Source organism: Pimephales promelas, chromosome 6 (genome assembly GCF_988280905.1).
Source record: "Pimephales promelas chromosome 6, fPimPro1.hap1.1, whole genome shotgun sequence".
NCBI classification, from domain to species: Eukaryota; Metazoa; Chordata; class Actinopteri; order Cypriniformes; family Leuciscidae; genus Pimephales; species Pimephales promelas.
In genome coordinates this window covers 33,360,028-33,432,116 of record NC_142774.1, presented here as the reverse complement: position 1 = coordinate 33,432,116, position 72,089 = coordinate 33,360,028, and the positions used below count along the sequence as shown (strand labels likewise).

The 72,089-nt window shown below is 37.8% G+C and overlaps 1 pseudogene; it reads right to left on the bottom strand.

Moving 5' to 3' along the window:
• Window positions 1-11,407: 11,407 nt before the first annotated feature.
• LOC148978757 (uncharacterized) lies at window positions 11,408-65,755 on the bottom strand (annotated as a pseudogene).
• Between the last annotated feature and the right edge of the window lie 6,334 nt (window positions 65,756-72,089).

The window sequence follows — 72,089 nt, the reverse complement described above, 5'->3', positions numbered from 1 at the left end:
GCATAGCCCAATCTGCAGGGCATCTTCATTCATAACTGCATTGACAAACAATTTCATATGGAAAAATAAACAATTACAGTCAAACAAAGCAGAGCTATGATCTGAAAACATCAACATTAACTCTAAACACAGCTAAAGCGACACTCGGAACAGTCCGAGCATGTACAGCTGCGTGATGGCAACAAGGCCAAACGGAGAAGACGGCAAGTCACAGCATAATATCTTCAGGGTCAAAGGTTGCAGACAGCGAGGTTTAAAAAAAATGAATAAGGAGACAGAAATGTAAACGTCAGCCGTCTTGTGTCTCCGCTGGCTATGCATGTTTGTGTATAAGCATTTGATATTTGCAATGTAGGCAAGTTTGAGATGTAGAATGCTCATACGGTGAAAATAAAAATGTTATAGTGAAGGCACACTGCCCAGGGCTTTTGCCAACCATCACAGTGGTCACTTAATGCAAATACTAAGCTATGGTACATTAACTCTAATGCCATTACACCATTGTAAATTAACAGGCTCCAACATCCCCTTTCCACGTCTGATAAAATTCAATCAAATGCAAATGGTCTTGCTTATAAAATAAGATGTTTCACCTATCATCCGAAAAGTTTAGCGCTTTAGTGCTAAGGAAACTTGGCTAAGGAAGAGTGAAAAAGAGCACAAGTAGGTTTGATAATCCTAAATATTTATTTGCACCCAACACTGTGGAACCAGGGTCATGTCTCACTCCAAAATATGTATTCATACCGCAAAAAATAAAGAAACAAACTCACACATACATATAAAACAAAGTTAATGTCAAGTGAATGACTTAAAGCTTCACTTTGTTCTGTCATTTTGTCTCTCTCTCTATAATTTTTTCTCCTACAGGCGTCCTCCTGTCTTTCAACACTTTGATCTGTGTGCCAGTAACACAGGCGAAACTTCAAATAGCTTCAGCTCTGTCAGGTGGGCCCTCTCTCTTTCTGTATGTCTACCCCCCACCCCCACCCCTCCCTCCCTCCTCCTCTTCAGCTGACACTTTCCAGTTGTGTGTGATTTTTTTTCCAGCTGAACATGTCCAAAGCCCTATATCAGACGAGTAAAGTGAAGGTTATGCAATACAAAGCTTCAAGGAGGTTAAACTCTTCCAAAATGTTCAGTTTGCCGGCTGTGCACTACATGCAAAGCTTCTGACCCTTTGGCTTTCTTTAAATGGAATACTTTTTTTTTTTCTTTATTGAGACCTGTCTGCCTTCAGATTCACAAAATTGTCTATATCATACTGTCACGTTCAAGGACGTTGCGAGGACCCCATATATGAAGTGGCCCAGAAAACCTAGCGATGCAACTAGTCATATTTCCCAGTACCAAAGAGAAACAAGCATGCAACCATCTACAGAATTTTGTGTTTGAACTTATGTGTGTTTGAACAGTTTTTCACATTTAAATGGTATCACTGTTGAAGAGTAATTAGCTGATTAAGTGGATTCACTTATTGTAGAGTTAACGACTGTTATCATGAGCAGTGTAATGTTTGACGTGGATGTAAAAAAAAAAGTCAGTAGATGGGGAAGATTTTAAAATGAGTGGTGCATTCACTGATCCGTAAGATCGTATACAATGCTGTGGTAATATAAACCATAATGCTGTGTAATTGTTCTGGTGCAACTTCACACGATCAACAAGATGCATGGAAATAAAGACGTTTTTTTTTTTTTTTTTTTTTAACAATACCAGCAAAACTTGTGACGTTAAGAGGTGAGAACAGTCAAAAGTGGAGCTGAAAAAGTAAAGCTGTTTTATTTTAGCCCTGATGAAGGCCTGTGCGCTTAAACGTTGTTACGTGCTAGTGCTGTTGCAAGAAGGATAAGGCTGTGGATCCATGTGCAGCACACGCTTTATTTACAAACTCGACAACATTCTGGACTCAGGAGCATGAACAACCAACACCGCCGTTAACAGATCACATAAGACAAGAACTCACCAAGACAGGGTAGAAACACAGGGCTTAAATAATGAGGGACAAACAAGCTAAACCAGATAACGAGGGGGGCGTGAGAAATAATGAACACCTGGGATAATTAATAGACAGGGGACAACTGATAACAAAATAACAAGACACACAACCAACATTATCACATAGCCCCTCCCCTATGGGTGGCTCCTGACGCCCCTAAAAACAAAAAAAAGTTCAGGTGGGCGGTGAAGCGGAGGCAGTCCGGGGGAGGGACGGAGGGCCAGGCCCGTGCAGGGGAACCGGGCAAGGATAAAGCCCAGGCGGGCCTGGATCGCAGAGCGTGGTCGGAGCAGGGCGAGGCGAAGGCCAGGGCGGAGCAGGACGAGCTGAAGTCCAGGGCGGAGCAGGACGAGGCGAAGGCCAGGACGGAGCAGGACGAGCTGAAGTCCAAGGCGGAGCAGGACGAGGTGAAGTCCAAGGCGGAGCAGGACGAGGTGAAGTCCAAGGCGGAGCAGGACGAAGCGACGGCCAGGGCGGAGCAGGACCAGGCGACGGCCAGGGCGGAGCAAGACGAGCTGAAGTCCAAGGCGGAGCAGGACGAGCTGAAGTCCAAGGCGGAGCAGGACCAGGCGACGGCCAGGGCGGAGCAGGATCAGGCGACGGCCAGGGCGGAGCAGGATCAGGCGACGGCCAGGGCGGAGCAGGACCAGGCGACAGCCAGGGCGGAGCAAGACGAGCTGAAGTCCAAGGCCACATTGCCTCCATGACCCTCACAGGATACCTACTGCCCCCTCCCAAAAAATACTTGGGAAAATCCACAGATAAAGCCTCCCGGAGCTTGAAGGCCGCAGGCAAGGCGAGGCGCAGAGACGGGACAGGCAGGGCGAGGCGCAGAGGTGGGGCCGGCAAGGCGAGGCGCAGAGGCGGGGCCGGCAGGGCGAGGCGCAGAGGCGGGGCCGGCAGGGCGAGGCGCAGAGGCGGGGCCGGCAGGGCGAGGCGCAGAGGCGGGGCCGGCAGGGCGAGGCGCAGAGGCGGGGCCGGCAGGGCGAGGCGCAGAGGCGGGGCCGGCAGGGCGAGGCGCAGAGGCGGGGCCGGCAGGGCGAGGAGTCCTGGTACACTCACCAGAGCCTGGCGAGCCGAACGAGTCCTCCTTCTCCTTCTGCGGCGGCGCGTCACAGGGCTAGACACACTCACTGGACTCAATGGTTCGCTCACTGGACTCAATGGTTCGCTCACTGGACTCAATGGTTCGCTCACTGGACTCAATGGTTCGCTCACTGGACTCAATGGTTCGCTCACTGGACTCAATGGTTCGCTCACTGGACTCAATGGTTCGCTCACTGGACGCAATGGTTCGCTCACTGGACGCAATGGTTCACTCACTGGGCTGACGTGAATCGTGTGCTCGGCTGGGCTGACGTGAAGCGCAGACCCTTGAAGCTTGCTCTCCTCCACGCACACAGTAAACGCAGAGCCGCTCTTCAACAGCGCCAGGTCGATGTAACATTCTAAAGACCCGTGCGGATCTGGATCGGGCATCAAAGACCGGAGTGGTTCTTCTAATCCCCCACGGAAGAATATCTTCAAACATTGGGTGTTCATGTGCGCGAGATGAGCCAGTTCAATAAACTCCGCTACATACTGTTCAATAGTCCGACTCTCCTGATGAAGACGGAGAATCTGGATATCTGGACTCCGGGAAAGCATGGCTGCTGGATCACGATATGGTGAGTTCTTCTGTTACGTGCTAGTGCTGTTGCAAGAAGGATAAGGCTGTGGATCCATGTGCAGCACACGCTTTATTTACAAACTCGACAACATTCTGGACTCAGGAGCATGAACAACCAACACCGCCGTTAACAGATCACATAAGACAAGAACTCACCAAGACAGGGTAGAAACACAGGGCTTAAATAATGAGGGACAAACAAGCTAAACCAGATAACGAGGGGGGCGTGAGAAATAATGAACACCTGGGATAATTAATAGACAGGGGACAACTGATAACAAAATAACAAGACACACAACCAACATTATCACAAACGTGCTGGCAAAATAAAACAGCAATACTTTTTCAGCTCCATCTATTTGTTTGTTCTGACCCCTTGACATTATTGCTGGTATTGTCCAAAAATATAAACCGGAAGACAGAGAACACAATGAGTGCTGCACAAGGTCTATAAACTAAACATTAAAATCACCATGAAATGACAATTATTTTCTTTTCTTTTTTTGCAGTGTTTATTAAAATCGATTTATCCGTCCACAAAAATGTATTCGCCCTTGTAATTATTAATCAAAAAAGTTTATCTCCCATCCCCTCCAAACAGCATGGCAAAAACACAGGATCTCTTTTAGCCACCAATGTTGCAAATAGTAAATATGAATATAATAGTAGCTTAATTATTTATATAACCGCATAAAATAGAAACCAACGTCAGAAAGTAATTAAATAATAGCCTATTATTTTGTCAAATTATTGTAAAATGATGTGGACACAAATTAATCGATTCATCATTTTATTCAAATAGTGCATTTAAAGGAGTCGTCTGAACGATCCGGATCATAAAGATTATTTGGACTTTCCAGAGGAAGTGAATGTATAGACTTTTACAGTCTATCTATGGCCAATGCGGAGATGTGGTATATTGTCACGTTACGTAACACTGCTTCTTTTCTCGAAAAATAGCATATTTACTGGAAAGATACTGTCCTCTGAAATTGAAATCAATGTTGTCGCTACTTTCACTAACTCCACCACAAAACTGTCATGAACGCCAAACTATTGTTCTTAGTCCTATAGCGCCTAATTTATTGTTCAGCCTCTGTTCTCTTCATGGCCAACATGACATCATGACTTTTGCGTAAACATATACGCCACTTTCAAGTCAAGTGGCGTGTTATCTATACGCATTTTGAGCTATCCGCGGCGTTTATGCGTGTATGTCTATGTCGTTAAATGTCCGAGTGATTCCGCGTGTATGTACACGTCGTTAAATGCCCGAGCGAAACAAAACAAAATGTAGATCTACATCTGGGGAGCGATATTTTTTCCTAGGATGGAAAGGGAAGACTCATAAATCGTATTAACCCCAGTGACGGGTAGGTTTAGGTACGTGGTTGGGGTAGGTCATATATTTATATATACAGTAATGTAACGTTAAGTCAACGGCGTTCATGAACACGCTGAAAAGCGATTAAGCGATTATGCGATAGCACGCCAAAAATGGAAATAAGAATTGCCGTGTCACACATACGGCATTTCATGAGATCAGTCTGTCAATGGCGTATGTGTTCGCGGATGAGACTAAATATCCACCACAACTGACTGTAAACTTTACTGCATTTACTGCCTCCCTTTAGCTTGCAAAACCTAACTTCCTACGATCCAATCAATTCATGAAGACGAAATTAAAGTCCTGCCTTACATTTTTTTTTCTTCCAGAAGCCTTTTCAATCTGATATATCCATCACAATAGGGAAGAAAAGACTATCGCAACCTCCATTTCATGCTGACTTTGAGCTACACAAAAAGTAAAAGAAGAAGCAAACTCTTTTTCAAACTTAGTGAGTTGTCTACCTAGATTTTAAAGGGGACCTATATGCAAAATTTCATTTTTGCATGGTGTTTGGACATAAATATGTGTTGGCAGTGTGTGTAGGCTACACAATCACCCTACAGTGTTAAAAATCCACCCAGAATTGTTTTCAGAATGCGGCTTTAGTGACCTCACTAAAGCCACAGGCCCCGCCTACAAGTGTTGACAGACACTGCCGCGAGTTCACAGCGAGTTGAGAGTTTTACACATCCACCATTGCTGCACTGACGAGAATGTCTCCCAAGCATTGTTGGTGTTGTGTAGCTGGATGTATTAATCCACATAGATCTATCTTTTCCTAAAAAGTTGCTCCTGAAAGATGTAGCAGTGCAAAATGTTTGTGATCCAGTTACACAAGTAAGAAGTAGAAGTGTTACGCGTTTGTTTTCCAAATTGCCTTTGAATTTGCTTTGAATTTCAAGCTCTTATTAACATGATGTTAGACTTATAAAGTTTGTGATAGCAAGTGAATCTTTTATTTGCAAAGGACAGCACATCAGAACAGAGCAGTCAAACAAGAGATATTGCGTGTCAGACAGACACAAAACCACTGACCAAGTCTGTTCAGTTATCAATGAAGACGTTTCATGTTCGCAATATGTTTATGTATTACATGATACTGTTTATACAGAGGACCTCTCTCATCGGAAAAGTGGGGCAGGAGCAGCAACTCATTAGCATTTAAAGGAAAACGCGTTTTTGCACAATCCCAAATTTGGCCATTTTAAAATGCTATAAAAAATTATCTGTGGGGTATTTTGAGCTATAGGCTTCACATACACACTCTAGGGACATCAAATATTTGTTTTACATCTTGTGACAAGGGGCATAATAGGTCCCCTTTAATGCATCATAAGCACAGTCTCTAAAAGTTATTATGCTGCCTTCAAAGATGTATTTTTTTCCGTTGTGGAGAAGACAATCCCACAATGCACTGAGACACAATTAGTGCAAAAGCATTCAAGTTGGCAGATATGTCAAAAGAAAAGTGGAATATAAATATACTTGTAAATAAAAAGTACCTGATGTGTGTGTGCACTGCTTATTTGTTATGCGTATCACGTCATCACAATGTGCTTCAGGAGCTACAAGCACATAATTCAAATAAAGGAATCAATTTATTAATTCAAAAATAAAAAAGCAAATAATTAATAAATAAACACAAGCAACTGTCAAATGCTAAAATACATTTGTCACAATCCAGTCAGCTCACACTACATTTCCCATAATCCCTCCTGGCTTCACACCTGCACACACTCATCTAATCATCACATCTGTTTTTTTTTTTTTATTATTATTTTATTTTATTATCTACAGTATGTGTATTTAGTATTTAGTCTTTGGTTGTCAGTTGTTGTTCGTGTATGCTGTGTTATGCCTGTCTGTTTTTTGTCTTATTAAATCACATTTATATTTTTATCTAGTCTATCATTTTCAGTCTCGTGACAACATTAAAATGTTATAAACAATTTAAACATGTCCATTTGTTAATTTTAAGTAATTTATTATTTTACTGTTACATTAGCTATTCTTAAACATAAAATATTTGTCAATTATGTATATTTACTTGTCACAAAAAAATATATGTATTAATATTATTATGTTTAAAAGACTGAATGATAGATTGATTCTATCATTTTATAGTCATTCAAATGCTTTTGGTCAACATTTCACTGTGCTGTTGGTTTTTAGTCTGCCACAGTATCAAACCGTATCAGGTGGTGTATTCTCTACTCCCGAAGGTAGTCGCCGCATCATGTTGTTGCTTATTTGCATAATGTTGAGCACTGCTCTTGCCAGAAATCTCCAACTTTCATTAAAACAAATCATGTGCGATCACTTTGTCACTGCAAATGGCCATTTAGAAGCAGGGCTATATATCTGAGGAACATGGGATTTTGCGGTGCAAACGCTACAGGGTCCTGCCAGCAACTGAAAAACTAACAAATAAAAACAGTGGTATCAACAAAAAATAATTGTCAGAGTCATTAAGCACTCATTACGCAGTATAATAATCTGAACCGTTTGTCAGTGTGGGAGAAGACATCCCACATGCAGATGGCAGTATGTCATGTTATGGCATAAAGGTTATTCAATAACAAGTTAAAATGCAATGATTGGCAGAAAATGGCAAAGCACTCGATTCACTTACAAACATGTAACCTACTCGCATATCGATTTACACAATTTAATTGCTGGGTTACATCTGTGACTAAAATATAAATTCAAGTTTGAAGGGTTTAAAAGGTGTTGCTGACGTATTTTAAGAATAACTAAAAGTAAAGTGCAGAACGGATTTCACATTAAGCTTTTAACATGCTCAGTTTAAGTTACATAGACTATAGTGTTACTTGTTGCTGTAATGGAGCGCACGATCATGAGCAATAGAACAACAACAATCTTTAATCATAATTCAAAAATTGAGCTCGCAAGAGATAACCAGGCTAACTAACAACAAAACATAAACGATGAGGAACACAGAGCTGCTGAGGAACTACGGACTTAAATACTCAAACAGAGAAATCAGTTTAAAACAGTTCAGGTGTAGAGCTAAGTAACAACCATGGAGACTAACTGTAAAAAAAAAAAAAAAAAATTGATGGTTTAACTTAAAAAAGTAAGTAACCTGGTTGCCTTAAAATTTTAAGTTCATTGAACTAGAAAAAGTAAGTTAATACAATAAAGGAGAATGATTTAATCATCAGAAACTCAAAATTATATGTTATCTGAACTAAATGAATTATTTAAGTTGATTTGACAAAAGAAAAAAATGTTGTGATTATTACACTGTAAAAAATATTGTTGGTTTAACTTAAAATAGTAAGTAACCTGGGTTGTCTTAAAATTTTAAGTTGATTTAACTGGAAAAAGTGAGTTAATACAATGAAGGAGATTAATTTAATCATCAGAAACTCAAAATAATAAGTTATATCAACTAAATAAATTATTATAAAGCTGATTTGACAAAAGAAAATATGTTGTGATAACAAATCTTGAAAATATTTTTTTTTTTACAGTGAGACGAACAGGCAGACGTTGAAAACTAAATCTCAATGAGAGTAAAACAGATCATAAATGTTCCTGTTAGTTATGCTTATTTCCTAAAGGCATTTTTTCACCCTTCCTTCGCTAACTTCCCTCCATCTCGTTTAGTTGGAATTTGTACCCTCAAAAGTACTGTGGGAACCCTTGCAATGTGTTTAAATGTAATGCCCTTGATCACTTGGAATCTGCTATGAAGCTGATTTAATATTTAATATTTTTCCTTATAAGTTTGTTTACACACAATTCTATAGGCCTGTATGTGTGCGTGGGCTGTTAAAATAAATATAAATATTTAAAATATAAATATACAATTATGAAATAATAATATATTAATAATATTGTGCTCAACGTATGTCTTTGATTGGCAATTGTGTTGATTCGCTCAACATACTGTATATGTCTGTGATTGGCTGCAGTGATCAACGATGACATCTTTGACGCTCTTCATCGACACATGGGAGCGCTTGAAAGCGGCATCTATCAGCAAATGTATTAGCGATCCACTGACAGTTGCCTGCTTTCAAACGCTCCTGTGTGTATCTGTGTAAGCACTCGTTGAAGAGTGTCAAAGATGTCATTGTTGATCACTGTAGCACAATCATGTTGCATTGCAAAGTGTGCATATTGAGTAGACTCGCCCCCACTATCAAAATCGAGGGTTTGAGTATGGAGTGAGAATTGTTACATTGTTCACAAATAAATAGATTATGATCCACAAATAAATGTAAAGAGTTTCACAAATAAATAAAATGAGATTTGCAAATAAAAAAAAAATATATTTACAAATGTTTTTTATGCCACAAACACAACTCTGCCTGGCATTCTGTGCATTGCATATCTCCTCACGCATTTGTGGATTGTGAAAAACTTCTAGCGTCAAGGTGCAGATATTAATTCACAAATAAGTGGACTCCACCCATTTTTTTTCTCAAGCCAATCAGATAACGGCCACATTGAGCTGACCAATCGAAGCACCTTCTCGCTACAACCAATCACGCTTGGCTTTACACTCAGGGCGGTATTGCCCTGAATTAACTTTGCTCGTTCATCTCATTCTATGGTTCATCTGTGCATTGGCTCAAATAGGAAGTATAAGGCTAAGGCCCATAATATTGCTTCTTAAAATTTGCGCCTCCAAGTTGTGTTTTACTGTAACTTCAGAAGCACCAGATACGTGAGCAAAAGTGCCAATCTCATTGGTCGGATAGTTTTTGACGGGGCGCGTCAAACCAAACAAAACGAACCCGAGGCGTTTTTAAAAAATGACGCTTTTACGTGTGGCGTTTTTCGCGTCGCTGTGCACACTCACATTGGCACCCTTTGTTTAGTCTCGAGGCGTTAAACGTCGGCGAATATCGCATGCGAAATTCGTCCCGGTGTGAAGTTTTTAGACTGTATCAAGCCAAGACATATTTTTATGAGCCTTTGAAAATGTCAGAGACACAGAATGTACAGTACATCTGTTATAGGAACAACGCGTTATGGAAGCGTCACGTTATTCATGATAAAACAGAAAAGCATCAATAAGTTTCTGACTAATGAATAACTGGATTCAACCTTGTGATAAATACGCAAGTTTGAGTAATGTAGGTGAAATTACTGCGTATCATGCATTTAAAAGTGAAACGCCCAGCAGACAAGCTATTTGCATCTATTTATCCTTTAAAACACTTATAACAAAATTAATATTTCTTATGAATCAGACTTAATAATATTTGATTGTAAAAGTTACTTACAACATCCAAAATAAATGCAAAAATGTATTTTTTTTCATGATCCCCTTAAAACCCCAGTAGCCTACATGCTGTTACATCTTGGTAATTTGGGCTTATAATTTGTATTCTAAATAATATGTATGTCCTATAGCTAGCTATTAGATTCAGTTCCTGCCCCAAGTGTAAATTTATAACATGATTGGTTGTAGCGAGAACGTGCGACGATTGGTCAGCTCAATGTGGCCGTTATTTGATTGGCTTGAGGAAACAGTGTGTCGAGTCCACTTATTAGAGGATTAATGCCTGCACCTCAACACTATAAGTGTTTCAAAATCCACAAATGCATGAGGATTAAAAGTTAAATCCAGAAAGAAGTAAGAATCTCAAGTTAAATCCATCTCTTGTTTGAAAAAGGATGTTGGTCACGGTGTCAAAGCTATTACATTTAGTCCATTTAATTAATATCTAAGGCATCGAAGCACTTCTCATCTACATACAAAGATTGCAAATATCTGGCAGCATACCTACCAGCCATAAGTATGCAGTACAAGTAACAGCTAATCAACTGCACACATTATATGAATCTGTGAGGAATGAATTTAACAAGATAGCCCCTCACTTTCTCCCTCTGCTCTGACAGAACTCAATTCCATTTCATATGCTTTCATTTATATGTCATTTTGTTGCACATGTTTCAGAAACCCTCATCTGCTTTTCAGAGCGTGAATGAAATACAGCGACCACTCGAAACTTTAAAACAAGAGCCGCAAGGCGATTCCAGCAATTTGGGCAATGAAGAGTCTTTATGGGGATGCAGAACGAGAGAGGATAAAAATGATGAAACTAGAGAAAGAGAATGGAAAGAAAAGGGGGTTTACAGTGGGTAGGCGAAAGTATAAAGACGGAACGAGAGCTCAGCGATAGAGAAAAAGACTAAATATAAATAGAGTGAGAACGACAAAATGGGAGAATAATAATTGAAAGGAGAGGAGAGGTGGTGAGGTTAAATGAGAGCATGATAGACAGATAAAATTAAGTGGGGGGGATGGAGAGAGACAGTGACTGAGCGAGATGGAGTGAATGGGTAAATCAGTATGCATGGGCATTCTTCACATGAAGCACAGCGACTGACAGGGGACCAGCACAAAGTCAGATTGCTAAAGAACCCTGCTGACGCGTCTCACACACAGACACAAACACGCATGCAAAAACACACATTCACGCATACCTTTCCCCAGGCATCTCCTAGGGCGATGTGGAACAAACTCTTTGCTTCCAAGTCAGGAAACAAACACACACTTCCACAGAGCAGGTACAGCGGTGTTGTGTCACCCTGAAACATGTGGAGAAAGAGAAAACTTATTCACAGCCTCACTGCGACAGTCTCTTATACATCAGAAAATAATGGGGCTCTGAGGACGAAGAGGACTTTGGAAAACCAAAGAGAGACAGTGTTCAGTGAAGACACCCTACAAGGACACATGCTGTGAACTATTGCATGCCCATTTGTCATGGTGTGTGGGCCAAGTAAACTAGATTGCCCAAGTCGGGTAAAATTCTCAATAGGCTTTCCATTCGTGAGTTGAATTGACTACAGAAAACTGGAATTTAACACTTTATAAACTATAATCATAATCATACATCAGGTCAGCGGTCACCCTTCCACCGAAGTGCATACGGCCATTGCCGGAAGCAAGTGATTACAGTTTATAAAGTTATAAATAGGGATGGGCAACGATTAATCGCTAGCAAAATAAAAGTTTGTGTTTACATAATATAAGTGTGTGTAGTGTGTATAATTAATTTGTATATAGAAATATCCACACATGCATGTATATATTTAAGAAAAATGTGTTATTAATATGTCAAATATTTATATTTATATATAATATTAATTATGTATAAATATATATAAAGTATATACATGCAAATATTTCTTAAATATATACATGCATGTGTGCGTATTTATATATACAAATTAATTATACACACTACATACACATATAGTATGTAAACACAAACTTTTATTTTGCTAACGATTAATCGCGATTAATCGTTGCCCATCCCTAGAAATATGGATATTTTTCCTACAAAAACCTTTGATGATGGATGGATGGATGCGCTTTTTGCGCTATTTAATACAACTGTGTTTGGCTTAAGAAGAAAGTAATTTAAACATAGAATGGCTTGAGGAGCACAGTAAAAACTGAAGTGTTAATTTAACTCCTATAGAGTTGAAATTGACTCTGTCTCAGATAACATTTGGTCCCACTCAAAATCAGTGTAAAATTAACTCTTTGGTCAGTGTCAGGTTTTTAGAGTTAATTCTACTCAATATTGTGTAAAAAATAACAATGAAATGTGTAAAAGTATTTAACACTGTAGTTTAATTGCACTGTTAAGAGTAATATGATCACACTGTAGAGTTAATTTAACTACAATTTTACTTTAAAAAAATGACACTTTAAGTGTAATATTTACTTTTCATTTCTCAGTGATTTAAAAAAATATATAAATCATAAGATGCAGTGTTACTGAATTATATGAATTATTATCAACTACAATCAAATGAAAACAAGCACAATCACATTAGATCACAGCACTCACCATTTATTGTAACAAACAAAGAAAGCAAAGAAAAAAACAAAGAAAATTTCAATGTCAGTGAAATTACATTGCAAACCCATTGCCTTGTCTCTGACAGAAACATATCGTCATCATAATGTTTACCAGAGAAAGCAATATGGCACAATGAGGATAGTTGTGTCATTCCCTCCATATGACATTTGTATGTCAAAAGGCCTAGGGTAATGCAGGTTGTCGACATGAAAAAAAAAAATAATAATCCTGCTTTGATCTGATCTCCTCATAAGCATGGAAATGTTCTTGAAAAGTTACTAACTTCAAATGTTTGGATACTAATCAACTATGTATATTTATTGCCTGATATGTAGACATAATATGACATTTTTTTAAAGAAATTAATAATTTTATTCAACGAGGATGCATTAAATTGATCAAAAGTGACAACGACTTTACATGAATAAAGTTTATATTAGTTTCCACAAAAGTATCACAACTGTTTTCAACATTGACGATAGTAAGAATTTGTTAGTATTACAATGATTTCTGAATGACACTGAAGACTGGAGGAATGGCTGATTAAAGCTCATACATTACATTTTAAAATATACTAATAAACAGTTCAAATATGAATAATATTTCATGATATTACTGTTTTTTTTTTTTTTTTTGCTGTAAATGAATGCAGCTTTGGTGAGCATAAGAGACTTCTTCCAGAAATCTTACAAACTGAATGAGACTGATATACATTATATGTGAATAAAAGCAATTGAATGTATTGAAAACTATACTGAAGCATCTACATGCATATACATCCATCCTCTCTGCTACATTATTTCAAGAACTGAATTGGAATGTAAAAAAGTATTATTTGCATTTCAGTAGTGAATGGCGCACAACCCTGCTAGTTACAGTGGAGGGAGAACTGTCATGTATCAGTCACTGGAATTGAATAGGAACGTACTGTATCTTTTCAACATCCTGTGACAGAGTGAGTCTGACATGTAGACGGCATCTCAACCAGCGCTCACGCAGCCTCGTAGGACTATAACCATCCCTTGTCACAAGGAAAGAGATATTAACTTCTAATGCGGAAGAGTTATTCAAGCTCAGTGCCTGCTACTGTCACCCTATGACTGAAGCCATGTACATTTGCCATCGTAATGAGAGGACAAATTGGAAATATGGCTCACTGCTCCCCATTGAACAATAAAACCACACACGCAGCTCATCTCATTAAACAAGGGAGTTATTGCTCGGGATACCACAACTAGATTAATTAACACAAGGTGTGGAGGTATAAAGGGCAAGAGAGAGAACGCTGAGTAAATGTGGCGACTGCATTTTACTTGAAATAAAATGTTTAATTTAATTTCCTCATAGCAAGGACAGTTACAGCAAAAGGAAATTGAGAATTCACTCGGCCTCAGCTTTAAAGTTCACGTCAATCTGGAACGGACCGGCAGACCAAAGCTACATGAACAATACGTCATCAGTCCCGAAAAATCAGCTGTAATGTCCTCATTAAATGCATGAGCCAATTTTTTGGAAGTGGACTGAACTCATGAATAACTCCTTGTTCATAATTAGGTCGCTGAATACTGATGAAAATGTTAACATGTAACTAAATAAAGCTGATTTATACATTAAATCCCTTACAAAAACAATCAAGTGCATGTTGAGGCAGTTAAGGTCGTTGACAAATTATCAAACAATCAAATTGTGACACCTTCTCCTCCCCCATTGAGGCGGTTAATTGGCCATTAGGAGGGAAGCGTGGGTACCTGTAAAAGAATCTGTTAGCGGACAATGAAATTAAAGAGCTGGAGGTGCGGTTTATGAATTACAGTACCTTTATCGAAACCCCTGTTTTTAATGTTGACCTTAGAGGAACCATTAAGTATTTAGACAGCAAGAAAAACAAGCTGATTGACATTTGTAATTGAGGCAGTGTGAAATTAGATAGTGTGAATGTGTGTACAGTCATGAGACAAAAATGGGTAAAAAAGGTGTTAATGAAGCACCTCAGAGCTTAAAAAAATCCCTCTCATCATAAATAACTCTATCTGTTTAAAATGAGAGGCAAAGAGACGATCGACTCCTTAAAATTTAAAAAGCACATCTATTGATGTAACCAGCAAGTAACCTTGGAACATAACGAGGTCGAACACATTCGGATGTTTACACTCTCTCTAAATATGTGCACCCCCCTACTAATTGCATAAACCGATATAGCCAATGAGTACGATATCCAGATATGCAGTATTCACGAAACAGGCCAACTGACTCTGAAATGTGGGAATGGAAGAATGTTTTTTGACACAAGGAAAGAATTCCCTCATGGTTCAATTGTAGGCCTACTTATTTAAAGGGGTGGTTGATTATGATTTTATTTGTCAAACTTTAGTTACTGTATAATGTTGCTGTTCAAGCATAAACAACATCTGCAAAGTTACAACACTCAAAGTTCAAAGAAAAGGGAGATATTTGCTTTTAAAGAGATTGTTTTTGAGGACTACAACAAACGGCTGGTAGGAACTACACAAGCTTCCTCCCAGGTTAGAGACATCACTAACCCCACAATTTACATAAACCCTGCCCCCGGGAACTCGCAGTCCATGTTGAGAAGAGGAAGAGTTGTTGTAGTCAGTGTTGCCAACTTAGCGCTATTTTTAGCGACTTTCCAGACCCCTTTAGCGACATTTTTTCAAAAAAAAAAAAGCGGCTAGCGACAATTTTAGCGACTTTTTGGACACACCTCAGTAACCTCCAAATATTGCCAGTACTGTCCTGCGAGCACGAGCTCTTGCTTTCTCCCTGTCGTCTCCCCGTGTGTTTTTCCACGGACTTATCACTTCTCTGCTTTTCTTTTGTTTTATATTTAAAGGTGTATAGCGCAAGTATTTGAGTTTTCGCAGAACTACGCCCCCTCTGGAGACAAGCAAAACTGCAACCATGCTCATGGACTACGCACTGTTTTATATGTTTACTGTATCCACTTATGATTGTATTATTATGGAAACACGTTCATGAACAATTTAGGTTATTACTTTGTATAGGATCCGTTTAAGCCCTAGAGCACAACGGAGATCTCTCAATTTGTTGAAAGCCTTCCCGATGTTGACTCTCATCTTATTCCGACTCCTAGCACAAGACAAAAGTTATATTGTCTTTGTCTGACTTGGAGTTTTCGTTGGGGTTTGGAATTAACTAAAAATAAGAGAATAATGTTAAAATCAGCTCCAAAATGGCTTTGAAACGACCAGAAGTCATTAATTTCCTGAAAAAAAAAAAGTAACTCTTGCAAAAAGCTACGGACGGTTCCTATCCAACAAACTTAGCCGTTTGTTGTAGTCCTTAGAAATTGATTTCTTTAAAATAAAATATCTCCATTTGCTTTGAATGTTGGGCATAACTTGGCAGATGTTTTTTTTTTTTTTTATTACAAAAAAAAAAAAAAAAAAAAAAATTATCTATGTGTCCATGCTTCAGATTTGTGTCAATGGACAGCCATTAGTTGTCTTAAATATTAAAATGTGGTGCTAACAATTCAATAATCTGATGACATCTACTATCTATATGTCATTGAACATGGCATAGCAAATAATGCATTAACTACTTAAGAGCATAGTTTGTTGATTATCTAATTCTTAACTGAAAAAGCCAATGATCACCTGTGTCATTAAACTTCATTGTCAGCTCATCACATTGCTTGTCAAGGTATCTTTTTGCCCTTAAATAACCATTAAAATGCACTCATGCTTAAAGAGCGGTCAATTGTAAACTCAACACTCCATTAGCAGCTTTGGATTACTTTTTAAACACTACGTGCCGTTGATTTGTATCTTAACACACCATATGAAGAAGATCGCCATTGTAAATGTGCTTATAATTACACATTTCTCAACACGTACTTTAAACAATCATTTATGTCCAGCACTTCAAGCCATAATGACTGTCATCATGTTTAAGCGAGACCTTTTGAGCATTATCTGCTCAGTGAATACCCTCATTTGTCCAAATGTAGTGCTGCAGGAAAACAAACAGAACAGTGAATGGTAAACAAAACAGTGTTCCTTGCAATTACCCATGAGCATGCAGAAAGCAAATTATTATCCACATAAGAGTTTGTTCACATCATACTGTAGCCAATATCATTCTGTTGTGGTTTCTTAAAAGTGAAGTGTGTAATTTCTGTGCCAATAGCAAGACCAAATACATATAAAAAACCTATACCAATTACATTAATAACTAGATTAAAAGGATAGATCACCCTTAATTGTAATGAAACAATATAATTACACATTGTCTACACTGGACGTGAACGGCACGATGCAACAAAAGACATAATTATCAATGATGCCGTGACACAACAAATTCCCAACAGTAAACTGATGCCTCGATCTATTAATGATGTACTCTAAGCACTTTGTGATACTTCTCATAGGACGGATAAATGGATTTGCAACAGTTACTTTGTCACATCCAGTGTAGACAGCTTCCATGACAGCATATCATGGTTTCAATTTTAGTTCGTTGCCAAAATATAACGCTAGAGACCTTAATGTTAGGTTATACATTTTACATCTCATATGTGTTGGGTAAAGGGAGAAGAGAGAGTTCGGCAAAAGGCGGATTCGAACTCGGGTTGAGCACATCAAAAGCAGCTTTTAAGCGCTTCACGCCCTACAACCTACACCACTGTAGCTATTTTGTGACTGGTGTCTTTTTGCTAAAAAATATCCACAAGTTTCCGAGGGGCGCTCCTGTAAAAAATAAAGTGGGCGAAACTTCCGCTGAGGCGGCGGAAGTAGCATTCCAATGGTATTTGGTGTGTTAGTTAGCGAAGAGGCTAGCTTTTTTTCAGAGAATTATTTTACTATTTAAAGACGCAAATCTTTATGAGAGATGACGTTACGGAGCTCAGGGACAACATGTGCTGTTCGCGGTTGTATGTATAACCAGACTAAACTAATTCAGTGGCTTAAATGTGATTGTTTTGAACATAAGTTGAAAACGAAATCAGAGTGACCCTGCCAACGACTGTAGTTTCCATCACCTCCTAAAAGACGACAAATCATCCTGTGTACATTTGTTTAAATTCTTAATATTCTATAAACTCTATCAGCATGTGATTGGCTGTTCGCTACTGATGTTCAACCTAAACTCAGGATCAAAGCCTGTGTTGACAGAATACCAAATCTGCCAGTTAATGTATTCAAGTTGCACATTCATTTATAATTTTGAATAAACTCCAAAGCACAATGACTAAGTGTGTATTTTTTATTTTAATTGTTTGTCAGCTCACACAACTGTCTGTCACCATGCCTTGATGAGTATTGATTATTAATAATGTTATTATAATACTGCCAATCAACTACTGCGGACGGTAAAGGTACTGTTATTTCACCCTTTTTAATTTCATTGAGGTTGTGTTCCCACATCGTTAGCTAGTTTGGATCGCTATAACTTCGAATGACTGTCAACTGTTGAACGAACGAGTGTCAAGCATGTCAAATCGCGCTTTGTTTACTTTGAACCGGAAGACGCGCCCACTTTTGATGCCTCATGGGGCGTAGGAAACTTTTGGATACAATATACAATAATATGCGAATATACGCTCCGTTATCGAAAATGTAAAAAAAAATTCCCCTCACAAGTACGCATGGCAAACTTGCAATGAATACATTTTATCAGACCGGCTCTCGCGGCCTCGAAACACTACCGGCCCACCGGGGAAACTTCCGACTCTCCCGACTGCCACTCCACCCCTGAATGTAAACAACTTAAAGAGCTCTGACTTGTACCACCTGACTGCTACAGATTAATTTCGTTATTGATTGCACTATGCATTTCTATGGCAACACTGTGCAATGAACAGCTCAGAGTAAAGGGGTGGTGACACTGGGGTGTCCTTGGCCAATAAAAGCTACAATGGAGTCTAGACCTTCTGCCATCAGTCTGAAGGTCTGACTATGCAAGAATAACCAGGCACCACTAATAACCCAAACACTTCTTCTATCTGCACTGGTTAAAAAACAATAAGTCCCATTCCAAAATTCAATGCTGCTGTGTGGAGCTTATCAGGATAAACTAATCCTTAAATCCATGTAATGATACACAGTTTGTCAATATTAGATGTCATGGTATAGCATGCAGTGAATGTACATTTCAAGGTAATAAAAAAGCAATGTTTTTTAGTGCCACAGCTTACACTTTTTCAGGGGGAGACCCACAAATGGCTCACTTACATGTGGGCGTTATTTTAATATTGTAAATATTAACATTTAAAGTCAAGGAAGATATCTTGAACATCTGAGTGATATTCAGAAAGCCGTAAGAAGTTTCACCTTCTCAATCGTAACCTAGTGAGATGAAATTTAACATTTTTTGAATGTGAAATCCCTCTTTTCTATACCGTCTGATGGTTGTTTGATATACGCGCCATCTGAGGCTGATGAAAAGTGACTTCCAGAAAAGCCAGATCATCTGATATCTCCTCTTCTCCTACACAAGGTTGAGATGTCTGCAGAGTGTGATGAATCCTCAGAACTTCACAGAAGCTCTGACTTCACAACTTTCAAAGAAGAAATGAGCAAACTCCTCCGCATATCTGCATTTCAACCACACACTGTGTCGCTTCTCCATATCGCTCTATCTCCCTCTCCCACTCTGTTTCTCTCGTTCTTTCTCTCAGTCACAAAGAGGATTGTCACTTTATGTCTGGTTTCCTTTGTCACTTCTCTCTGGAATGATGTTTAAACGCTGACTCTCTGCAAGATTTCCCTCCACTTGTTTATATTCTATTGATGCCCAAATGAAATGTAATGGTCAAAATATGACACACAGTCACTGTTTTGTTATTTGGTGCTTTTTCTCATTTGCGATGGAAAAATTACAGATTAATGTGATCGATCTGAAAGGAAAGTGAAGGATAGGAGAAGAAAAAAGGACGATAAACAGGGTGCATCGTGAGTTTATCCGGCTCCTACTGGGATTCATCTGCCCTCTAAGCATCTAGTCAATCGCTCAATTACTCTACCATTTGGGGTCCACACGCATATACACAGATATCTACGGTAGGATTATTTTTTGCAGACCCAAACTGGATGCCTAATTTTATTTTACATCACTGTGAAGTTTTTCTGTAAGGACTTATCAATGTCAGGGGTTCCACACACTCCCCAGGAGGGAAAATCTCTGTGGTGAAAGACTGCCAAAGCAGTAACTCACTGCTTGGAAGCTGCAGCAAGCCGCCAGGCCCGGATTCTTTCATATTTATCTCATGTCAACCTGAATGGTGTGTGTGTGTGTGTGTGTGTGTGTGTGTGTGTGTGTGTGGATATCTTTTCCCATTACCAAGGTGAGTTCTGCTAAATGAAAGACTGCAGGTGTCACACCAAAGTGAGGTTTCTTGGATGTGTACAGGAGGATACACAGGGATGCAGTTTTTACCTGTCTCATTTCCAACTCAGCTGCTGTGCTTCTATTGAAGAAATTATTTACCAGGCAAGGCAAATGATATCAACATCTTGCATACAAACACCTACGAGTGGAGCTTGCATACAAATTCATATGGATGTTGATACATAAAACTCAGTTTCAAAGTAGTGTCATTGACAAGTCAGGGCACGAATATGGAAAAGCGCACTTATAGTTAACAAGTACGTATTCCAACCTAATCAACAGTATAAACAAGCTCTCTGTGTGACAGTATGATATTATTTTTAACAAGAGGTGAAAGTTAGTCAATGTCAAAAATACATAGTTCTCTTACGAGAGGTTCCTGTCGAGAGAGGTCCTTGGTGGCTCCAATGGGGGCACTTCGCGTCCACTACGTCACCTCCCGCCGATACAGGTTTGTCCTGGGGCTATAAATACAGCTCGATGGGCTGGTATAATCTGATTTTTCATCTCTTCAGTGAAGCTCACGCATTGCTGGATCCTGAGTGAAGAAGCCGCGCCATCTGAGAAAGCTTTTTGTGGGACGATCCTTTGCATCTGAAGCCGCTGGCCTTCATCTCGTCGCCTTTAGTCGCCATATCTGCTACGCTTTCTGCCGTTTACATCCTTTTACTCTGCTGAGTGTGTGTTTGCCGCTGTGACTCACACTCTCTCTATCTAAAAGAGCAGCGACTTTTTAAATATGCCTCGTTCCTGTGGCTCGTGCCGAGCCACGCTTAGCAACGGGGACCATAATTTCATCTGCGTTTCCTGCCGCTCCGTAAAAAGCGCTGTACTCAGCGGGTCCCTAAGCCTTCTTCAACCCGCGAAAGCTCGCCGATTCGCCTGCCAGTTTGACCAGCTTCACTCAAAACGCTAGCCAAAGGACAACGAAGAACAAGAAATTTCCAGAAACGCTCATGAAAATTTCTTTCAGGCTTACATTGTGCTTCCTTGTAAAGCTGTCCTCCACATATTCTTCCAGCGTCCGGCTGTTTTGGAAGAAGCAGTCCTTCATAATTCGTTTTGGTCGGTTCTTTTGTCACGTATATTGTCGTCAATAATAAATGATGCAAAACTTCCAAATTAAGCTTCTTTGTTACTACAGAGAATATATGCAAGGAGAAATCCACACATTAACACTTAAGGCTATGTTTACACGGAAACGATTCTGAAGAGAAAACGCAAAAGTGGCGTTGCGTCATCACTTTTTATTCTGCGTTTAGACGAGCGTTTTGTGTGGGAAATCCACGTGCAAATGGTGATGCAAAGTGTGTGAAATCCAATGTAGTATGCACTTCAGGCGGCTAGGAGTGCATACTACAACAACACCAAGTCCACGCGCCTGCGTACAACCTTCACTGCCAAGCAGACTTTTGCGTTTTTACCATTTACACGGGAACGCGGCGGTGGAGCGCTTTTAAGATTTCCACTCTGGAGGGTGGTTTCACTTTTTTGCATTTTTAAGCCTCAAAAACGCTGTCGCCGTGTAAACGAAAGGCACATCCGATAAAATATTTTTACGTTTTCACCAGCGAGCGTTCTCATGTAAACGGGGCCTGAATCACAGATGAGAATTGACAATGACCTGAATGGAAAGGGGAGTCTTAATACACAGGGAAACATAATGATTAACAGCTGAATGTAATCAGTAACCAAGGAGACTAACTAAGAAACAATCGAGGCTATAAGTTTAACTGAAACACAAAGGAATTAAAATACAACTAAACAAAAAATAATCCTGACTCTATCATGAAATGGTTTTGTTTTTTGAACTCAGTTGATTTATTAAAAAGATTTTTAGTTTCAGTCCTCATTCACTTTCATTATACTGAAATGTTTTGTTCATAAATCTATGTTATACTACATTACATGTACAGCCCTTTGGTTTCAACCTGTGTTCATTTTAAATGTGCTTTAATTAGCTCTGTTAATCATAATCATAATTAATAATCTCTGTTGTATTTTATAATTCACAGGCTGTGTTTTTTTTTGTTTCTTCTTTTTTTTTTTAATATACCATATTCCTGTCACCATATTATCACAAATATCTGCCCCAAGAAAGAACAGTGCTATCATTAATTATTGTACCCACGGTAAACGGAAAAAAAAGTGTCATCTTTTGCTTTTTGTATGATCGCGCTTAGGAGGTAATTATAGAGCACAAGTTATTTGCATAAGAAATGGATTTGTTAAGGCTGATTTAGCTGAAGAGGCAGGGTTGGATACAGGCTGGTGAACCCTCCAATCATATCAAATTAAATGTGGCCTTTATTCACTTTTGAATGGAATAATTATTCAAAACTACTAACTATTAAAGTTTTTTGATTTAGAACTCATACTTGCACAAATAATTGCTGTCTAAAGGCCCATCACACCAAGAATGATCACTATAAAGTAACTATGATAACTATATTACTGTCCAAACCACAATAACTTTCTGTTTATTATAAGCATGGGCTGCATTGTCAACAAATGATCCAGGAGCAAAAAATCATGGTGACTGTGTTATTAAAGTTATAGTTGTGGTGTGTACTGTGGTATCATAAAACAACATTTTTATTGTTATGGTTATCATCCTAGGTTTGAACGGCCCTTAAAGGTACACTGCGTACGAACATATCCCATCTAGCCATGAAATTGTATTTTGCATTCAAACAAATAGTGCTCTCTTGTGCTTCGCTTTTTCAAATGTGTGCTGCAACTACGGCAGCCATTATGTACCAAGAAGCTACAAGGATTCTTGGCAGATCATTGGAGGAGGTCTTTACATGATGACATATTTATGAATAAAGACATTGATTTTAGCTAATAAAATGCTTTAAAAACTACATAGTGTACCTTTAAATCCGAATATCTGAAATATATTGTGTTCTGATGTTTGTATTACTAAACATGTGAGTAAGGTATATTATTGAACAGATTTTTTTCACAACACAACTAACATGACTGTCTTCCTTAAAAAATACACCTAATAACAGTATAGGAAATCACATCAGACATTTTGGGATTTTTTAACCTAGGCCAGTTCAATAAACACACAACTCACAACTGCTGTTGAAAAAAAAAAACAAGCTGGAAACCACCCACAACACGCAAGCATCATATTTTCATGTTGATTATCCTATTTAACTAAGAAATTAAAATAGGATATTAATGCCGTTTTATAAAAAAAGAGAACAAAAAAAACATACTAGAGACTTGAATATCCCTGAGAGACAAAAAAATTAAACCGTCCTAATATAATTGAATGGGATTATATTAGCTAAATTGGAACATCCTTCCAACTATTATATTAAAAAAAACATGGTTGTAGTGAAAAAAGGTCTTTCTACCATATGATGACAGGTCTTCACCAACCTACCCATCCCATCCCTGCTCTCTCTGAGATTTGTGATGTTACAGTTGGTCCGTCTGAACAGATAAAAATTAATGACTGTGCCTTCACAGAAACAGCTGAGTGCCTGTGTAAATGCTGTGAAGTGTGCGAGTGTGTGTGTGCACGGGAGAGAAGGCTGTGGAGAATCAGGCTAAACCTGGGCCTAGAGACTTCCTAAGATTCAATTAACATTTTTATTAAGGGCTGTTCACACTTGGGGGCTAGCATATCACCAGAACTGTGAGTGTGTATTTGGGTACAGCCATTAAGAGAGTATGTGTATTCTTTAAAGAGTAAGCTGTATTAATTAGAATTCTTGACTCTTATGGGAGACTGCTAAGCATCGTATGTTTATCAGGACTGTGATGGGAGGAATCCGAGTGTTTACTTAGCCTACTAACGTGTTTGTGTGCTGAACGCCTCACTGAGACCGGCTTAAGAGTGATGCTGTTAATGAAAATGTCACGTTTGAAGTGACATTATCGCCGTGAGTTCGCTAATGAATTAACTGATGAAACACAAAATCTCCCTGTATCTCTAGTTTGTGTTGCGCTGACATAGATACAACACACTATATTTAAATAAATAATAAATCAGACAGATGGATCTTAAAATGACCTTTTTTCAATGCAATCTAAATCTATTTTTTCCTTTCTTTTTTAGTTTTCGGAACATAAGAGTAATAAAAACTTTTAAAAAAGTGGTTGATTATACAAAATATGCAGAAGTCAAATGATGACCCTGTCATTCTCACAACTATATTGACATAAGTACAATTTAAAAAAAAATATCTATATTGTTTGTCTAGCATGTTTAAGCTGAAAGCAACTTGCCCTGGCATATCTTAAAATTGGGTCAGTGTCAATGTTTTGTCTCAAGATGTACACCAGTCTAAGGCATGTTAAAGGGATAGTTCACGTAAATTGAACTGAATCTAATTTTTTAATATGTTTTAGCAGGGCATCCAAGATGTAGGGGTCTTTGTCTCCACAGTATTTCCAATTTTGATACACTCTCAGAAAAAAAAAAGGTACAAAAGCTGTCACTGGGGCTGTACCTTTTCTAAAAATAAACTTTTGTACATTTCAGGTGCTAATATGTACATTTTAGGTGCTAATATGTCCATTTCATGAGCTAATATGTACATTTTATGTCTTAATATGTACATTTTAGTTGCTAATAAGTACATTTCAGGTGATAATATGTACATTTTAAGTGTTAACATGTCCGTTTAGGTGCTAATATGTACATTATTAATGTTTATGTCCATTAGCACCTAAAATGTTAATATGTAGTACATTTCAGGTGCTAATAAGTACATTTTAGGTGTTAATAAATATGTAGATTTTAGATGCTAATATGTACATTTTAAGTGTTAATATGTCCATTTCAGGAGCTAATATGTACATTTTAGGTCTTAATATGTACATTTGAGTTGCTAATAAGTACATTTTAGGTGATAATATGTACATTTTAAGTGTTAATATGTCCATTTAGGTGCTAATATGTACATTTTAAGTGTTAATATGTCCATTAGCACCTAAAATGTTAATATGTAGTACATTTTAGGTGCTAATACCACTAAGGTACCAATATGCAGCCTTTGGGTACAAAAGTGTACTTTTTGAAAAGGTAAAGCCCCAGTGACAGCTTTTGTACCTTTTTTTCTGAGAGTGTATTTTTAGGTCAAACCGTTCTTGTCTGTCAGTCATATAATGGAGGTATATGGGGTCCTCGTCAAAGAGCATGCACAGAGTCCAAATTAAACATGATTTAACGCCTCGTAAATGTAAGTACATAGGCTACAACACCATTTTCTGATGCACGCACATGGGTAAAACAAATGTCGTCCGTTTGTTACGTTTATTAATTTTGATACATTACATTAGTACATTAATTCTAATTTATCTCTTACGCACAAACAAAATGCATTCTCCATGTGAAGAGCTTTATGGGGCAGCTGGCAGCTTTGATTAGTAGTGGCCGCGGACAGGTAGATAGATGGTCTGCTGTGTGGCGGGTGGAAGGACCTCAGGCTGAAAAACAGGGAGAAAGACAGATGATGGAGGAGAGGAACTGCATCTCTCCATCAGCGTCTTCATCAAGAGTCACTCACTGAGAGCATGAGAGTGACCTCCGACCCTCGGCCATCATGTTGAGGACTTGGAGGAGGTGGCTGATTGGTGGGTGGACAGGAAGAGCTCTCACTCATTCGTACCAGCTGTCAATCAAAACAATGGCAATGACAAATGACTGCAGAGACAAAGAGAGAGAGTGTGTTGCTCCTTTTTTTCCCCATGATCTCCAGCGGCGCATAAAAAGCACCTTGTTGTACATCACTGCAAGTTGTCTTGATCTATTTTAAAAGTGAATGAAGGCAGTACAAGCTTGAAAGTGCCATCATACTGGTAATATGAGTCATGCTGATAGTGTATTGACAGAAAAAGAGAGACTATTACCAATGGCTTTTTGAAGCAAGTCTCTTTACTCGGTGGCCATTTTGGTAAAATCCCTGGACATGGGTTTCTAGTCACACAATAATTTCATCTATTCAAAAGAGGAAAGACAAATTCCAGTTCATTTTACAGTAATGTTATCATCAGCATTGCTTTCTTAGCTCAGATTAGGTTTAAAATGTTTTTTTTATTTCTTTCTGTTTGGTCCTGTAAACGCATATATATTTTTATAGGCCATGTTGGAATAGTTGAATAAATTTACATTACATTTACATTTAGTCCTTTAGTGGATGCTTTTATCCAAAGCAGCTTGCAAATGAGGAGCATCATACGCAATTTATCATAGAATCGCAAACAATACTCGCAATACGGCAATGCTGAGGTTCTTGAGGAAGCTAGAGCAGAAGTAAAACAGCAGAAAAGTAAAGGTTGAAAGAGGTGGAAGTGGTCTATGTTTGAAGGAATTATTATTCAGTTGATTTTTGCTGATGTTATCATGTATTGTGGTTTTAAAATATTCTCTGTGACTTTATTCCCCCAATTGTGGTTTGGGTTAAGAGCTTGCAAATGACATGGGCCCTTTTTTGGTTTATTTTGGATTTTGGTTTTAAAATATACTCTAAGAATGTCAGCATGGATGTACAGTAAAGCATGTCAGGTTAATGAAAAGTATGGGATGGGTGAAAAAAGCATCTGATTGTTTGTTACCCTGTGGTTACCCGAAAGTTCGTTTCGCATACCTGCCCTGAAGTGATAAAATAAAATAAAATTCTGTATCATAATGTATAGGCAAGACAAGTAGTTTGTTTAGGCATGGTTTATAGGGATTTACAAACCTGCACACATATATTCAAACACACATAATTTAAATTCTTAATGTGCATGTGAATGCCATCAGCGTTTATCAGAGAACGTTTAGAGAGAACGGTGTCGTCTTAGCGGCCATTAATTTAATAACAAATGATTATTTCAACGGAAGTGAATCAATCAAAACTAACTTTAGCTGGAAATAACATTATTCAAGTACCGCTATAAAACCAAACCAATCTCTGTTACCTTGAATTATAGGTTTATCTCTGTAAAGATGCTTTGGAAGAATCTACATTCATTGTTAAAAGCACTATATAAACGAGGATGACTTGACTTGACTTAGTTGATTGCGAATTGTAGAAAATGAATGTAATATTTTTTTTTCATAAAGTTGCTGTAAAGTTTCTCTTTAAATACAGCCTCATCATTCAGAATCACCGGCATTGTCTTTTGTTTCCTTTGAAATTGAATTAAGTGAATTGAATTGACATGTCGCATCAGTCAGAAAAGCTGCCTTAAGCGCAGATGTGTCATCGTTCAATGGTGCCAGTATATTGCATCGTAAAATATGTAAAGCGGGTCCACAGAGCTTTTGAACAGAACAAGTTATGATTTTCTTCTCCTTTATGGCCTTATAAGGAACAGACTTAAAAAATTACATCTTGACTGTGATCAGACCATGAATGTATAGCAGAAAGTATACTGTGTTTTTTACGTGCATGCTTGCATATGTGTACATTTGATTACACAGCCTTGCAAAGTATACTTTTTTTGATTCATACGTACACAGTCGTTCGACACAAATGAGGTTCTTTGTCTAACCTCCTCGTGCAATCTCTATGTAGGCCTCCATTGGTGATGTAGCTCGAGTATGTCAGTTCTGTTTATACGTTTTTTCTTCAACCTTGTGAATCAACTCCCCCAGGGAATTTTTGCCACCTTTTAGATAAAAAACAAAACAAAACAAACAAACAAACAAAAAAAAAAACGACCAAAAATCTGCCAGAGTGTGTAAAGTACGTTGGCCAAGACAGCTCAATGTGCTGCAACTGAAGCAAACACATGCAAATAGAAAAAAAAAAACATGAACACATGTGTAACTGATGATGTTTTCTTAATTTGCAGGTGTTTTTTTTTTTTTTTTTTTTTGCACACATTTTTTTTCCATTTGCGTGCGTTTTTTTTCTATTTGAATGCATTTTTTTTTTCTATATGCCTGTGTTTTCTCTTTAGTTGCAGCGTGTTGAGCTCTCTCGGCCACGACAGTAAAGTACTTTTTTTATGCGAAATTTGTGTCACGCACACTTTACTCTGACCCTTGCTTGCGCGTATGTAAAAGTACTTTGGCCTTTAGTGTGGGCACTTGTCAGACGTTTCATACAGTACAACCTCTCTGCTCCTTCAGCATTTACACTCACTTTCTGTCATTCGTCATCCGCTCCTCTAATCTCTTTCACACCCTCAATCTCCCTTACTCCAAGTCTGTTTTCACACCTGTCACACTTTTATCTGTTTTCTCTCTCTTTGTATTTATTTCACTTCGAAGGAGGGAATGAGGGAAAAGAAAGTGCTTCAAAGATACAGCGGAAAGTGTCACTTTATTTGTCTTGCTCAGCTGACTTTCTGGATAAAGGTTAGGCCGTTTAATTTTCCTCCAGAAAATCACTATGGATTGTGCCACTTTGTTCAAGACATGGCCAAATTAACATTTTTTTCTTTCTTTTTTCTTACTGAACTTTATAATAATAAAAAAATCAGTGTTTGATTACACAAAATAGTCAACCAATGGCCCTTTCACTTTCATTGACATATATAAGATGCAACTTACTTGTAGGTGTGGTCAGTTCAATTCAAATTCACTCTTCTTATGTTTTATGTTTCTTAATTTGTTTTATTTGCTTTATATGCTAGTTATAATATGTAATTTATGTTTGATTGATTGATTTTTTTTTTGTGTGTGTGCAAAAACCTTGTTCATGTGGCAACAATCCCATAAACCAATCACAGTCCTACCCCTTCAAATGCCAATTATAGATCATAAGTAAAGTACACTGCATTTTATACTCTGTAGACTCTAATCCCACAATCGATTTGGGTCCACTGTCACTCATTACTCTATGTTACTGTGAACTGTTAATGTTGAACTATTTAACAGTCAATCCACTTTGCTGCACAATCAATCAGCGATTCATTTACATTTCCAGGTTGTTGAAGATACTTTAGGCCTTGAAAGGCATTTAAAGAAGAAGAAGGAAAAAAGCAAAACAAATCTGTTTATCCATGAAGTAAATAGAGATGTTACTCTCCTTGTTTACTGCCTTTATGTGTCTTTTAAACAGAGTAAGTGAGCTGAGCTTTGCTGGAGATCATTAGGAGCTGTTAGTGTATGTATGTTTTTGAATACAAGTGTTTGATACTAGGGGAGTGTTGGTGTTGCAAGTCCCAAAGTTTCAGTGTAAGAGAAAAGCTGTGATCTGATCCAGACTCATTAAACTTCATGCTTGGCTATATATCAAGGCACAAATTGCACAGCAAGTGGTGCATCTGCCACGACATGGGACTCAGTTGAAACCACAAATAAAGACACAAGACCAGAGTTGTTTTAGATGTTCAGGGAGGAAGATGCTATGTGCTGATGGCCTATGATGAAGTCAAAATCACTTTGCCATTTCTGTGCAGTCCAGTAATCTATAAAGTAAACATTCTAATGACAGTGAAACAGTGAACAGTGAAAGGAAGTGTGTGAAATGCAATTTCTGACTGGATTCCCAGTTTATGCATGAGTATGTTATTTATGATTTAAACAGGCTAAACATAGCCTATTTTATTAAAAAAAAACCTGTTAAACATGAAAGTATTATACAATTATTTGAGACATTTCTCTTTATATAACCTTTTTAGCATAAAGGGTTCTTAAAGCTACACTGTGTAACTCTTTTAGTTTATTCTTAGCTAAAAACACTTAGTTCTTTCAAAAATATATGTGCTTATTAATGTATATTTACTTCGTTCAAGTAATAAAGTATTCTTGTGAGTGTGTAATATGCCATTGAAAATACAAACGAAGACAGAAGTTTTTACAGTATCTCACAATTCTGACTTTTTTTCTCACAATTGCGAGTTTACATCTCACAATTCTGACTTTACAACACATAATTGCAAGTTTATATGTCGAAATTCTGACATCTTTTATCAGAATTGTGAGATTTAAACTCGCAATTGCGACTTATCAGGCCAATTCTAAGGGGAAAAATATTACAATTTTCCCCCTCAGAATAATTTCAATCTTACAATTCTAACTTTATATCTCATAATTCTGACTTTTTAACACGCAATTGCGACTTTATATCTAGCAATTCTGACTTTATATCTTGAAATTCTGACTTAATAACACGCAATTCTGACTTTATATCTCGCAATTGCGAATTTATATAATGCAATTCTGACTATATATCTTGCAATTCTGACTTTATATCTCGCAATTGTGACTTTATATCATGCAATTCTAACTTTATATCTCGCAATTCTGACTTTCCATCTAGCAATTCTGAGAAATAATGTCAGAATTGTGAGAAGTAAACTCGCAATTGTGAGAAAAAAGTGAGAATTGTGAGATAAAAAGTCGCAATTACCTTTTATATTTTTCATTCTATGGCGGAAACAAGCTTCCATACCTCTCGGTGTGTTCAAGCTCAGTTTTTTTATCCCCTCTTCTCCATATTGCGCCCAGAACACCCTCCACACACCAGCTTGAAGTGATGAAGCTAATTAGTATGTATGGGGATGATTAGGAGGCCATGATAAACAGAGGCCAAGGGGCAAATTTTGGCGAGGATGCCGGGGTTACACCCCTATACTCTTTTTCAAAGGATATCCAACATGTGTGGAATTTTTAATGACCACAGAGAGTTAGGACCTCGGTTTAACATCTCATCCGGAGGATGATGCTTTTTAGTCCCTGTCACTACACCGGGGCGTTAGAACCCACAGAGACCACAGGGTGAGCGCCCCCTTCTGGCCTCACTAACACCTCTTCCAGCAGCAACCTGGCTTTCCCAGGAGGTCTCCCATCCAGGTACAGTACTAACCAGGCTCAGCCCTGCTTAGCTTCATTGGGCAACCAGTCTTAGGCTACAGGGTGATATGGCTGCTGACATAAATTAAAAGTTGAAATGATGACTCTTTATCTTTTAAATCTGATTAACCAACACATTTTTCTTCTAATGTGGCACTTATGGCCTTCCTTATTTTTTCAATTGTATCGAATGACTCACTCATAAAGACAATCACTTATAGCTTGCAGAAACAAATATCCATACTGATACATACACTAATATCCTGTCTGGAATGCACAAACAGAGTAATACAATTAGTGATAAGTCCTGGTTAACTAAATTTCATCTCTCTTGAACTCACTGACTTTCAAATAGCTTGTATTGTATTGTGTTGTTACAAATTACAATGATGATAGTAAAAAGGAAAATGCCACAGCCCCCTTCTCTGTGTTTTCTCTAGTCACAAAACACTGATTTAAAATTGCCTTTCAACTGCATAGACAGCGATGTTTTAACTACCACTTTAACAATGTCAGAATGCATATTTTAATATTAGACCTAAAGACTGACAAATCTCCAATTTGGTGTCTAAAGTTAGTTCTACTAGAAAGACATGGGAGGCAAAATAACGCAACAAGCATGCATTTATTAACAGCCCAGCAAGCAGAGCGCAATCTGAGGGTACAGAATATCCAATTCCTACCTGAAGACGAAGACAGGGGCACAGCTGACCCCCTGCGAGGTATGGGAAGGGACCATCCTGGTGGTGGTGGGGAGGATGGAGGTGAATGTAGGCATCAGCATCTGCAAACACAGACATGTGTACTGTAAATTTATACTACTAGTATAAGAACACGATTGGATAGATGAGAAGGTAAATAAGGCCATTAGTCAACATATCCTCCGTAAACACATGTGTCATGATTCAGATGTGTCTAAACATGATAATGTCAGAATCTTTTGAGTTGTTTACTCCATAATTAATCCGTCTTTTTGATCTGTTTGGTTGTGAACATGACTGATCTCATAGACAGGGTAATCAGCCTGTCCCAGCAACAACGGGACACAGTGAATCACATGACTTTTTGCCTGTATTTCGCCATGCATTCACGTCACAATTTCATTGAGGACACAGTGAGCTCAAGTGAAACAAATAGGCCTCTCTTTTGCCACTCACTCCCAATGGTCTTGTTTTGGTGAACTGCTCCATTTGCCTGCCATGTTCTAGTGTACAAAATCTTACCTCAGGCTTGTCGAATGTCACTTAGTGTGTTTTGTTCACTGAGTGGCCTCCTGCCAGGTCCCCCCGAGGAGTCTGTGTGTGTTTGTGAGTATAAGTGTGTGTGTACCCCCCCCCCCCTACCCCCCCCCCCTTTCTCTCTCTCTCTCTCTCTCTCTCTCTCTCTCTGAGGAGACACGGTTTTGTCTCTCTTTAAACAAATCCCATCACTGTGTAACTTTGTACCGCGTGACTGTTTTCATCAGCCAGCAACAGGTTTGCAGTATCTAACCACCTGCAGATTAAGAATGTGTGCATCATCTTGCGTTCCGCCTTTACTGAGAGGCCTCTTAAAGTAAGTGTACGCGTGCACATACACATGCAAACTGCACACACTCATTGACAAGCTTTGTAAGAAGAGAAAGAAAAGCAAGAGAAAGGAGAGCCTTCTGTGCATCTAAATGAAAACAAAACATATGAAAACTAAATCTTACTTGTGTCATGTTCACTGCATAAAAAACTTAAATCTTTAGTGTTTTTGTTTATTTTATAACAAAAATACCAAAGCATGATTTAATTTTGTCCTTATATTAACAGATTAAATTGATCAAGGTTACAGTTAAGACATTTATAATGAAACAGATATAATGATACATTTATATTTGAAAATAAATGCTGTTCTTTCTATTCCACAAAGAAATTTGAAAAATAAATAAATAAATAATAAAATGTATTGCAGATTTTTTTTTTTAAATATTAAGCATCACAACTGTTTTCAACATTGATAATAATAGGAAAGAAACATAATTCTTATATAAATATATATATATATATATATATATATATATATATATATATATATATATTTCTTTATAATTCTTGAGCAGCAAATGTTGAATGTTTTCTGAAGGATCATTAAGACTGGAGTAATTATGCTGAAAATCCAGCTTTCTCATCATAGGAATACAGTAGATTACATTTTAATATATATATATATATATATATATATATATATATATATATTAGCTTTGGTTGGCATAAGAGACTTCTATTAAAAACATTTAAAAAAATCTTACCAACTCTTGCACAGACACATCAACATTTCAGGTTATAATTTATTGTTTTGAAAGCACAAAGTATGAATAAAAATAATGATTTAAAAACAAATTAATTGTAATCATTTCCATATCTCTTAAAACACTGTCATTTGTTATAAAACTACCTCTTTCACTTCCCCTGTTTAAAAAAATAATAATAAGTCACCATCAAAAAACTGTCACCAATTGTACAGAAGAAAGCAAAGCATAAAATAAACCCATCAGAAAACTAATTAGAACGCTTTTGATTCCTAAAACTCAGAGACAAATTATTTTAACATATCACTAATCACTTCAGATTCGTTCTGTTATCTTTGCTCTTTGATTTCTCATGGAATACTTTTTTTATACAACAGCATGACATTACTCTCGGATTCATTTTCCACAGATGTGTGAAGTCAATGAACAAAGAGTGATTTTACATGTGAAAACGGCTTTTTTTTACGGCAGTGCATTAAGTTAACACTGATGAGAATAGCCTTTCAATCCACTCTCCAAATGCTTGTCTTTTTGATCCATCTCTCCTCTTAACAGATCTCTGCATGCACTATTCACTTCATGAATCAGCTGGACTTATGAAATCCATATAAAAGCCACTGTTATAGGAGGTTGCAAGAGAGAGTCCAACACGGGGCATGTGTGTGCAAGAAAGACAGAGAGAATCAGAGAGAGAATGTATAAATGTGAGATTAAATCTGTTGCTCTGCTTGTGTGTGTATGTGTGTGTGTGTGTGTGTGTGTGTGTGTGTGTGTGTGTGTGTGTGTGTGTGTGTGTGTGTGTGTGTGTGTGTGTGTGTGTGTGTGCATGAGTGCGTCCGTGCGAAAGAGATAATGGGTTTTCTGGAAAAATCCCAAGATCTTTCTGTAAATCAAACCACTCACTGCTGCTGGGAGTAATGGTTTCAAACTGGCCCCAAAATCCATATCAAGATTGCATGAATACTGTAGAACACCTTCTCTGAAACACACACACACACACACACACACACACACACTGACAAAAGGATTTTTTTATTCACCATCAGAATTAATTTTCTGATGGCCAATGAATCTATCAACCAATAAAATGTGATAATGCACTCTTAGGTCACTTGTTACTAGGAACTATAGCATACAAAAATATCAAACTGTAGTCTTGTCCAACAAATACTGATGTTGATAAATTGCAAATAAAATACCTACAGTATTCTACTTTCATATAATAAATCTGCCTTCATTACATACATTAAAAAGATGGTCAAATAAAAAGAGAAAATTTGATTTTTGAAAGTCTCTTATGCTCATAAGCGATATTATTTCTGTTCTCTATTTTAATATATTTTAAATAGTAACTCAATTCCTGTGGTGGCAAAGCTGAATTTTTAGTCTCCAGTTTTCAGTGTCACACAATAGAACATAAATCATTATATGTATTATATATATATTATTATTATTATAATAAATAACATTAAACTTTTTTGAAAGGACAAAAAATAAATTGTCTCTTGTTTTTTAATGATCAAAGAATGGCTCCTCTCTGGAAATATATATAAGGAAATATATGTAAAGAGGGTTTTATTATCTGACAAACTCAGATGTGCTGTGACAAGCAATTTATCTGAGAGGGAAGAAAATAAATGACAGGAATTTAAATTTGAGCGAGGGAGAAAGAGTGAAGTGGAAGACAAAGTCATCAACTCATTACTGTCTGTCTCTCTTTGAAAATCTGATAATTGCTTCATAATGGCTCTCATAATGCAATATCAAAGCCCTTTCTAAACAAAACAAGCACATACATGCATGCCTGCGAACAAATACACTAATTGGCGTTTACTTGTCAAGGCGGTATAATAGAAGTTAACACAATATCTACAGCAGGAAACTACGGCATTATAAAGCAATAAGCCATGAGAGGCCATGCGTTACAATGATTTTACCACACTAAGACCTGTTTCTTACAATCTTCTCTATAGCAAAATCTCTCTAATGACTTCTTGTTTTTGATATAGGCCTACCTGATAAGTCGTATTTTTTTTTTTTTTTCATTGTTGAATAACCGATAAACGGCTGGCATTGGAATTCTGTACAATTCTGTACAATGTACAAATCATTTGATATTTAAATCAAAAGGTTTAAATATTGTATGTTCATGTGGTGTTTTTAATATGCTTTGCAAGCTGCGAGTAGGATGAGGCCGAGGGACGTGAGAGAGCGGCGAGAGGCCGGTGGCGTGAGTGATAATGAACGAGACCTGTGAGATGCACCGGTCTCGTATCTCTCATGGAGGAGTGAAAGCATAAAGGAGGAGGGACGACAGTGAAGATGGAGAGAGGAACAGGTTTTTATGTTATGTTTAGTTTCTGTGGCCAGCAGTTGTCCGTGAGTCAGCATTACAACAGGGGAGGGGCTGCATAGTGAAAGGGGACCATGAACCATGTGGACCATGTGTTGTGCTTGTGAAATGTTTTTTTTTTTTTTGGGTTCAAAGACGCATTCAGTTCAGTAAAGAGATGCTATCCATAGTTGTACAGTTTGTTTTACAAAAGCACAAGATTGAGCTACTGTACTGCGAGAGACCAGAAAATTAAAAGGTACCAGAGTCTAAATAAAGGAGGATTTAACAAAGAAAAATGTTGAAATAGCTAAATGGAACCGTATAGTCCAACCCGATCTCACGACCAAGTCGTTCTAATTCAACGAATGATTAAAAAGTGGCTAATTCGTAACAATTCATACGACCTCACTCGTACGAATTAATACGATTTTGCTAAATCGTACATATTTTACGAATTGGCCAATTCGTATGAATTCGTACGAATGACCTACCCCTTACCCCGCCCCTAAACTTAACCATCACGTGGGTTTAGACAAATCGTACGAATTAGTACGAGTGAGGTCGTACGAATTAGTACGAATAAGTCACTTTTTAATCATGCGTCGAATTCGTACGAATTGGTCGTGAGATAGTGTTGTATAGTCAGGAAGCAAGACAAAATACATGGATAAGTGTAACGGAGGACAGCTAGTGGTTGCTGTGCAAGTAAACCTCACTCCTCTGATCTCCATAGACGCTCTGGCGACAGACGCTAGAGGCTGCAGTCTTTAGCCTCCTTGTTAGAGCGCCTGACTCTCACGCCGGAGACCCGGGTCTGAGGCCCGCTCGGAGCGGGTCGAGTGGGACCCGGGTGGAGGGGTTACATAAGGAATGGGAGATCCAACCAAATGGAGAAGATCAAAACAGGTCAACCATAATAAGAAAATAGCAAGAGTTGGACAGCTACAAGTGATGGTCCACTTCAGCAGGATATAGGAATTTGTATTGCTATGGAGGAATTTGAGAACGAAACTGGGGAATAGATGATATGTCTGACCAGGATGAACTTAAGAGGTATGGTTTTGATAATGAAATGATCCAGATATGCATTACTATAACAATTTTGAGATAAATTTTAATTATTATACGAAACAAGAATATACACAACACACACACAAAAACAAATCCTAGACCATTAATAAATTCATAAGAAGATGTATGGCAAAAAAGTATTGAAGAATTTAAAAAGGAACAGGTTTCATCGAAAAATGCATGATATTAATTAACGATCAATATGGAGCGGTTGATCGACTTCAATGGCAATTATGGTGTTGTTTAAAGCCCTTTGAAGGTGCAATGAAACTCTCATTTGGACCTTGAACCATTTGGTTCCCATTGAAGTCCATTATATGGAGAAAATCCTAGAAAGTTTTCATTAAAAACACTAATTTCTTTTCAACTGAAGAAAGAAAGACGTGAACATCTTGGATGACATGGGGGTAAGTAAATCATCAGCAAAAGTGAGTGAACTACTTTAATAACACAAGTAATAAATAAATATTTGTAATCAAGTGCAGAGGTTTGACTGTATGTATGTATATATGTATATGAGTGTGTGTATAATATACATATGTTTATACGTGTATTGTTTATGTTCAAATTTGAATGAGTACATGTTGTTTTGTAAATAGGGTAGGCGCAATGAGCCACAACTTCAGCCTATCCCCGTTCGGTTCTTTGTGTTTGCTGTTCATACATTTTGTTTTATGTATATATATATATATATATATATATATATATATATATATATATATATATATATATATTAGGGATGCACCGAAATGAAAATTCTTGGCCGAAACCGAAAACCGAAAAAGAGGAAACCAAGGCCGAAAACCGAAAACCGAAACACCGAAAGAATTTTACTAAAATCAAGGCATTGCAATGGCATAAATTAATATAACATTTTCAAAGAATAAATCAATTACAAATTATGCAAATATATATTTAGCACAATGCACAGTATAAAATAAAATTCAAACTAAAATGTTTAACTTGACCCCACTTATGTGTACACTAAATAATAATCTACTGGACTGCAGAAAGTTTTTAAAATGAAATGCCAAGCGCAAACTTCTCATCACATTAGCACCCAGTTTGCACGTCTAAATTAGTTACGTTTTAAAAACTTTAGCATACAATAGCATAAAAAGCCTTTTTAAATGAACAATGGTCCATGTTTAATACAAATGTACATGAAACTTAATGAAACATTTTTAGTGAATGTATATATTTAAGAGAGCATTAATTTAGTTCTATACATGTTCCCATATACATATTTTTTTTGTAATGTCACAAGTAATAATCTCAGGGTTTACTGGGTTTCACATGATTATTTTTGTATTGGTGGTGGAATACTAAAAAATAAACATTGTCATGTATTTATCTGTCTTCTTCTCACCGATTCCTGATGGTTAGAGGACAGTTACTTGAGTCGTCCCCTGTCGTTTCAAGGAATAGTAACAGTTACAACGGAGAGCGTGTCAAGTATAAACGGCATGACCGTTTGGAGCGGTGCACGCGCTGTTTGTGGAGACTCGCGCTGCCTTGTTTACTTTCGCCTGCCTCCGCAGCGCGAGTCTAATTTATAATTTTTAATTGTTTCCTGCTCTAAACAATGCGTGCCGCCATGACGACGACTCCGGTTCCGAGCGGGTCAAGAGCGGTGCGCGCGCTGTCTGTCGAGACTCGCGCTGCCTTGTTTATACTTTCGCCTGCCTCCGCAGCGCGTGTCGTCTCCACAGACAGCGCGCGCACCGCTCTTGATCCGCTCGCAACCGGAGTCGTCGTCATGGCGGCACGCATTGTTTATAGGTGGATAAACAAGGCTTCCGTCTCATCGCGGGTTCAGATACATTGAAATACGTCCACACCGCAGACATGTTGCTTCAGACAAGCACGTGCAGGTCGCGGTTTCTGTTTGCGTCATCACAACATTTCGGCCGTATTGTTTCGGTGATAAAAGTCTTTCGGCCGAAAACCGAAAATGCACTTTTGGGCCATTTTCGGCCGAAAATTTTCGGCGGCCGAATATTCGGTGCATCCCTAATATAAAGCACAATCAATACACATGGGGAACAGGACTGTAGATAAAATGCAACAGAACTTTTTGAACTGAAAGAGTGCTAGTTGCGTGGACTGTAATGGAGGAACAGAAATCTCTCAGAATTCATTCTTCATTTGTGTTTCGAGAATGAACAGAAATTTTACGGGTTTGGAACAACATGAGGCAGAGTAAATGACAGAATTTTCATTTTTGGGTGAACTAACCCATTAAGTTCTCAACTCAACTTTGTTGGATCGCCAACAGATGCTGTCGCCAACAAATCCCGCCAAATGTCCTTGAAAATTAATGACTTCCGGTGGCAAATCGTCAGAGTGAACTCCCCTTAATGGAAGCGTTCTGCTTTTTTCAATACACATACAGAATAAACCCAAATGCACTGGTGTGAGTCCAGCTGAGAGATATTGACTCATTTATCTTGTCGTTTTGAGCAGATGGAATCATTATACACGTAAACTCTCTGTGTGCCTTCCCACCTATACAGCACCTGTCAATCAATCAAGCCGCTCCGACACAGGCTCCATGACAGAGACTGTCTCATTGCTGTCCATGACAGTCAGCGGTGTGATCTACACATGAGTAGAGGCCTCTGTCAGAGCTCAAGGCAGTAACCCAAGGCTGTTCTTTACTGTGTGGGACAGAAGCGTCAAACCGGCAAACTTCCACCCGTTTAAACACGATCTGACTGAACTCAGCCCCACGTCCCTCACGAAAGAAAGCTCTAAAACGATATTCTTTCAGTAGTGATAACGATTAATGCTAAATGTCACTGAAAATGTCATCCGCTTCTAATATCGTAATTCAGGATATGGACACTACCACAGGAGGATTTTATAAGAAAAAGTGCTGAAAGCTTACTTGACATTCAGTTGTGCTCTGCTTCCAATGCTCACATGTGGAATGTCCAACGCATTCTCATCCTTTAACGTCATATAGAACGCTATACGGCGCTATAATACGCACATGGCACCCGTTATCGTTAATATAACACGTGCTGTGAGGGCTAAGTTTAGGTGTGGGGTAGGGTGTGCGTGTCATATTCACGCTAAAGGATTTATAACGTCTTGGGTTCGCGTGTTATATTAACGATAAAGGGTGCCATGTGCGTAGTATAGCGCCGTTTTTGCATATAGCGTTCTATATGACGTTAAAGGATGAGAACGGGCTGGAATGTCTGCCAAACTACCTGCCATAGATTGTTTGGAGTTGAAACAAGTCGAACTGTAAAACTCTGAAGTGGATTGGAGGCTGAATGTTTTCAGATGGCATTATTGTGTTCAGATATCGGTGAGTAACAACTCTCATTGTCTGGATGAAAACACCTGCGAAATCTTTGTGCACACCTGTATTTTGTTTAAGAGCTGTTCACTTGCACTTAAATAAACAGAGACACTCTGGCACACATGTAGTCCGCCCTTGAAAGCAAGTGAAACGGTATATGTAAATAGCTCAGTTTCGGCACCTGTATCTGTTGTGTAAAGGTCCGCTCTGTCACACAGACATGCAAACACATGCTTAATAAGAGTTGTTGTTGGTTACATCTGGAAAAGTCTGAATGTCAACACCTGAGTGTGTGGAGTGCCAGTCCACACAGAAACACTCAATGAAATTTGATGGGTGGCCTCCACACCTAGTCTCTCCGAACTATTCCTCCTACACACAGCACAATCTCTGAATTTGAAACTGAAATTTATCCTCCAGTTTCTCTCTCTGAAATTAAAGTCAACATGAGATTTGAGTTTTTCGGGTGACGGGTAACTGGAGGAGGGGCTGAAAAGGAGGGTGATGTGAGCAAGTTTTATACGTTGTTTTTTTTAAATTGAATTATTATTTTATTTATAATTATGCAAATCATATAATCAATAATGAGCATAATTTGCATATGAATGGGGGACATTTGTGCTGAAAAGGATGACAATGAACTAATTCGAATACTCTTGGAGCAATGCTATTTCAGCACATTTAGCGTATGGTAAAACTGGATAAGGTTGTTGGATAAGCTGCAGGTTTTTGCGCTGTAATGCAATTGTTCAGTGAATTTTTCCCCCTCTCTCTCTCTCTCTCTCTCTCTCTCTCTCTCTCTCTCTCTCTCTCTCTGTTTGTCTATGGCTGTCTTTCCCCAGACATTAAGAAGTGAAACAAAAGCATTTCAAAAAGTCAAAGAGGTATTGCAAAGAGAAATAGAGAGGTGTAGGTTAAGAATGAGAACGAAAAAAGAAAGAAAGTAACCATAGGAAGAGAGAGAGAAAGAAAGAGGTGGCTAAAGAGGGAATGTGATGTCAGATGGTGCAGTCGGGCCACTCAGACATGACAGTCATGACAAGATGAAGCCCCTCTCTCCTGTAACATCAGCCCATCATCTAAACCTCTCCCCCTCCCCCTCTCCCAGTATCTCTTCCTTCCCTCTTTCTCTCAGACATCTTTTGTGAAGCAACACTGCCCCCTACAGTTCAATTTCACACTGCCGCTTGTGTTGCCAAACTTCTGCTGGTTTCTGGAGCGCATGGAAACATAAAACACAAACACAACATGCAGCCAGTGAAGAACTTTAACCCATTAAAACCAGATCACACATCTGTGTGCGTTTAGCTTTAAGACAGGATGGCGAACCTGTGTTTTGTCACCATTAAAGCCAGGCAAACGCGCCTGCATCATTTTGATGTTTTTATCATGTTTTTATCTGCTATGGAGCCTGAGAAATTAAGATTTTAGTAGGCTTTGACAAATTTTGACTAATATTTCTGGAAACCCTTAGTTTTGGGAAGGGGTTTACAGAAAAGTACTTAAGCATAAAAAGGTCTCTTTTTAGCAGGCGTTTTAGGCCTGAATGGGTTAAGACATGTTAAAATCACCAGAGCTGTACACTGCAAATGCTCAAGTCATTGACTGCAGTAGTGAGCTGCCTAACTAGACAGCATATTAAGGTGTATTACTGCCAGCTTCTCTAGGCCAAATTCTAGAAACTGTTTTTTTTTCTTAGTGCAGTTAACAGCAATTCTTTGAGGTGCCATGCTGAACAAAAGTGAAGTTAATGGGGAAAGATATTCAAATAAAATGAGGTAGCTGGTAAAAAGAAATTTCAAAATGTACTGCAACAATCTCTCAATGAAAAACAATCATCCAAGATGAAGGACTGGTCAAAAAAAAAAAATAATAATGTAGACCAATGCTACTTTTGCATCATTGAAAGGGTAACGCCCCCTTTTGGGGGAAAACAAACGGATACCCCCTCGCCCTAGATCTGCAAAGTTTCTTGATAATAAAAATGGCACAAACTTAAAGAAGCTACTGGATATGGGGTTACAGAGGTGTCCCTTTGAATTGGTCAAAAACTGGGTTTATGGTCCAAATATGGACAATTCAGACATCAACCACTATCTCTAGGAATTGCCAAGTAAGTAGGCTATATTTTTTGTTTTGTTTTGTTTTGTTTTTGTCATTTACACACTCACACTATGACAAACTAGATGATGAGGCCATGTCACTTGGATCGATTTAACCTATTGACAGTTTTGTTGTCAACTGGCTATACTAGTTGAAAGATGAAGCTGCTAGCAGCTAACGTTAAGTGATTAGCTCTTACTACCTTGCACGCTACCTTGCTGTTAACTGATTTTACTGTTGAAATATTGGCAGGCTAGTACTAAAGTGGACTTGGCTTGTTTCTGCTTGTGTCTAGAAAGTGCTTTAGGCCTATATGACTTTGCGATGACCACTGCTCTGGGCTACAGTAGCCTACATGTAACACGAACGCCAGTAGATCAAGCCTTCTAGGCTAGATAGGAAAAGCATAATGTCACAACATCCAATTTGACAGCCCCATTCATACATAGGCCCTATACATATTTTGGCATACACTGTAAACCGTTTTACATCTTTCAAAGTCCTAGCACTTTCTAGACACAACACACAAGCAAAAACCAGCCAAGTTCAATTTAGTCCTAGCCTGCCACTATTTCAACAGTATAGTCAGCCCATTCTCACCCCCAAGGCGTCACTTAACTGACGCCTTGGGAAGCATTTGGACATGCTTCAATATCTGACGCTTTAGGCGCCCTTTAGCGTCAGTAAGATGACGCCCTAGGATCGCGTGTACCCTACTCCCACCCCACACCTAAACCTAACCGCGTCCTCTAACTGACGCTTTCCTTTAGCATCAGTTAGATGACGCCGTAGGATCGCGTCATGTAAGTGACGCTAAAGGGCGCCTAAAACGTCAAATATTGAAGCATGGTCAAAGGTGACGCCTTGGGGTGAGAATGTGTTGGTATAGTATAGCTAGTCGACAACATTACTATGTCCAAAGGTTAAATAAAGTTAAAGAGTAACTAAACCCTGAACCAACTTTTTTTTTGTTAATGATCCGTAAGAATTGATCTTAATTAATCCCAGTCATTGATTTGAGTAACATTTTTGACATTTGTGTATAAAGTGTTTTATTTCTACAATATGTGGTGTAAAAAGTGCTTCCCTCTTCAGGTTGAATGGTGGCTACTGCAGTTCAATTTTGTTAGCGGTTCTTTGTGACGTACGCACGTTTCAGCTCACCACGCTCTTGGCATGAGCTACGCCCTTGGTAGTATAAAAAACAGCTTGTTTCGTCAACACCACTGTAGCAAGTCAGGAGTTGGAATTGCGAGTATTGAAAACGATCAGGATAGAGTGTTTTAGCATCTATTTTGCCCCTCTATCTCCGCTGGGGTCTGCCCACTTTTTCAGCATTTTTCAAATATTGCCAGTGGGTGGAGTCAGGCTCTGACCAGGGGTTTAGTTGCCCTTTAAATATAATCCAAGTGACATGGCCTCATCGTCTAGTTTGTCATACTGTGAGTGTTAATGACAAAAACTTACTTGGTGATTCTACGAGATAGTGGTAATGTTAGATGTCTGAAACAATCCACATTTAGCCACTGCATGGGGTCATCAATCCAGTTTTCGACCATTTCAATTCAAAGGGACACATCTGTAACCCTGTATCCGGTAGCTTATTTAAATACCGCTCACGGTCCTCGGCCAGCAAAGAGAGTGTGTATGTTTGTGCCATTTTTGCTATCAACACACTTTGCAGATCTAGAGCGAGTTCTGTTCTCAGGGGAATCCATTTGTTTTCTCCAAAAAAAGGGGGCGTTACCCTCTGATGACGCAAAAGTAGGTTTGGTCTATAAATATATTTACAGTTTTGTTTTTTTTTACGATTGCTAAATGACAGTGAGCACAACTGGAGCTACCTACCCTATCTCACGACCAATTCGTACGAATTCGTACGAGTGATTAAAAAGTGGCTAATTCGTACTAATTCGTACGACCTCACTCGTGCGAATTCATACGATTTGTCTAAACCCACGTGACGGTTATGTTTAGGGGCGGGGTCAGGGGTAGGTCATTCGTACGAATTCATACGAATTGGCCAATTCGTAAAATATGTACGATTTAGCAAAAATCTTACTAATTTGTACGACTGAGGTCGTATGAATTGTTACGAATTAGCCACCTCGTAAAATTCGTACGAATTCCCGTGAGATCGGGTTGGAGCTACATGTGCAAAACTCTAACTACAGTCTGCACAGTTTGTTTTTTCATTGCTTAAACACAGTTTTCAAAACTCTACACATGACTTTAACCACAACCTACAAAACACTGTGGATTTACAGCACTTCATTCGAATGCTAACACACTGCTGTCAAAACTGTGAACCACACATTCAAAGTCTTGTGGCTTTCAGACACTGCTGATTGCAATTTCCATTGTTTGTTACATTACAAACAGTGTGTACATTACAGTCATTACAGTCATTACAGTATGTACTTACTACTTTTAGTTTCTATATTTTTTTTCTCATTACTGTAATTCCATGAATTACAACAGACTATTGAACCAAACTGCAAATTTTCATTTACCTTAAAGAATTAAACTGTTCAAGTAAGCAATACGATACGAGAGGCTGTGCTGTATCGTGAACACGACGTGAAGCGGAGTGCCATCCCCTTCAGCCGTTACTTATTCACGATACGATTCAAGTACCTTATTGCTTTTATATAACAGTATAAAAACATTGAAGTAAAAAAAAAAATGTATTAGAGCAACTTCATGAAGTAAAATCACTAAAAGCCTTCCTTCCGCTAGAAAAAAATAGTCCCTGACCATGAACAGCAACGTTCCAATGTGTAATATGCATGAAAGCTCAAATAAAAACAACATAGGAACTGCAGTGTTGCGCAGTGAGAAATAGAACCGTTGGGGGAAGTGGTCATAGCCATGTTTTATAAATTTTATAAATTCAAATAAATCATGTGAAAGAATGTCATTCTGTTCTTTAAAGAAAATATTACTTTGTATAAAGAAACTGACTTTAGTTTAGTTTTCCACATGTAGCTCCCGTTGTGCTCGTTTAGCAATCAAAAAAAAAAATGTAATTAAAGTCACCATGACATCAAAATTGACTATTCTTTTTGTATAAAATATTGCAGTATTTATAATAAAAAAAATGTATCTGTTCACATCATAATCTTGATGTGCCCTCATAATATAACTTCCCCTCCCTCTAACATCGCTTCTCTTCTCTGATGACACGTTTACTGGCATGAGGGCGGGACAACCTGTCACTCACATGAGATCACCATGACGACTCCTCAGTCTAATCAATTCCTGATGGACAAAATCAAGTCCCGTCGCTCAGTGAACAATTCATCCATCCATGTTGCAATCCCGTAATTATATATTATCTCGTATTGCTGTATTTATAAGGTTGTATTGTTAACTTAGCATCATCTGAATGAATTGTGAGTTGTTATTTGTGAGATGCATTAACCACAGTTCAGTTTCAATTATGATGCATCTCAGGTTTTGGAACAGAGCTTTATAATAGAAGCATTTTAGTCTTGCTGTGTTGCTCGCTCACATTGTAAATGGGGTGTGAGGCTGGGAGAGATGTGTCAGGGTTCGGAGCTTGAGGAACAGCCTATCCTCTCTTTCTGGGATCATTTTATTCTTCCGTAGCTGATCCGAAAACAACATGACATCTGCAGTACTGCGTGCTCCGTTTCGAGCACCGTGAAGCAGGCTGATTCGGGTTTTCATCGTTCTGGTGTTGTGTATTACACTCAAATGGGTTTTCGGCAATGTCTCTTGGTCTGTAGTCAAATTTGCGAAAAGATATGGAGGAACCATCTGTTACTTTCCCCACCTCATTTTGCTGGAACACTCAGAGGGATAACAAAGGTTTTTCTGGGTTCAGCTAGATAAACAGGAAGAGTTGAAACTTTTTCTTAAAGCAAATTTCTCTCATTTAAATGTCATCAGCCATCAGTCCCACTGCATGCCTATTCAGATAGGTATCTCTCTCTCTCTCTCTCTCTTCGTTCTTACAATTTCTTTTTCGAGTTAACTCTCTTTTTCCATTAACCGAAGGGGGAGGGTTTAAAAGTGTAACATAAAGAAGATTTGGGGTCTGTCAGCTTTGTTACTCTCTCCCTCTGGTCCTTCAGAAATCTCTGAGGAGCCATCCTTTTTTTCCTAGGTGACAGACAAGACCAGATGGAAACTGATACTACCCCTGTTGATTCTATTCTATTCTATTCTATTGAACTTTACTGTATCGTATTGTATTTTATGATATTCTATTCTATTCCCAGTAAATGTGCAATACTTCCTTTTTATCGGCTGTTGGGTAATAAGGTGAAATTGTTAAATTATGTATACCTTTTCCAAATCCTATAGAGAGCTGCCTTGCTGTGTACTTCTTCTAAGTAGCTTCCAAAACGCATTGGAACCCCATGAATCAATGATTTTGAATCATCTACAATGATCTCTACAAATACTGCTTTGAAGCACACAGACAGTACTCAACAAACGATTCCTATAGAAGTTGACATTAGCATGTTGCTAGCTAACAATAAGTCACTCCAATAAGCATAAAAATGCATAGCATGCTTCACGAAACTTCTAATGTAAAATATCCAGTGAGTGGCACTTAAAAGTTGGTTGTTGAAAGTATCATGGCAGTTTGGAAATGAAATGCCTGCGTGGCACTAAAAAGTCACTCTATCGTGTTTGAAAATAATGTGCCAGCTATTCTAAACCCTACCCTAAACCAAACTGATAGTGTTAACAAAAGCAAACATGAGATAAGAATGCATTTGCTGAAGAATACCCCTTTCAAGTCTTTGAGCTGTTTTATCGCGACGCGTTTTATGGGACTTGTACCGAGGTTCTCCGCATCAGTGAATAATGAAACAGGTGGGCTTCTGAGCAAATTTACTAGGTCAGAAAATCCATATGATGTTATGTGATGCAAACATCAAAATGTATTAGTTTACAAATCATGCACTACGGTAAAAGCATTTTAAGGTAGTAACATAATATTGTACATGGAACTGTGCATAAATAAGCTTTATTGATTGATTATCTGCCCCTGAAAGCATAATTTGTGTGAAAATGAATAAAAGCTGTTTGAATTTTATTGCCACTAATGTTCATTTCAGCAGGAAACTGCAGTGACTTCTACGTTTTTGGAGATTTGCAAAAATGTAGGAATGGGCACTTTTTTCCAATGAGTTCTTGCAAGGTTTGGGTAAAATAGTCCTTTTATTTGATAGATTTTTTTATCAGTAATTATTTCCCTACCTCATATTCTGGGATTGCACTGTCTCGAATGACATATGTAAAGTAAAGTACGTAAAGTAGTAGTTCACTTTAAAAAGAAAACTTTTGCTGATAATTTACTCACCCCCATGTCATCCAAGATATCCATGTCATTCTTTCTTCAGTCGAAAAGAAATTAAGGTTTTTGATGAAAACATTCCAGGATTTTTCTCCATATAATGGACTTCAATGGGAACCAAACGGTTAAAGGTCCAAAAGACAATTTCAGTGCAAACTGCAAACTGTTAAAAGGGCTTTAAACGATTCCAGACAATGAATAAGGGTCTTATCAAGCGAAACAATCGCTCATTAAAAAAAAAAAAAAAAAAATAGCTTAAAAATTTAAGTTTTATAAGCTCAAATGGTCATCTTGTTCTGTTCTGTGATGCGTGTTCGTGACTCTCCTGTTCAAACTCATTAATCAAAATGAACTAATCTTTTTTTCGTGTCATTTGGTTCATTCAACGAACGAAATGAACGAGTTGACTCGGGAAAAGATTTGTTCATTTTGATGAACGAGTTCGAACAAGAGAGTCCCAAAACAGCAAGGTGACCACTTGAGCTTATAAAACTTAAACTTCGTTATTTTTTTTTTTTTAAATGAGTGATCATTTCGTTTGATAAGACCCTTATTCATCGTCTGAAATTTTTTAAAGCTTTTTGAACAATTTGCACTGAAACTGTCTTTTGGACCTTGAACCGTTTGGTTCCCAATCGAAAACCTTAATTTCTTTTCGACTGAAGAAAGAATGACATGGACATCTTGGATGACATTGAGTAAATTATCAGCAAAAGTTTTTTAAGTGAACTAATCCTTTAAAATGAAGTCTAATGTTGTTCGCATTCTTTTGCTTATACTGTTGTTTTGGCTGAGAGGGAGAAAACACAAATAGAGATTTTTAGTATGTGGCAGCAAGTTATTAGTAGAACTTCTCCCAGCGCCATTTCTCTCACTCTCTCTCTAAAAGCACTCCGGTCAGGAGTATAATGCCATATTGAGTCATGGCTCTAGCAAATGCAATTAATGAACTCTGGATTAATTACCACAAATTTCATCACAGTCTGTCCGACTGTTTAAATATGGATAAATACGGGCCAATTATTTTACTGGCGTTAGAGTTTGAAAAATAAAGTATGTCTGATAAATGGTTTTAACCTCTTAAAGAGGATACTGCGCATCTACAGGAGAGGAGACGAGAGCCTGGATGTCGATTTCGCATTCAGGGAGCATCGTGGCCATTGGGTTAAGACGCAGGAAGAGAGTTGATCATATGGGAACAGACTGGCTTGATTTGATGCTTGATTGAGCTTCTGTTTGAAGATGTAATCCATTTCAATCGTGACGGAGAAAAACAAACGGGGACGACATGAGACATACATTATAAAGGGTGCGAAACAAGAGGGATTGCCCACGAGTGGAAGTCCTGCTCTCTTTTCAAAGTTCTGAAGCTATTCAACCTTAGCAGATAAGAGGAAGGAATGGGTGAAAGTTAAAAGAGTGCTAAAAAAGAAAGACCATAATGAGGGCCAAGGTGCAGGAAGACTTTTGAATGTTCAGGGGTGGAATATGCACCTCCTGTCAAAGAGGGGGAGAATTCTCTATGGGCCTTGTGTCTTGACACTCTCTCATCGAGATACTTTGGGTGGATTTAATTACTATAAGAACAAAGTCAAATGATTCCACCTCCTCTCTCTCTCCTTTCACATTCACGTATCACTTCCTGTAGCTCCTAAGAGAGTGGGCTTATGTGATAGCTTCACTCTCCTCATTCTCGCTCGCCCAGTTAGGTCAGAGTAGCACGCAATGTTTCTGTCGATTTGGGATTTTTCTTTTCACTTTTCTCTGCGCCCAGCTGATCTGACCTGAAGTCAGATATAAGATGTCTTATGTTGGCCTATCAAGCGAATAATCATTATCAAATGAATTTGAATTAAACAAAATATAATCAAGGTTTATTTTCATATAAGGGGAATATTCAACGACCAATTCGTATGTGTTTTACGAGGTGGTAAAATCATATGATTTGTCTAAACGTTATGAGTGGGTGAGTGAGTGAATGAATGCAAAACAAACAGTACATATTTGTATAATATTGGGGTGACCTGGATATGAAGAGTTCAGATGCAAAAGCCTCTAAATTGTTATTTAAGTGAAATTAATGAAATAAAATATACAAGTTTGATAAAAATCATCATTAAAGAAGAAAATTTCAAATGGCATTTAGAGGCTTTTGCATCTGAACTCTTCATATGTTTTCATTATACCGATCCACATCCAACTTTTACGGTCTGGAGCAGGGCACTGACATTTTGTTATATAGAGTATTTGCAGTCAGGGAAGTACGTTTGTCATTTTGAGTTAGTGTGGAGAGCCTGCTGGAGTTGGTTTCGTGCCACAGGAAATGCACCTTAAAAATCTAAATATAATTTAGCAGGCTTTAATTTATGACGCATCACATTTGTTATGACCCACAAGGTCAGACTGAGCACTGACCAGACTCATAAAAAGAATTTGTTATATCAATCGCAGAAGGATTTGTGAGCTTCCATTGAAACAGCGCCACAACACAGCCTGAGTGTGTGCTATAATCACTGGAGCTCAGAGCACTTCTGGTTAGTAGATTAGTTTGTGTCACCAGGGGTCCCAGCTTTCCTGAGGTGCCTCTGTTATTTCTGTCTGCTTTGTTTAGTTGTGTATTTGTTTCCTTGTTTATTATAGATCCTCCAGATTGTAAAATTGTTTTGAATATAAATGCCAAACAGACTCTTCAATATTCACCTCAGGTGAGGGGCGATAAAATTCGTTTCATTCGGCAGAATCTCTGAGACGCTGATTCTTAATCACCTAATATCATGCCACAATGAACAGATCGCAGAGTTGCAAGTCAATACCACCCAAGATGAAAAAGAGAGAAAGCAAAAAGTCTTGCTAATTTATAGCTAAATATGATGGAAGTAATTGGGAAGGACTTCGGCGAGACAGGGAGAGCAAACATCACTTCTCAGACGGAGTGTGATGGAACTTTTGTTCTGCCATAAGAATTCCAATATGCTCCCTCATTTATGAGTTATGCCAGCTATATGCCTGCTATTGTCTCTCTCTCTCATGGGACGCAATGTTCAACATTAAAACCCCCCTGCATTCGCTTATCGTGCCCAAACAAACTCCTACACTAAAACGTTGGCACAAATGAACTAGTTGAAAGAGAAAAGAAGGTTATAAATCGCCCCCATGCACACTAAGGTTCAGCATTTCAACAATTGGACCTTGAGCTAATAGCAAATATTGGTGTAGGATGATTTTAAGGGCTTACAGCAAACTGAGTTGTATAAAAACATGGTTTTGTTCTACGTAGGAACGCAGTCAGCAAGAGTTGAGAAGCTAAAACCAGTCAGGACAGAGTGGGAGAGAAATCGGTGGCATTAGCTGCCACTGCAGGCTTTAACTTGTATTTTCATGCAAATTCAATTGGCACATAATGTACAAATGTCTACAAATGAGCTTTGAAAGAGACAGAGCGACTTTAAAGGTTTTCTGTTGCGATACGATAAAGACAGTGACATGCTTCTCCACGCACAAAACAAGCTTCAATTTCCAGCCATTCAAAAGATTACAGCGAACACAAAAGGAACAAAACAGCGGGTTGTATATTAACCTGTAAACAAGAAAACCATTTTGGACTATTGACCACCGCATGAATGGGGCGTAATCCCCAGAGCCAGAGTGTTTCATAAGGTTTTGAGACGTTCTCTTGATAGATTTTAAACTGAAGGGAACAAGGGAGGCAAGAGGAACAAATCCACAAGCATCATCATTTTTGTAAAGAATTTATAGAAAACATTTCCTTGAAACTTCACAAAGATGCTCATTCATCCTATGAATGCTGCCAGGTCCACTCCCTGAAGCACAATCCATCTACAGCTGCAGAAGTAAAGCCTCAAAAACACAACTGTGTCAGCTGACCCCCTCTGTATAACTTTGCCTCTCTTTTTTTTTTTGACAAACAAACAGCCATTTTGGCTCAAACAGAATGTTGAAGAACAGTACATGATCCTTGCGTGTACAATCGATAAAGAGCACCGGAGGGAAGATTCTCACACATCCTTTCATTGTGAAAGGCAGACCGACACATGCGGTAGCACTTCAACAGAGATGCCAGGACTTATGAAAGAAATGACCCTGGATCTACAGTCAGAAACAATATGATAAAAAAATTCTAAATCTCTATTTCTTGCATTTTTAAACAGAAATGCATGTATTGCTAATCTAAATTCCACCTTGGACAATATAAGGACTTGATGAAATGTGAAAGCCACACACCAAAAATTATGAAGGCGGAATAAAAAAAAAAAGTTTACATTTTGAATAACATGCAATGATGAATAGAGTACAATAAGAGCAGGAATGCATATCACGTAGAGAAGCATAATAATCAAATTCTTGTCAAAAGCCAATCGTTATTTTTATGTTATGAGAAATAATCAATAAATGGCCAGAATCAAAATTCTTTACCGTCACAAGCATGTCTCCTTTAGTTTAAAGTCGTGTTCTGTTTCATTCATTTCATTGTCTTGTTCTGCCCACTAACCATCAGTACGAAAGTAAATAAGTCAGTTTTGATGTCATGTTGATTGAAAAAAAAACACCGGTTAAGTTGAAAAAAATGGCAATTGTTCATTCAAGGGAAATGTTTATTATTTAGAAATAATCCAACTTGAACATTTGCTAGATATTGCAACAAAAGTATGGCGGATAACAATGATGTCAAAGAGAATATATAACATTAGTTATTTTAAAGCACATAGAGAGGATCAGTGGTGCCCTTCAAAACTGCACTTCATGTGTTTACTTACCTTTTTTCTTCCTTTCAAAACCTCTTTTGGTAATCACTGTTATATGCCTTTCAGAGTGCTTCTGTTGGCGTAACTCTTTATTATCAGACAAAGAGAAGCCGAATAAATGGACAGATACTGGAGCAGGCAGAAAAACACTCATTGCCAGGTCAAGACAATGAGGAGTGGAGATGTGCATCCATTTGGCCACAGCACACAGAACTAACACACAAAAAGAGGACTGGATTGATGAAAAGCATACATGAATAGGAAAATAATATATTTAGGGCATAAAAATGGATGAAAACGGAACAGTTGGATAAAAAAAAAGCAAGAAATGAACCAAAATCTAGTCAAATAATACATTTTCAAAGTTAGGAAGCTGCTGAATATGACAATTACTTGTCAAATTCTTACAAACACATGGAAAATTAATAATTTATTACCGAGGATCTCAATCTTTTTTACTTCAAAGCCCCCTATTGCCCACAACAATATTTGAAGGCCACCTGATTTTTCCAGTTGTTTATGATTTTCCAGATAAGGATAAGGATACGATTTTAAAAACAAGAAAAAACATTAATTATAGATGGCTGCTCAGGGAATATCTGCATTACGCTATATAAAACCATGACCTTCATTCAACCAAAAGATGCCAGAGCACTGATGTTGGCCAATTATAGCTAGCCCGCCATTTTGATCTCCAATTCATCCAACAGTTAGTAGTTGATTGGGTTGAGGTCATGACCCCCACCAGGCCAGTCAAGCTTTCCCTTGATAATTTTAACTATCCATGTTCTGTAAAAACCTGCGAACATGATCATTACCATGCTGTAACAAGAATGAATCATCTAAAAAAAAAAAAAGCTTCCACTACTGGAAACTTAAAATGAAGCTAAAAGTCCTTGCCGACAATGCAGATTATTCATCATCAACAAAGTTTAACAGTGGGCACGCTACATTTGGTGATGACGAGCATCTCTTACTCTTCTAATGACTTAAAGCTTCTGAACTCTTGCATTGTGTGGCAGTAACGTAAGGCACTGATACCATAAACCAGATAATTGACTATGACGGGGTATGTGAAAGGTGGGTCACGGGTCCATGTAGCAGGTCGTAAGAGGCCATCGTTGATGTCAAGTAGTTTCTTTAAATAACGCTGCTGGGTGTTTTTTATTTAGTCTCTCCCGATAGAGCCCCTTTCCTTTTGTTTCCCCTTTCTTCATTTATTCCCAAGAAACTGTGCCTTATCGCAAAAATGCAAACAAATATCAGGCTGCTCTCTCTCGCTATTTCTCTCGGTCTCACTGTTGAAGTAACGGATAGCGTATCCTTCCAAGATGGCGACGCCTTCCCACAATGCAACGTGCGTGACATCACATTCTCATTCTCAATACAAACAACGGGTTATGGAAGCGTCACATTATTCATGATAAAACAGAAAAGCATCAAAAAAGTTACTAACTGAATAACTGAACTTTTTGTTTTTATGAACTTTTATTTGTATGCAATCCTGAGTGCATCCTGATGGAAATGGGAAACAGTTGTATGTTTGCATAGAATTCATTTTGAATGCTATATTACATTCTTTCAAAATCTGAGGGAAATTATACTATTGTCTTGTGGCACAGTGACCTATTTTTTACTAAAAACAAATAATGTGTACTCATAACCTGTGTAATTTCTTCATTCTGTCAGCCGCGACGTTGCAGAAATAGGAACCGTTTCTAAATTAGAAACTTCGCGTGTCTCCGTCGCGTCTGGTTAGGACAAAGACTCTGATTAACATGGAAAAGATACCTTTCATTGCGTGTCGCGTCACGTGTAGTTAAGGCCACGGTGTAAAACTCCAATAATCTTTTGGAAACAGGTGTTTTAACCACACAAACAGCTCAATTTGAATGAAGTTCCCATAGATTACAGCTCCATTTCAAGGGTGTAAATATCTTTAAAAATGAATCAGATTCAGTTCCCACCCCAAGTGTAAAGCCTAACGTGATTGGTTGCAGAGAGAACGTGCTAAGATTGGTCAGCTCAATGTGGCCGTGATCTGATTGGCTTGAGGAAACAGTGGGTGGAGTCCACTTATTTATGGATTTATCTGCATGTCAACGCTAGAAGTGCTGTACAAATGCAGAGAAAGCAGCTCACAAATAAATGCCAGGCAGAGTTATGTTTATTTATGACATAAAACACATTTGTATATGTATATATATATTGCAAATATACAACGCTATCTCACGACCAATTCGTACAAATTCGTTCGAGTGATTAAAAGGTGGCTAATTCGTACGAATTTGTACAATTTGTCTAAACTCACATGATAAGTAGATTTAGGGGCAGGGTCAGGGGTAGGTCATTCATTTGAATTCATAGGAACTCGTAAAATATGTACGAATTAAGTATGTACAAGTTTTATACATTTTTGTGAAACCCTTTACATTTATTTGTGGATCTTAATCTATGTATTTGTGAATTTGATACATTTTTGTGAATCTCTTTACATTTGTTTGTGAATCTCAATCTATTTATTTGGAATAATGCAACAATTCTACTTTGTAAAATGTTTTACAAAACACTACAGCCAAAATATTCAATGGTTCACGGTGATATTCCACTGAAATCCCATTTCCAGAGCCGAGCTATGATTTGTCCGTTCTGTAAGCTAATGTGGCCTAATACTTCACAGCTGTTGATGCTTGTAGATGTGTCCAATTCTCAATAACAGCACTTACGGTTGACCCTGACAGCTCTGGCAAAGCAGAAATTTACTCGTTGGAAAAGTGGCATACTATGGCGGTGCCATGCTGAAAGTCATTTAGCTCTTCTGCATGGGTTATTGTCTTGGCAGCGGTATAGCCGACACCGCTAATTAGAAAGAGTGTCCATTTGGCATTAGCATCAAGAAACAGACAGATGAATAATATCCAATGGCATCCCAAATACTTGGCACGTGAACATGTCTATCCCTGAATTTCAAACTACTATTCCAAATCAGAATTTTAAATAACTGAAAATGAGATCGATCTACACACCTGCTTTAATGTCACATGCAAATCGTCAGTAGATATTTAAAGATGCCAGGTCTCGCATAACTTAGAAGTGTTAATCAGTCATGTTCCAGTGACATATGTTTTGTCTCCACAGATGGGAGTTAAAATAACCCTTGCTACTTTCTTTTACCTTTTCTAAGGTGTACACATCCTATAGAGTGAGAGAACAAACAGGCAGCTGGGATTTCAGTGAAAGACGTGATACACTTGATGGCCCCGAGCTGCCTTAAGAGATACGGAAAGAGACAACTTTAGAAATGCATTCTTGTCTAGATTTAGTTCTGTGTGTCTGAGGATACTGTACCTGTTGCAAATCTCACCTGCAGTGTGACTGTTGTGCTGCACTCAATCACACCTCACTGTGAGATCAAGACAGTCTCAAACACCAGGGATTTAAGAAGCCAAGGCTGTTTGTTGTTGTTTTAGTTTGCTTTATATTGTATTGCTTGTTTTTAGTTGTAGTTTTAAAGGAGAACTCCGGCACAAAATGAACCTTTGGTCTAATAACTCAGAAATCTCCACTTCAGTAGGACTTTTCTAAAGGGTTTGTTCATATATCATGCATCTGATTTTCTAAATTTTATTCCTAATTGTTTTTTGTTTTTTTTGGCAGTTGACAGTATTTTCTGATTTATGGTGATATTTATGGAGATATATACAAAATCCACTCTATAAGAATATTGAACTCCACTCTTTTAACCAAATGAAATTTTTGAGCCTGGCTTTACCCAATGATCAGATTTATGTTCTGGAAATATATGCAAATTAGTGCATATTTAATTAGATTTGCCTCACTTTAATTTCAGAAACCTTGTAAAACTAAAATTGTTTGTGATTCGTGATTCCAAAATTAATAAATCACCCGAGGAGGTATGGTGATATCTACTTAACTCATTCACCTGGGGTGTCGTGCCATAAAATAAATAATAATTGATAATTAAATTGCTATATATGGAAGCCCTCAAAAACCACACAGTATTATTTTTGTTCATTTTCACATGTTAACAACTTTCTTGTGGTCTTGACATAACCATATTCTATCACAAGAAATGTGTAACTGCACTTAAAAAAAAGCTTACATTTTGTTATGCTGCGATCACAAGAAGGTTAAGCTGTAATCATGACAAGAAAATGCAGGGCTTCCGTAGCTGTCAGATCATCACAAATTAAATTTCTACATCTCTGTTGTTTCTCCTAAACTGAATAAAGCAAATCATAACCTTTGCTTTAGTTTCCTGTTACTTTGAGTTTTCTCCTGACTAAAATACCTTAGGTTCTCACACATGCCTTGTTACAGAAAAAGAAAAAAACTCAACACATTTCAGTATGTCATAAATCTTAATATGAACTCATGCATGTCAAAGTGCAAGTCTCATTTGTGTCCATTTTCATTTCTTTAAGAGAAACAAATTTAGACAAAGTCCAACATTTCAATTAAAGTGGAATCTGGAATACACCATTGCATACAGTAACAAAATGTGATATGTCAGTGTGACATATCTCCTCCTAGTCTTTAATTAAAACAAGAAACTAACATTTCATTTAATCTTCAGATTCCCTGCATTGAGATTTCTGTTTTAAAGCCTGCCTTTCAACTTGTCTGACATAAAATTTTACTACACGTCTCCTTATCTTGAGAAAGGGTAGTTAATTTGATGTATTGGATCGAATCTGTTCGCATGTTTATTTAGTATGTGTCAAAAGGTGTCCGAATGTATTGTCTCAGAATTTACTGGCAGAGGCTCTTTCATTGCACTATGATACCTCTTGTGATAAGAAGCACAGTATACCTCACATAATGTGTTTGTGTGTGTGTGTGTGTGTGTGTGTGTGTAAAAAAAAGAAAAAAACTTTTTAGTTTTAACTTTTCAGCTGGCCTTTTCCCCAACACTGTGGGTTAATGCTTTTACTGAATAATTATCTGATCGTGAAAAGTCAAATTGTAAATGTCCTCTAGAATGAATTCAGGACCTCAGAGGTGGTTTGAAATGCACTAAAGATTCATTTTGAGAAAGTATAAATGCATCAGTTTTTTTTGATAAATAAACTAATGCCAGCATACACAGGTTTGGAAGCCCCACAGGTGAGTGAGCAATCGTGGATGAAACGCATGAATGGAGCAACCATGAAACTGGATCATTAATTGCCGTATGGGGAGAAGACAGCACTCAACATGAAATTCCATAACTGCCATCAGCTTTGCACGAAAGGGAACTATTCCCCTATACCTAGATCTAAACAAAGAGAACCATATATATATACAGTATATATATACAGTATATATATATAGTATATATATATATATATATATATATATATATATATATATATATATATATATTGGGGTGTCATTTTCACAACAATGTTGGCAAGGAGACAACAGTGAAAAATCATCCTTGAGATAAAGGTATTATCACAGAATGTCTTTTAAAATCAAGTCATTTTGTCAATGCAATTACTTTTATGCTTATGCAAAAAAATATTATTAAATTGTCTATATTTACATACTACCAGTCAGTATTGGATTTTATTAAAGAAGTCTATTACACTAGCCAAGGCTACGTGCATGTACTTGATTTAAAATATTTGAATTAAAATATTTAAAAATGTAATTTATGAGGATTTTCAGCAGTCATTATTCCAGTTCAGTTTCACATGAGCCTTCAGAAATCATTCTAATATGCCGATTTGGTGCTTTAAGAAACATTATTATCAATGAGTGTAGTCAGGTTGGTCAAGTCAAATCACATTTATTTATATAGCGCTTTTACAATACAGATTGTTTCAAAACATTTGTACAGAGATAACAGGAAAATCGTGCAAAAAGGTTTGTTTCCAGAAGAAAATCTGGCTTAAGTTCAGTGATGTTTAATTTTTGTTTTATTTTTGTCAATTTAGTTATATATATATATATATATATATATATATATATATATATATATATATGAAGAGTTCAGATGCAAAAGCCTCTAAATGCCATTTGAAATTTTCTTCTTTAATGATGATTTTTTATCAAACTTGTATATTTAAGTTCAGTAATTTCACTTAAATAACAATTAATAGGTAATTATCATTGCCATTTAAGTGAAATCACTGAACTTAAATATACAAGCTTAATAAAAAATGATCATTCTAGAAGAAAATTTCAAATGGCACTTAGAGGCTTTTGCATCTGAACTCTTCATATATATATATATATATATATATATATATATATATATGGACAACCCAGCATTAAACTGAAGTACCATGAGAGCGATTAAAGAACAGACGGCTCTGTATGCTTACGAATCGCTCTCATGGTATTTTGCAACAGATTCTTGTCCTAGGGCATCATCTAACTGACATTTTTGATCATGCGTCTAAATCCGACGCACATGGCAACCTTTAGCGTCAGTTAGATGATGCTCATCCCAGGGCATCATCTAACTGACGCTTTTGACTTTCGCTTTTGAATTTTAAAATAAAAGACATCAAACCATGAACGTGAATGCAACATGACAATATGGAAAACGGTGATGCATTTTTTTTCTAAATCTTAAATTTAAATTTTTTTTGTAATAATGTAAGTCGTTTGATCAATTTAATGCATCCTTGCTGAATAAAAGTAATAATTTCGTTTAAAAACTAGCCTACCAACAATGAAACAACAAGCCAAAGTAATCATCCATCTTAATCTCCCTGTTAAACTATTACCTAAAGCCCAGTCATTACATGATAAATGACACAGGTGGAGAGTCCTTTAGCCAAGTCCTACACCAACTGTTCAAGTTTTAAACTTCAAGTGATGTACTTGTCTTGTTAAAACACACACACATACACAACACAGTGACTCATGTACAAATTAGATTTTCTTACTAGCTTGTATTACCTCCTGCGCGGTTATTTATAAAGATCATTTGTCAGTTCACATATTTTTATGTGAGAGCGCCATCATTAAGCGTGTCCAGCTTTATGTGGGGTTGCATCAAGTGTGCACGGTAAAAAACGATTAACTAAACACTCGATAATTTTACAGTTATTTATGAGTTCATTACAACTGCTTTCACCTGTTTCCAATAAACTCCTGTGCCTGCTTATAAACATAAAAAAATATCATGTCACAGTAAATGGATCAAGAGAAGATGAATTAATTAGAGCAAAGCAAATATGATCAGGTCAAATAATCACAGAAGAAAATGGGGCAATCGAAGTGAGAAGGAGAGAGAGTTATCCAACTAGTTTCAGGGTTATTATGTGTGTGTTGGACATATGTGTATATTCATTGCGCACTGTGCACTCAGTTAAATATATATGCTATTCATAATATGCCTAAAAATATGTTAATTACGTCTATAATGATTGTGTTGGTACTATATATAGAAGTAATTGCACACATAGCTACTGGACAGCCAATCATAATATGAAGAATACCCTACGCTATCTCACAACCAAATAGTGGCTAAATCGTACTAATTCATACGACCTCCCCCGTACGAATTCGTACGATTTGTCCAAACCCACGTGATGGGTAGGTTTAAGGGAGGGGTCAGGGGTAGGTCATTCGTACGAATTGGTCAATTCGTAAAATATGTACGATTTAGCAAAAACGTACTAATTCGTACGAGTGAGGTCGTACGAATTGTTACGAATTAGCCAGCACATAAAATCCGTACGAATTCTCGTGAGATCGGGTTGGAATACCTCATCTGATTGGCCATGCTACTGTGGCTAAAGGTCTATTTATTTTATATTACATTAAGTTGTATAATGCTTTACAACATTGCACATGTAACATGTATTAAATTCTAAATTAGATGTCATGAGTGAATATCTTTTTCACACATTTGCACAAATTGGTTTAAAGGGTTAGTTCACCCAAAAATGAAAATTCTGTCAGTATTTACTCACCCTCATGTTGTTCCAACCCCGTAAGACCTTCGTTCATCTTCGGAACACAAATTAAGATATTTAAGATATTAAGATCGCTCCTGCATACTAGTCCATAGGCTTCTTGAGGGACTGGCTCTTGCTGTCCCCGAAAAGTCATTAAAGACATCGTTAAAATAGTCCAAGTGACTACAGGGGCTCAATCTTAAGTTTATCAAACGACGAGAACACTTTTGCGCGCAAAAAAACAACAAAAATAACGACTTTATTTCAACTATTCGTTTATTTCTCCCTCTGCGCGAGTCAGGTTACTAGTTTAATAGCGTAAGCTTCTGTTATTGTACGTCACACGCATCACACACACATGACCAGCGTCGGCCAATAGTGAGCCTACGTGTGACATAGCTCTACGCAATCACACTACGTTAACTGACTTACAGGCTCATGGAGAAGGAAGTGAATAGTTGAAATAAAGTCGTTATTTTTGTTGTTTTTTGCGCACAAAAGTGTTCTCGTCGTTTGATAAACTTAAGATTGAGCCCCTGTAGTCACTTGGACTATTTTAATGATGTCTTTAATGACTTTTCGGGGACAGCAAGAGCCAGTCCCTCAAGAAGCCTATGGACTGTATGCAGGAGCGATCTTAATATCTTAAATATCTTAATTTGTGTTCCGAAGATGAACGAAGGTCTTACGGGGTTGGAACAACATGAGGGTGAGTAAATACTGACAGAATTTTCATTTTTGGGTGAACTAACCCTTTAATATACACTTTATTCCGATGGTCTATTTTAGACATAGACAAAATTATCCTGTGAAATTTGTATATACTCTGTAGGTTGTATTAGAGGATAAATTAAATAAAGCAGTGTGTGCGAAAACTGTATTAGCCCATAGTTGAAGAAACATCTACATATGAGAAAAAAAAAAGTGATTAAATGCCATCCAAAGAACATTCTCACTGTTAAACTATTACCTAAAGCCCAGTCATTACATGATGAATAACACAGGTGTAGAGTCCTACACCAACTGATGTTCAAGTTTTAAACTTCATAATGATGTTATTGCCTTGGTAATCATAACACACACACACACACACACACACACACACGCACACATACTGTACACAAAACAGTGACTCATGTACAGATTATATTATTTTACTAGCTTGTATTACCTCCTGCACAGTTATTTATAAAATCCAATTTAGACATCCTGACTAGTAAATTTGAAACTACATCAACTTATTCTACTAACCTGAACCCAAACACCTAACTCTAATGTACTAGTCTACAGTCTAAGATGATCAAATATATATAAAAATTGTATTTTGAATATATGTGTGCGTGTGTGTATGTGTAAAGTATTAGTATAGTTGTCAAAATGTGGAATTCACCCTGCGTATTACAATCGTGCAATACAATCTCAAAGACTAACACCTATATTTCAACATAACACCTTTCTCAAAAAGTGATGAATAAGGGGCGATGTTAAGATGGTCCTACAGATCACGCTTTAAAATCCTAAAGTGAGAGTGATTTTTATTTGTTTGTTTGTTTGTTTTTTTAAAGGGATGTTCAAAGTCTGTTATACTTTCAAATCTGACATCTTGGCTTTACCCATCACTTCTCAACTCGGCATCCAGGGATGCAAAGAAGATAGATAAAGAAAGAGAAAGAGAGAGAGTCTAAACCAAAGTCAGAAATCTCCTCCCACCTGTTTTCACCCGTGTGGGTGGAGTACACGCACACACGCGCATGCACACACACACACACACATGTGCTGAAGCTCACAGTCTCCAGGGTGGGAGCTTGTAATTCTGTTTAATCAAATGCCAAAAAACTCTGACTCAGAGAGAATGAGGAGGAGAGAGAGTGACTAGCAAGGGAAATAGATGGAGAGACAGACGGTTAATATTCGTGTGCATGCCCATAAGGCAATAAACTGCGTGTTCTGAGGTCAATGCACTGAACAGCGGGTAAATTTATAGTATATTTCCACTATAAAGTATTTTTTTTTTTTTTTTTTTACAGATTAACACTGGCATAATACGTCATTTATCTGCAGTGTTAAGATTTTAAGGTCTCATCAAGAACAAGAATATGCATTGTATTAATTGTTTTAGAAATGCTACACTGAATTTGTAAGACTGTCAATCTAACATGCCATTCTAGGGCAATTACATAAAAAATCTTATTAAAAAGTAAAACATTTAACCAACCCCTGACCTTGTGATTATTTGCGTTCTAGTATGTACTATTTATCATAGTGGAGTTAATTCATCAACAAACATGTAATTTATTTGATTAATTAAAAATCTCAATCAACAATACACATACAATTCCAAAACAACTGTTATTTTTGAATGAATTGGGTGACTACATGATTCAATGACTTACTAAGACATACAGTCAGTTACTTGTCCCACATAGTGGCATACCAATGCAAACTGCAGAAAAAGTAAATTAGTTACTACATTAGTATGTTGTTCCAACGCATTCTCATCCCAAGGCGTCATATACGACACTTTTGCCAAAGCGTAGACATCCAACGCACATGGCACCCTTTAGCGTCAAATGAGACGCTTCGGTTATGGTAGGTTTGGGTCTGGGGCAGGGTTAGGGTTAGACCACTAGGAGGCGCCTACTGACCCATATAGCTGCATCTCATTTGACGCTAAAGGGTGCCATGTGCGTTGGATGTCTACGCTTTGGCAAAAGTGTCGTATATAACGCCTTGGGATGAGAACGGCCTCGTTGTTCACAAGCAAACATTTGCTACTGAACAAAAAAGTCACAGAACCAGCACCAAACCAATTAAAAAAACAGCATGGAATTTCATGATAGTCTGAGCATGCCATTTAGTTTGGATGGATGGATGGATGGATGGATGGGTGGGTGGGTGGATGAAAGGATGGATGGATGGATGGATGGATGGATGTCCCAAAATGTCTGCATGTATCCTACAACATATTCTTTTCAGACAGGTGCTAAAAATGGCTGAAGACAGTAAGATAATGGAATGTTATATCTATTAAAATTCTGCTACATCATAGTTGTTTCTATGAGTGAAGAGGAAATGCCCTTTAACTGCCCCACCGCAAATCACTTTGGATAACAGTGTTAGCTAAATGACTAAATCCACAATGCACTCACTTATCAGCACAAACGGTATGGCTTCTTTAAGACAAGTGGCTTGACAGTGATCTCTATCGCCCCCGGCAGTGGCACTAGAGCTGAGAGGTACTTTCGGCTATCATTAAAAAAGCTAAATCATGAATATGTCAATTCTATGCTTGTTAAGAAGTTTAAAAAGAACTGAAACATTAAAAAGAATCCATCTTCTTCGTGAGCTTTTTGTTGTAAGTCTTCCCTCCAAAAGGGCATCTCAAGGTTCAGTGATTAATTATGGTGCTTGCTTATATGAACATTGCTATAACTGTTTATACTTATGAGTGGGTTTGAACAAATATTCAAATGTGTTGCGTACCTCAAATGGAGGGACCAAGCCTTCAAGACCAGAATATAATTTATAATTTGATGGTAACCAAAGAACATCCTAGCTCACATTTGATGAATATTCAAATGCTACCAATCCCGATCTGAATTCTAACTTGCGATGCAGCTTGAATCATAATTGACACTGTGTTTGTTTATTGGCCAGAACTGGTTTCTCCCAAGGTTTATATTTCTCCATTCTGTCACCCGAAGGAGTTTGGTTTCCTTGCCACTGTCGCCTCTGGCTTGCTTGGTAGTGGCCGCTTAATATTCAACGATAATATTAATTAAACTGCACTGATGCTGTTGAATGAGAACTGAACAGAGCTAGACGATGACATACTTTTTTTTTTTTTTTTTGCAGATCTGCTTGATAGATGATGAAATGAACTAATTTAATAATTGATGATCTTTGCAAAGTAACTCATGCGGTCGTGTCTAAGGGGGGCACTGGGTGGCACTGGCCCCCTCTGGAATATGATTGCCCCCCAACATCATTGGGCTGCATTTTCCCGACAATGCTCAATGCCATTGAATCAGAATCACTGCTTGATTTAAGATTCACAAAACAGAATCACAGGTCGGTGTTTTTCAAACACCTCATACCTCGACACGTCACTGTTTATGGTGTATACACACTCAATTACAGTATATATTTTTAAATATCACAGCGTACGTTAGTCTGATTACTTTCATGTGTGACTGATCAAGCCGGTAACGCTATTTTTACACTATAACAGGACATCCAAGGTTTCCTTAAGAAGTAACCATGTCAGAGACAGACTTCATGAGAATGTACACCGACATGCATGCGCACACACACAAACATTGTTTGTGTTGAAAATAAAGCATGTTAAATGACTAATTAATGCCTAGGAGATGTTTCTTATTTATACAATCCAAAATACAAAAGGATTTTCAGGCTCTTGTTTAGTATTATTTCCATTTATATTAATTAATTTTTTTTTTTTAAATCATGCTTAATATTTTCTAAACAAGTATTTATTTCCAGTTGAATTCTCTGATTTCCCCTGACTGGTTCTTGGCCCCTCCTCCTGTAATCAGTCCAATGCTGCTTTGAAACAATCTAGTGCCATATAAATAAAGGTGACTTGACATTTTCTTCACAAAATGTAAAAACGTAAACTTGTCTTACCTTTCGAGACTCAAATAGATGCCCCATACTACACACTTAGTGATTTTGCCAACATTGCCTCCAATTTGGAGTTTTAGTTTACCAAAAGTTTTTGTTTGGCTGTAGTTATACCCTGACGCAGCAGTAATATTTCATTCGTGAACCGTTTAAGACTTTGGCTGAGCTGAGGTTGAATTTTTCATTTGTGCCAAGTGATGGATGATATGTCAGAAAACATGAGAATTGATAGAAAACTCTTTTGTGATGTAAATATAGAAATCTTCAGCTGCAGGAATTAATGTATTCATTTTATTAATCTCTATTTTTACTGATTTCTTTCAGATCCCTCCCACCTCCCCCCGTTTAAAGCTTTGCAAACCTGCATTCCAGATTCTTTCATCTCGTCTTCCCATTATCTGTTCGCTTCTCATCTCATCTCCTCTGGTTTTGGCTCCTCTGCTGTTTAATAAACCTCTGATTCATTCTGCAAGCAATCCGTCGGCCCCCAAACACCTGCAGAACAGCCTTTCCGCAGCAAGAGTGTGCGCATCTGAGAGAGACAGTAAGAGGCAAAGAAAAAAAAAAGAGCACAGATACAAATACCACTTAACGTAATTACCACTGTCCGTGGGAATTCAAAATTCGTGGCCAGAGCCAAATTCTGCGTATCTAAAAGAGGTTTCGCATTCAAAGTGAATACATTTAGTGTGTCCAAACTACAGTTTCCCTCAGGGCTCCTGGAGGAACAGAGTGAGACACATCTGAACACAAAATGAGATGTTTCAAATGAGTTTCACTCTCCTTTGTGGCATCTAGTGTTTTGTTGGCCAGCACCAGAGAAGCCCTTGAGAGCGCATGAATGTAACCAGTCTGTTTCTGTGGTGGTCTGAGACCACGGATGCATGTTTGGCAGTTGAGCACTCTAATTTTGAGCGTAAAAGCAGCAGTGCTTTCAGACAGCAGAAGAGCATATTGTCCAGTATCTGAGAGCACTCCTCTACCTCTACCTCTACAAACACACAGTGCGAAACGGGCTAACTGATGATAGACTTCAGCTCCGCAGCCTCAAATCCATATGTAGGGCCACAGCCGGTCAGCCAAGGCTGAAATTGCAATTAAACAGTAAATTACAACTAGAATTGCTGTGGTTTGTGGGAGGTTTTAACTTTACTGTGACTTTGAATGGAAACTGTGCAGTGACCTTCAAAAGCGACCTGTGGGACTTTCCGGGGGGTGAACTGTAGTCTGTGATTTCTGTGTTAATGTAAGGGGTACACACACTCAAGATATACCATTTATCAATGAACAAGAAAGCACAAAGCCTATTTGGAAAATGAAACAGGAAAAAGAAAAAAACCTTCAGCAAGAAATAATATTTCACCTTGAGAAATACTGTGGCTGAATTATTCAAAGGGTTGAAGCAGTCATGAGAGTGTCAATGGTAACAAAAACATGGCACAAAATGTATTTTCGCAACTAATATACACTGCATGCAGATTGTACAAAAAGACAAGAGTGTTACTGTAAATCTATCTCAGGTGGCGTGTGAGGAAAATTTGTATTGATTACATCAATTGCCAGGCCGGTGCAAAATAATAAGAACATAAATAATAATAAATAGATTTTACATTTGGTCTTGACATTAAATCATAATTATTTTAGTCAAATGATTGCAATAGTGTTTTTTTTTTCAGGTTTACATTAATGGTGGTTAGAAGAAGATTTTAATTAAAATGTTTAATTTAATTTAAGTATATTTATTTACTACTACCATCACTATTAATCACATTAATTAAATATTTAATTGATTTATTTAATTTATTTTTTAATGTATTTGTAATAGTGTTTATTTAAATTGTTTTATTCAATTTAAATTTTTAATCAGTAAATATTTTCCAGATATCATTTTAGAAATATTTATAATTCTTCATTCCTGCATTGTATAAAAGGGTTGTTATACTGTACATGAAAATATATAGCAAGTTTGAAGGAGGTCTCTTGCAAAGGGATCAACATGTTCGAGGGTCCATGGCATTGAAGAATTTCATTGTCAACAGTCAGTTAGATTTTCAAATTTGATTTAAGCATTGAAGCATCTAATGCGACTAAACATGCCATGAATTCCAATTTGAAAAACATTATGAAAGAAGCCAGAAATAATAATATACATTGTTTAACACTGTAGCCTCAGGCAACCCATAATACTTTCCGGTCATTTCTCAAATATGAGATGCTATTTTGTTCATTATTCAAAGGGTAGTAAAAGCTCTCGCTGTTGAGCTACTTTGTCTGTATAGGCGAAAATACAAAAAGCAAACTGATTGTTAAAGAGATACTTCACCTCTGGAAAGATGACAGTGTATTTAAAATGGGTCATCTAAGTAGAAGAAATGTGAAAGTATTTTTGAATTTGGAGCTTTCTAGACTGAGAAAAGCCCGAAAATGTATTTTTGGCATATGTGGATGAAAGACATCAACTTCCAGAATGCACTTGCTTCGCTGCCCTAGGAGGTCACGCCTACTGGTAACAGAGCGCAGTAGTTAAACAACAAGTCTAGGCTAATAGTGAGTCTCCGTGATGAGTCTGCCTGAAAATGTGTTTCGAGATCACCCAAAATGTCTGGGATTCGGCATTTTGCGTTCTAAAGTCGCCATTATGTTTACTGTGGCAAGCAGGACGAGGCTAGGGGCGAGGGAGAAAGGCACGAGGCCAGTGGCGTGATTACCGATGAGTGACACCTGAGAGGCGCACCGGTCTCGTATCTCTCACGGAGGAGCGGGAATTTTCTTAGCAATGTTAAAAAAACGCACATCAACCGATCACTTATTTAGCGTTCATGTGAACACTAAAGATTCACCAATCGGAATGAATTCACATTAAAAACAAAAGGTGTGCATGTAAACACTGAATGGCGACTGCAGAAAGCAAAAGCTGAATCCAGGATATTTTACGATCTCGACGGCAGGACATGTCCGGGAAAACGAGGATGGTAACCCCTGCTACTCAGCTTTCTCCACAGAACAAGAGCCTACTTGCTTAGCTTCGGGAAAAAAAGATGGCTGACACTGTGTACATTCTGTGAGTGAGATCCCACCCTCTATGGAACAGCGCCTACTACTGACTGTAGTCTTTAGCCTCTGGCCAAATAATCCTCAATCCTTTTGCATCGTAGGAGGATTTTTTTCAGACAAAAATACATAAATCTCTTGTCTCAGGGGGATATGAGGGTGGGAAGCATGTTAATTCGAAAATACTACAGGTTTTCTACTAATACAACGCTTAATGCTAAATCCTGAGGTATCCCTTTAATTAAGACTTATTCGCACCCGATGTCGCTGACAGTGAAAAGACAGCTTAAAGACGCAATCTCCTTCCTGTTTGAAGAAGCATGGATGATAAATAAAGCTAGCAGTTTGTAGAGTGTAGTTGCTATGCATGAAAATTAAGCCCATAATAACCCCATAATCATGAGACTGTTTGCATTAGAGGTTTCCTCAAGAGACATGATACTAATGCATGATGACTCTTCCCTTATAATAAGTATCCATATATGATAACCAACAACTGGATAAAATCAGCAAACTGTCACCACATAGGTCAGGTCAATGTCTGGCGTGACTCAATAAGATTCGCACACAGATGTACGTCCACGCAGACACATGCATATTAAGATATCACTTCCATATTTCATGAGGAACATGCTGTATTTGTCCTTCCTGTGCTCGATAAATGTTACATGAGATCTCAGTGCTCCCTAATCAGAGTCTGGGCTCCATACATATTCATACTGGGAGAGAAATTTACATGACCTGGAATCACATGCAGAAAAACGTTATTGTGTTTACACCCAAGCTCTCTGTTGTAAACAATTCCCTCATTGTGGTTCTACAGAATCGCAGATAAGATCCACACGCATACTTTGGCAGTTAAAGCACTCTTGATGCTGTTGAGGGGATAATCTGATGCCAGAGACCAGGCTGATGAGAGGATCCATTAATCTGCCGCGTTTCGTTGTGAGATGCTGGAGGCACCATCCCTCTATCAGGTTTTCGGCATTTAACACACAGCTGTGAGACAGAAGTCTATTAGCAGACTTTACAGAACTCTGTACACAGCACAGTCTCATCCCAAGACGTCATATAACTGACGGTCATATAACTTGGGATGTCTTTTGACCATACGGGTACCCTTTAACGTCGGTTAGATGATGTTATCGGATCCTAACCCTACCCCAGACCTAAACCTACCCCTAAACGTAACTGACGTTAAAGGTAAAGCGTCAGTTGTATGACGTCGAAGGATCGTCATGTAACTGATGTTAAAGGGTACCCTAAAACGGCGGATGTTGACGTATGGTCAAAAGACGTCAGTGATATGACGTCTTGGGATGAGACTGTGTTACTGTACACTGTAAAAAAATATATATATATATTTTCCTGATTTGTAATCACAACATTTTTTTTTTTATCAAATCAACTTAAATAATTTATGTAGTTCAGATAACATAATATTTTAAGTGTCTGGTGATTAAATCAATCTCCTTCATTGTATTAACTACATTTTTCAATTTCAATGAACTTCAAATTTTAAAGGTGGAATACCTAAGATTTAGATGCCACTAGAGGGCGCTACATTCAAAACAACAACAACGGCTTTGCTTGATGACGCCGTGGAGGAACGCGGAATGATGGGAACTGTTGTTTTCAACTCCACCGTGGATAAATCAGTCAGACGGGAATCGAAAATTAGTTGTCATGGATGAGGTAAAGTTCGATTTCTATAAATGTTGCGTTTAATGACATGCTTGTTTTTCATTAAACTGAAACAACCGCAAGAAAAGTCAGGTTTAAATGTAAATTAGTTATCACAGATGTTACTGTACGAGTCACTGGACGAAGTGACTTATTTTTGTCTCAAATCGTTGCTAATGGATCCTGACTTCGCCCTATGCTGCAATATGCAATAGTTTTGCATTCATTTACAGAAATCAGCTGCTTGAATAACAATAGCTGATGTTATTAGATTTTTTAGCTGAGATTGATTCAGTTAACGGATGATCTGAGGTAAAGTTTTCAGAATGCAGACTCAGCAACGATTGTATTTAATTGTACAGTACAATAACATAGAACAGACGTTATCTTCCTTTCATGTCATTAAACATAACAATATTGCTGGCCATACACTGATGAGAAAGTGTGCGTCCGGTGTTACCTGGAGTTGTCCTAGACGTGGAGCGGCGCTTCTCGTCCGCTGTGCGACCCCCTTTATAGCCAACAGTTCACATTCCGAGAATAAATGAAAAGAATAATTGTGCTCCATTCCATAACAAATGCGCGAAACAAGCTTACGTTTGTTGCTTGATAGACGCTAACGCACAACTACAACTTCCGCATTTGTTTAGGACTACACGTAGTACGAGCGGAAACCGAGGTATGACGCGATTGACTGGCGACTCCCAGCTCACACGCCCCGTTTCCTTGGTTAAAATCTAAATTTCCTCGCGATTTAAACATTGTTTGAAACATTTGGAATATTGTAAGTTATCATCTGAACTAAATATATAACACTGGCCTTGTGATTTTGGGATAGTTTATTGCAAAAATCTTAGGTATTCCACTTTTAAGACAACCGGGTTACTTCATTTTTTAAGTAAAACCAACTAAATTTTTTTACAGTGTATGTTACGCTACACTATACTACTCTACTATTAGCGAAGCCATGCTATACTATGCTCTTTGACTTTTAAAACTGACTGTATCTAATATTACACAGAATTGCTTTTGCTTGGACATCATGCATTAAACAGAGCAAAAATCCAATCAAAAAATTGAATATTGGCTAGATACGGTTATGGAAATCAAGTGTACATGATGCTTACACAATTAGAACATGCCCAAATTCTTGTTACTATGGCAATATCACAAAAATTCCTGTTGCTAGAGCTCTTTTTATTCCAAGCACTGTGATGCGAGTTTTTGGATTTTTCTTTTTATTCTGCTCTCATCCTGTGAAAAAGACAACAAACTTTGGCCTTGTGATCTGGTCACTCGTTTTAATGAACATTATCTCATGAATTATTCCACTGGACTACACACCTAATCCTCACTTACATCTCTGTTCCAATTTGTTTTCACAAGGGTGCTTAAAACTGTATTTTTCTTCCCGTTCCTTCCATTCTCATTCCGATGAGCATCCTTGGCTGTGAAAACGCTTCTAAAGTAGGGAAACAAAATAGACCAGATACCTCAAAATAATGAAAAAAAATGCCTTTGTCAGACTAGTCAAGTTGTTCAAACAATTTGTTTTTATCTAGCACCACAGATCAATCAACCTACAAATTGCGTATTTATCTTATAATGGAATAGAAGAATCTTCTATTTTAACTTTACCTTTAAAGTAGAAAATCGTAGAAGATTAGACAGAGGCACTTTATAGTGTTGATGTTTTCTCTTTTAAGAACCCACAAAAGTCCACAAAAGTGAAGAAAACTAGAAGACAAATAGAAAAAAAAATGGAATAGAGAGGGACAAAGAGAGAAAAATATATTTCGTTAGCCGGGTCATGTTGTAATGCTGCTCTCTCTGTCTATGTTTTGTCCACAATGTCTGCCTCAGGCGGAGGCACAATTGCACATTCATTTGATATCTGAGAGCTGCTTCCTCGAAATCGCTTTCTCCCCAGCAAGCTCTCGTCTGATTCTTCCCCAAGACAGAATCCCTCTATCTTGTCATCCTTCTGTGGCATCCATTACACATGCAAGCATACGAACATACTCGCACACCAAACCGATGGGAGATTGCTTGCCACAGCAAAGAGCAGGATGCATATTGCCCAAGAATGCACTTGCGTCTCTTTAAACACAGCCACAATTTAATGTTTCATTTCCTTCGACCCCCTTCCAATCTCTACTTTCCCTTCCCTCCTCTTTTTGCATCTCTCCTGCTGTTCTTTTGCCAGTGTCTTGCTATCTCCCTCGCCAGTGTTTGGTTTTCAGTGACATGTTTTTGCTTTCTCTAATATACCTGGGCGTTATCATGGCATCATCCATCGATAGAGAGAAAGGCACAAGAGAAGGATGGTTCGAGAAAATTGGAAGGAAGCAAAGACACTGACTTCAGCCTGTCATATAACTACTTTTAGGTGGTTAAAATTCTGTCATCATTCACTCAGCCTCGTATTGTGTCAAACCGGTCTCAATTTCAGCAGAACAAAAACAAGTCGATGTTTAGCAGAATGTTCATATTTTCTATACAATGAAAATTATTCTGTGGTGAAGTAAATACTACAGAAAAACAGGTTTTTTT